Below are 72,089 nucleotides of genomic sequence, written 5' to 3' on the forward strand. Positions count from 1 at the left end.
GCTTGGCAGCCCCCACCCCGAGGCCCGAGCGGGGACACAGAGAGGCTGGTGAGGGCCCTCCCGCCCAGCTCCCGGGGCCGCTGCAAGGGAAGCACCTGCCTACCGAGGAACTGCTTTTAATTAAGCGCGGTAATGACCTTCTCGGCCAGGGGAGGCGAGTCAAGTGCTTTTGCGCTGCCGGCCGCGATCATGCCTTCAATGACGGCTTTGCCCTAGCGGCTCTTAAAGTTGCGGCAACAGAAGGGTTAAAAAAGCCCCCGGAGCCCCGATGGCCGGAGGGGCCCCCGCGGGTCCCATCAGCAGCGCGGGGCGACGGGCGGGCCGCTGTGCCGCACGGCTTTCCCTGTCACCCCGAGACTGCTTCAGGGCGTACATCCCTCTCCTGTCTCTCGTACGACCCAAAACGAGAGAGAGAGGCAACGGGTTTGGTCTCCTGTTTTCACATTTTGAGGAAAAAATTCCACTTTTTCCGGCGTTAACAGTTCCTTCCCCGCTTCTACGTCTTCCCTGATGGAAAAAGAAAACTCCCGGCCAGGCCTCTGGGCCGGTCCGGGGCAGATGGGTGGGTTACGGCAAGGCCTTCGCCGCGGCTCGGGGCTGACGGTGCCCTGAGGAGGAGCCCCGCGGTGTCCCCGCCGATGCCCTCCGCATCAGACCCGCCTCTGGCCCGGGCACGTCGGCGTTCGCCCGGCCACCCAGCGCCGGAGCCCGAGCTTGTCCCTGCTGCCTGCACAGCAGCCAGGCTGTTTCGGAAGGTGCCCAGGGCTTGCGGAGCGAGTGGGGAAGCTGCAGCCAGGCGGGTTAAGCGGGGGCACGGCAATTGCCCCCGCCAACATCAAACCAGCACGCGGGGCTTTGTCGGCTCCATTGGCCCCTCTGAGGGGGCATCTTTCGAGAACTGCAAAGAAAATACGGTCTTGCAGTCACTGTAATCCACGGTTTTCATTTACTATTATTCAATCAGGATTTATCTCTGTTTTTTTAGGAGGCTACTTTTCCAGGGCTGTTACTCGATACTGATCCATTAAATCATTCCAGCTGAGAGATTAAATGTATGATTTGCAACCAGCTGGATTTCTTAAATGGTGTCTTCGCCTCCCTTCAGAGTATGAGCAGACTCGACGAGAAAACACTTTGCTTTGGCATGGAAACTCGCACATTTGCCCGAAAATTACCACACGGAGTTCATTCAATGCCAACAGTATTCTCTTCCTTTCTCTTCACCGGATTAGATTTCCCCCAGCCATAAAATGACTCCAAAAGCGAGATACCATCGAAATGGCAACGCATGCCAAGCGAGCGGGTAGGCAGCGGGCTTAAGCCTTCCCTCGTTCTAACACGGCAGCCGCTCTGCGTCTCTCAGGGCTGCCCCGGCTCCAGCGAGCCCATCCAAGCAGCGCTGGCCCCGGGGAGGGGGAGTCGGGGCGCCGCTGGGCACTTAGGGGGAGCTGGTATCACCCCACAATGCAACCCTCGGGGCCGATCGCAGGGGCATCCTGCGTTCTCGAAGGGTGACAGGGCCAAAGGCTCCCTGACAGAGCTCCCCGTTGTGCCCCAGTGGGGCGATGAGGGGGAAGGAGAGACCCCTTCCCACCGATACTAGTCGAGGTAATAAACGCAGAGTTATTACGGGAGAATGACTGGCCGCCCTCCACCTGCGGAGATCCCCGGTGAGGACATCTCGGAGACTGGCCATCAGATCTCAAGTGCCCGATAGGTAGGAAACACTGTCGTTTTAGCAGTACCGGTCTCACCCAAAAAAAAAAAAAGAAAAAGTCCCCTCTAAACTGAAAGGGATCTGGGGCTTTCCTCCCGCCTAAACCACACCGTAGAGACACCACACCTGGGGGGATTTGCCACACCTATGGGGGAGAAAGCATTTTCTGGGCGTACTTGGGGATACAGAGCCGGATCCGCACACACCCGCAGCAGCAGAGCCCGGTGTCAGTCAGCGACTCCTCTTCCCTCTGACTGCCTAGGTTTCTGCTAAAAGCGCCGGTGAGGTGGGATCGTCCACAGATTTGGGGAAGCAGCAAGGTGACCTGCTCAGGGACAAAGCCCAGCCCCACGCCACTCTCTCCACGGCTGCCCGTGGGGCCCGCGCCGCCCGGTTCCGCACCCCACTCAGCGCTGCCAACACCTCCCTGCCCCACGTCTGGTTTCGTTTGGTTCCGGGAGCTTTCCTAACCGTCCTGACATTCCAGTTGTTGATATTTTTGTTGGGTGTGCTCTCGACACGCTCTTAAGAACGATGTCCGAAACGGTTCATAATTTTCCAATGTCCCCTCTTTTTCCCCCAGTCCACCTCGCTCGCTGCGCGGTGCATTGCGGTGCGGATGCTCGCTCCGAGCAGATACTGGGCTCGTGGGTAACCGAGTATCTCAGGGCACGGAGAGAAACCCACCCGTCCCTGGCGCCGCAGCAGCCTGGGAGCCCCGTTCACCGGCTCGGGAGCCTGGGAGCCTCGTTCACCGGCTCCGGGGGCCTGGGAGCCTCGTTCACCGGCTCCAGGAGCCCCTGTGCCCTGGAGAGCCGCGCCCTTGTCCCGCTCCCCCAGCTTTGGCGGTGGGTGGCGAAGCGGAGCGGGCCGGCAGGACAGCTCTGCAGGGCGCAGATCCCGCTCCTGCCCCGCGTGTGCCCCACGGTGGGGAACGGCTGGGGCGCTCCGCAGTACGGATAGCCCCCGACGGCCGCTTGCTTCCACGGCGCCGAGGGAAACGGACGAGGGGCCCCGGAGCGGCCCCCCTGTTGTGGGGACGGGCCTTCCTCGAGGATGTCACTACCTCGGTCGCTGCTAATGCCCCGTCACGCAGGTCTCCGGGCAAAAAAGGGGGACGATATTTATTATTTGGGTTAAACGCATCCCACTGAACCAGAGGTGTTCAGTCACCTGCCTCCTTCGCGGCAGCGCTCCAGGTGTGCAGGGAGAGGTGTCGCACCCGCGGGTGACTGACTTGCCGTGCACCTTGGCCGTGTCCTTGTGAAGGACCGCGTGTCCCCACGCCGAGGGGGCCACTTCCCCCCGGGGCACCTGCTACCGGCAAAAGCCGAGCCCCGCACGGCGACAGCAGATAGCTCACCTTCCGGAGGAGGTGAGAAGGAAAGGGAAGGGAAGTGGGGAGCGGGGATCAGATGTCCCGTCGGAGCTTGCCTGCTCTGTGTTCGGCTCCGTGGACAGGGTGGTCGGGGTTTGGGGGGACGAACGATGAAACCTTTACGGTGCTTTCTGATCTAGTTCCCTGCTCTCTCCCCGACCTCCAGCACGACTGCATCGCCTTGGAGCAGCGCGGTTGGCAGTACCTCTGCCCAGACCCAAACTCCTACACGACTAGAAATCTCTCTTCCAATATGATTTATTGGATTTTGTCCAACTTTGCAGAAAACTGTAGGCTTGATAAAGCCCCTCTTTTTATAACTCTTCACAAACCCCGTTTTTTTTTTCTTCCTCCCTGTTGCCAGCCAGTCTTGTCTGGATTGACACACAGGCGAGCTCCTGACAGTCATTTTTCAGACTCAGATGTTCATCTCACACGCGTTAGCTCCAAATGCTGCCTCGGTTTTCACGCTGCAGCCTATTTTTGGAGGGTAGGGCAGCGCAAATGAATATTCCTGATGAAGGTAGCTTTCAACGGATTCTTTACAAAATCTATTCCCCTTTCCTCCCTCCCACCCCCTGGGTACACACGCACCATACCGAGGTTTGCATTTTTCATGGCGGGACAAGTAAGTCTATAAAAGGCATGTTTGTTTTTCCTGGCTGTTTCAAATATGTATTTCCTGGAGGACTTTGCATCTGATGGGGTCATCAGAAGCACATGTGCGATTTTCATCTTTCCAAGTGATTTCTCCTCTCCTACCGTCCTTTCCTTACCAGCACTGTTTGCTGATTTGACATTTTACCTGTCTGTCCACCTTAGCTCCCACTAAACCAGCCTCTCCGTCCCAGACTCTTGGTGAAGTTCCAGTTTGTTTCCGTGCGTCTGATTGGGTTATTTTTGGTTTTGCTTGCTTGTGTTTTGTTTTTGTTGTTATCTGGTCGTCTGCTTTTTTGGCGGGCGGGGGAGGGGGTTAGATGTAATTATTTTCTTTTTTCTTATTTTTCTTTTTTCTTTTTTCTTTTTTCTTTTTTCTTTTTTCTTTTTTCTTTTTTCTTTTTTCTTTTTTCTTTTTTCTTTATTCTTTTTTCTTTTTTTCCTACACGGCTAGGGCTGGAGGTGGTGTGCCGGCCAGCTGCACACCGGGATTACGGATAAAGGCAGACCTGGTATTTAGAGCTGAAGATTGAGCTTTCTTGCCCAAACGCGGGGAAGAAAAAAAAATCTCCAGTGAACAGCCCCCACCTCCCGTTTATTTTAATGGTGAGGAGATGAACCTTCTTCCCAAGCAAGGAGGCGCCTCCTCGATGCATGCAGGAGAAGCTTTGAGCATCGCTCCCCGCAGTAAAACGGGAAGAAGCTGATCCCATAGCCCGGCTCCGAGGTTTATGTATTTTTTTCCAAATCCCATAGCTACTCTCCTTCAGACAAAACCCTCACCTTTTCCTTGTGTACTGAAGCACTGAAAGTTCCCTTCAGTATATTTTTCTTGGCTGCCTGAGCCTCAGCGTTTTGATTCACTAAGCAGAAGAAGTTAAAGAACTCTGCAGTAGGGGCCAGTGCCCAGTGTTTTCATCGCCACCCCCCTACATTATTTGTCATGCTCAAGTGAGGGTTTGTTCAAGGCAAAAGCCTGCTCGTACTGGGCTGCATTTGTTTCTCCTAAAGAAGGCAAGAGATTTTGTTTCCGGGTCTGGTAACAGGAGCCCAAGTGCCTTACACAAACATCGCTGGGCAGGCAGGGGCACTCCCAAGGCTTTTCGTTCCGGGGCTGCAGCAGCCCCCCACAAACACACATTTAGACCTTGGTCAGGCCCAGACTGCTGCGCCAGGTTTGGGGAGAACAGGCAAAGTAGATTACTCCGGGTAGCCCACAAAAATATGCCAAGATGAGAGTCCTGGTTACCCCCAAGAGCCTGCAAGGGCTGTGAGATGGAAGGTGTTCGACCAGAAAGTTCTGGCATGCACTCTCCTACTCATAGGAAGGGCTCTTCCTCCTTTAAACTTGCTACCTGTCCCCAGAAAAGTGACAGAAATCGTGCCACATCTCCAGCAGCCTGTCGGGATGCTCTCTCATCGCATCCATCAGTATTTCCCACTGATGATCAGGGTGACGAGTTGCACCTTGTCAGGACGGACGGAACTGTTTTCTGTCTCAAATGAGCTATTTCTCTCGTGACTCTCTTCTGCACAGCACCAGGTCCGTGAATGCTCATACAGCAAAATACAGCATAAAAAATTTCTGCCCTAGTACACGTAAATATTCAGCTCCCTGCCACCTAAAGGAATGACTCCAGTTACAGGTTTGGGGGCCTCAAATGCTGAGTACCTTGTGTAAGTTGGTAAGATTTTAGTTTGAGCTCAAATACTGCTTACATATATATGTACACATACATACATACGCACATATGTATGCGTGTGTATGTATATATAGGTATGTGTGCGTACATATATGAGAGAGATAGAGAGGGCCGTTCTTCCCCAAATTGTCCAAGCCGTAGGGGATCTGCTGTGCAGTTTGCCTGCCACATCCTGGCCTCAGTCCGAGGATAGTCAGGGGGACTTTCATGGATAAAACCTGCCGGAACCGAACCGTCTATTTATTTATGCCCCAAAACCCATGCGGGTACCCCAGGAACAACCAACCCTGAGATGAGATATGTCCCTTGTAATCTAATGCTAGTGAATCATAACTAATCTGTTTAAAACCAAGGATTAGTCACGTCAGTTTCGGCATATTTCTCTATCGGGAAATTTTTTTGTGCGTGGAAAATTGGAGGGATTTGGGCTAATTTACCAAACATCAGTACTAAGGCAAGTACGGTCTGATAAAATGAGTCTTAACATGTTCGGGTTTTCAGGTTGCATTACACACGTCCCATCATTGGGGCTTTGAGCTGTGTGCGCCCTTCATGCCAGATTGACCTGCAGATTTTTTTTCTTACCGCATGGTTTCTGTTTCTAGCCATCTTTCGTTGGCTTCAGTGACTTGCCTTCTCTTAGTTTCTCCGTATATAAGTCATCCTCACTGAAACGTACATGAGTTGTCACAGATCCCGCTCTCTCAAAGAGCCTTTCTCACCGTGTCAGCTCTTCATTTACTTTCCCCGATCGAATTCTGCCTCCTCTTTGCAATATGACCTTTTATTAACCACGCAAACCCCATGCTGTTTTCATACTGTCTCTTTAAATATTCCCCATCTCGGCTTTAATCTTTCTCATTTTTTCTTTCTCCAGCGGGCAAAGCCTTGAGGCTTTATTACGGTTTCGAGGCCATGTTTTATTAACCCAGACATTCTGTTTTCCTTCCCAAACTCATTTCTATCTACAAAAATACAAAATAATTAACTAGCCAATTAATTAATTCTTTGCAATGTTGCCCCACTGCGTGTGTTATTTTACAGGGAGCAGAGATCTTCTGTAGCTCTAGGAAGCAGTGGTTCCTCTACTTGCAAAATGTTTATTTTCAAAGAATTAAAATTCATAGCTAAAATTATTAGATGCCTCTCAACGGAAATAACAGGATCTGCTATTTAGACCCTAATGCACGTAAGGCCACACTGGTGTGCTCACACAGCACAGGCACCAGCCACATCATCTCTGCTGCTGAAAAAATCATCCCAGAGAGCAGAAGTGGGGGAAACATAAACTTGAATATACCACATTGCCTCCCATAAAATATTGTACCCCGCTGCACCCCAGCATAACAAGAAAACTGGATATATAACCGCTGCTAAGGAAGAGCTTTTTTCCGGAGGCCGAACCTCCCCATTACCGACATCCACGCATTCCCTTCTACAGACTTTTAACGGGACCTCAGAGAAATGTGCTTTTAGCGGACACCCGCAAACGCAGAGAGGCGCTAATCCAGACCCAGATTATATCAAATTAGGACAGTGCCCGCACAATACTCCCACTGATTGAAATTTCAGCCAGCATCTGAAACCTGGGCACGATCTTTGCTGATCTACACATATTTCTATCCCGCTTGAAGCCATATCGTTTTCTCGGTTTATTTTTCACAATAAATTAATTTTAAAGAAAAAAAAAACATAAAGAAAAGTATAAAACCCTTTGCAAGATCTGAGAACATTTTAAGCACATAGCACATTCAGCCGAATGTCTCTCTAGCAAAGAGAGACAGCGAGGGTGGAAGCTGCAAGAGTCCTGAGCTCTTTTAAGGGGGCAAACTGACAATGAACTTGCATGTCTCTTTTGCTACCTGGTTCTTACAGGAAAGGAAATTAAAAAGAATGGAAGAAAAAGGAGAATAATAGAGAAATCCCTTTCCCAGCATCAGTCCCGCAGGCGCTGGAAAGGCGTTTGCAGCCCAGCCGTGCTGAACCCCGGAGCTGGGTCTGGCCGCGCTCGGTTTGCCCACTCGCGCTCGGGGCGAGGTGGGGGAGAGAGGGGGAGGCTTTCTGCAGGGACAGGCGGACGCCGGGGTGGAAAAGCCAGCAGCCTGCACTGCCGTGCCCTCCGGGAGCAGGTGGGCGACCTCTCCGCTTCCCTCAGGGCCCGCACCGCCCGTCCTTCCTGTGCCCTTGGCTCCCCGCTCCCGCAGGGCGACACCAGCTGCCCCCGGCGCACGCCGCTTCCCCGGACCGGGCCGGCAAGGGCCCCGTCGTGCCCGGGCGCTGCTCCGCGGTCATCCCAAGCCGGGCAGGGTGGCGGGGCTCTGACCACCCGACACCGCCTTCCCCGGCGTCCCCAGCAGGACGCCTGCTCCGCTCCGCTCAGGGATGAGCCCGAAAACACCCCGTGGGCGAGTGAAGCAACCATATGCCGAGTTAGATTTCTAAATTTTATTATAAAATAAAAGCAGAAATATTTTCCAAAGAATGTATTCACATAATATAAACAATAAACAAAACTAAGGTGAGTGACTTGCGTTTGATACTGTCGTTTAGGTCTAAACTTGAGCAGCAATTCCTCTTTTCTCTTTAAAGCCCGCTTCAGCCCGCGTTCCACACCGAGAGGAAAATCTACCTCTGCCTTCCTTCGGGCCGGAGCCGGGCCGTCACTTCCTTTCCCACCCAGCAAATGGCGAAAGCAACACATGGACAAGGCCAAAGAAGCTGTCTCTCTGCATAGCATCAGCTACAAGAAGGTTACAGAGTCTGCCTAGAGCGCGTGTTGCTGCTATATCTTGACTACAACTTTTGTGTTCTTAGTTGAAATTGTACATCGTACACCTGCCACGGATACATAACTACAATAGAATAACGGGAGCGGTGTGTAACTTTCAAACAGGCATGGCAACAGCAGCCTTGCGTTCCCCTTTCTTCCCCACCCCCCCGAAAAAAATAAAAATATTACGATGTGCCTCTTCCCACACAGACCGGCCCGATCGAATGACACCACTGAGAGATTCTTGAAGCTAAGGCTGGAATGAGCTGCTACCTCGATCAGCCTTACAGTCTGACGTGAAAATCACGGCTCCTGTCCAACAGTCCTTACACGCCTGAAACCGCCTGTAAGCAACCCTTAAGGCTTTTCACAACATCAGCTACCCACAGAGGAGTCCACTACCTTGCAAACCTGCAGCCAGCCTGCTGCCAAAGGGCACAACACATCCAATAAGGTGTTTGTCATTGCTTTCAAAGTCCCTGGTAAGATTAAGGAGAAAGAAAAAAAAAGGAAAAAATTGAGTAAAGGAGGGCTGGCGCAAAGGAGGGAGCGTGTACACTGTTTTAAGAGCCCAGATCGACCAAGTTAGATGACATGGGGTTGAGAATGGAGTCCTGCAAGCTGTGGTGGTGCATAGGGTCGGCGCTGGGCACGGGGATGGCGCTGGGGCCCTGGGGGTGGCCCAGGCCGTGCAGGGGCTGCAGCCCGGGGTTGGAGCTGAGCAGCAGCGCGGGGCTGGAGGAGGTGTGATCCGGGGTCCCTGACGGCGTCTTCTCGTCCTCTGAGCTCCCCAAAACTGTCTTATTCCCGTTCATTGACGCCGAGAGCGGGTTGTGGCTGTTGGAGTTGGAATTCTCGTTGTTTTCCCTATAGGAAACACAAAAGAGGGAGGGAAATCACCATGTGGCCGTCGCTCCGGGGTGCGCACCGCGGGAGCGGGGGCTGCGGGGAGCTGGCTCCGGGGAGCAGCGAGCCGAGGGGAGTGCAAAAACAGTAGGTTTAAAAACTCTGCAAACCTCCAAGGCCTATTCATCTGGCACTTAGGTCTAAGGTCCGCTGTGCTTGTAAACAGAGTCTCCCACTAGCCCAGTGGAAAGTGTCACTTTGCCAAACCGTAACTTTCTGCCTCCAAAGGGTTCGCACAGCGTGAGGAGCGAGGCGGAAGGGAAGGAAGGAAGACATTACCAATAAAATCCCCCCAAAAAACCCCAAAAACTTTTTAACTTTAAAGCTGCTCTAAAGCTGAAGAGAAGTTCGGCCATGATTTCTCCTGGGAAGGCCAAAGACCGGCAAGCCGCAGGCAGGATGGCTCCGTGCAGCACAGCAGCCTCCTGGGCTCACATCAGGAGGGAACGTCTTTTGCTTACTGGACGCCTGGTTTTTTTTCCCCTCGCCCTGAGCTTAAAGCTCAAAACATAGCCCAATATGGATGATAAGGAAAGCGAACAGAGTTAACCCGCTGGTTTCCCCGACCGTCTCGGGAAATGCTCCGCACGCCCGCCGCTGTTCCTCCGTCCCCTGCTCGGGCGGCGTGGGCGCAGCCAGGATAGCCCTCGCACGGCTCCGCGGCGGGGGCAGCCGGCACCACCGGTGCGCCTGCCGACAAAGGCTCGGAAAGGCTGGACATAGTTGCAAAATTCATCACCGGGTAAATACCAAGAAATCGCTGGAGGCTGGCCAAGCCCTTGCAGATATACCTATATATATATATATATATCTGTATAGGGTTTTTTGGCTTTTTTTTTTTTCTGAAATGTGAGCGGCAAGGGGGGGTCGGGGCTGTGGTCCAGGCAAGGCTTACGCGGCCTCCAGACATAGCCCTCGTAGAAATACTTTAGACATCGTTCTGCCTGAAATACTGAAGGCAATGCAACTCTATTTAAAAGCTTCTGCAGAAGGTTTGAAATACACTAGCTGGTAGAGGGGCCCTATCCTGCAGGATTTGGTCGAGAGAAGTTAAGCTATTGCACTAAAGGATTTTCCTCACTAAGGGCTGCAGGATGTGGCTGGAGACACTTAGTGCCAAAAAAATAAAAGTAGACAAGAACAAGAAAGCTCTGTTTAAACAAGTTTCCTTGAGTGGATGGCAATCCCATGAATGATCTGTTTTCCAACGCCTGAAGTGTAATATTAGGTTGAGTGTATTTTTCAATGTCAAAAATCTTATTTGTCTCTTGAGACCTTTAAAATTTGATTCCCCGGGAGAAAAAAAAAAGGAATGGAATAAGTGTAACTTTCATTTCCTTTGGATATTTGAAGGTAAGTCCCTGCTATCAGCAATAAAAAGGATCTCTAACATCTCGTAAAACCAACACTTGTGAGGATTTGAAAGAAAATTAAAGCGTTTTGGGAAATGAATAGAACAAATCTGTGCCCGAGCATACCAGGCTGCACAGCAGTACGGCCGCCGCGCTGCCCGTTTCCAAAACATGGTTGGTAGAAACGAATGACAGAAGTCTCCTCGGAGGCATGGATCTACATGAGATTTCTGATCTGCTAATTAACCGCCCAGACCATGGGATCATACGATTGCCTGTACGGACCGGGCAATTCAGTGAGCTAGTAAACGCAGTAAGAGGACCCTTTCTGCTTCTTCGAACCTTCCTCCCAAGGCACAGGGACTGCTGATGGAAAAGTCGTCCCGAATAGCCGGGGAGGTAGGCATTAACCTTTTCCCGGCGATTAATGGTCCATTTACTCCGCTTAACGTGAAAAACACAGACGCAGAATCACATTCGGCCTAAGAACATACACCTAATGACATGCGTTCATGAGCACCTTGCTGGGTAGCAAATAAGAACTGCAATGTCATGAGCGAGGCAAGAAGTTGCTCCACTCAATCATTGTCCAGGTCTCCTGCCGCACGCCAGGAGCCGACGATAGAGGACACATTTACAGCCAGCGTTCAGACCCACGCGTTCCAGGCTGCCCCCCGGCTGTCCCTTTCTGCACCGGGGTAACCCTCAAGGACACTCCGAGCTGCACGGGGCGCGGAGCCCTTGTCCTTGGGCCCCGCAGCCGCCGGCCTCTCCCGACGGGCCGCAGCCCCGCACAGGCACCTCCGGCCGCGGAGCCCGCTTGGGCTCCACGCCGTGTTGCGGCGGGGAGGAGGCGGCAACGCTGCTTAACCAGGAGTCGCCGCCGACCGTGTGAAACGTCCCTGGCAGCAGGGGCTGCCCCGAGGCCGCCCCGCCGGCTGTGCGGGGAGTGGGGTGTCGGCGGGGAAGGGGTCTGGGCCGCCTCTCCCGGGGCTACTTTTGGCGGACAGACGCCTTCGCCGAGCGCCCAGCTCGCTCGCCTCTGGGCGCCCCCGAGGCGGAGAGCCCATGCCCTCCCAGCGGGCCTTCCGCAGCCGGAGCCGGGGCAGAGCTGGAGGCTCGGGACGACCACTGGGAGTGGGGAGCGGTGGGGAGCCGTGGGGAGCCGTACCTTTCCTTGGCCTCGGCGGCGCGGTCCCGCTGCCGGCGGTTCTTGAACCAGTTGCTGACCTGGGTGGTGGTGAGGCCGGTGGCCTCGGCCAGCTCCCGCTTCTCTCGGGGGGACGGGTAGGGGTTGTGGGCGTACCACTCTCGGAGGACGCTGCGGCTCTTCTCCTTGAAGCAGTAGCTGGTCTCCTCGCCGTCCCAGATGGAGCGGGGCAGCGGGAACTTGCGGCGCACCCGGTACTTGCCCACCGCCCCTAGGGGTCGCCCCCGCAGCTTCTCCGCCTCGATGTAGTGCGCCTTCAGCCAGAGCTGCTGCAGCTTGGGGTGGTTGTGCGCCGAGAACTGGTGGCTCTCCAGGATCTTGTAGAGCTCGCGGAAGTTGCCCCGGTGGAAGGCCACCACCGCCTTGGCCTTCAGGACGCTCTCGTTCTTGTGGAGGTGCTCGCAGGCAGGGAGGGACCAGAGGAACCGCCCCAGCCGCTCGATGTTGCCGCCTTGCTGGAGCACCTCGCAGACGCAGGCCACTTGCTCTTGGGTGAAGCCAAAAGTCGGGAGCATCGACATGGTGAGCCCTGCCCCGCCGCGCGCCCTACGGCCGCATAGAGGAGAGCGGCGCGGGGCGGCGGGCAGCGCCCGGCATGCGGGGCCGGCCCCGGGGCGGTGGCGCCCGGTGGGGCCCGCTTGGGCGTCACGGCCGGGCGCGGGGGGCCGAGGCCATCGGCGGCACCCGGCCCCGGGCCGGTCGCGGGATCCGGGGTAAAAATGCGAAGAGCGACGAAAAAAGTCTGGAGAACCCGAGAGCGGACGGCTTTTCCCCCCGGCCGCCGCCTGGTTTTTGTAAGTCCAAGTTGCGAGAGTAACTTCGTGCCTCTTTTGTCTCCTATCTGCAGCGCTCGCAGCGGCCGCGGCTCTCACACCCCCACCCCCCTCGGCCGCCGGTTTGGGATCTCCCTGCTTCCCCCCCACCCCCCACCGCCAGATCCCACATAATATAGTGGTAAAGCCCTGCTCACTCGCTCCTCTCCCTCTCGGAGTTTCCCCCCCTTTCTTTCTCTCTCTCCTTTTTTTTTTTTTTTTTAATAATATTATTCTAAGCTGGCATGAAAAGTGATTATCCGCGCTGTGATTGGTCCGGTTATCTGACCCGGGGACTGCCAGGAGAAGACAATAGTTTTAGTCAAATTATTTGCCATGGTGACGCTGTCAATCAGGGGTAACCCGATCTGTTTTGAGGTGGCTCCCCGGCTGGGTTGACAGATTGCTCAGATCCACTCAGAGGCGGCCCTGCGAGCTGAGATATTAGCTAGCGAGGGAGAAATTTCCGTCGTGATTGACGCTGCAGGCGCCCGTCGGGGGAGAGGGGGAGCGCCGAAGCGCAGGGCGCGGAGCCCGAGCCCCTGCTTCTCGCCGCGGGGCACTGGGGCGCGGCGGGACGGAGCCGCCGTCCCGGCTGGGCCCCGCCGCCGCGTCTGGATCCCGCAGCCCCATCCCGGCCCTGCCGCTCCGGACAGCGGGCTTTGCCGTTCCTGGCACCCGCGGCTGCAGTGGGGAGAAAAGCCCGTATCCGGCCCTTGCAGGAAAATGTCTTTCTCAATGCGTTCCCTTATAGCTCCCCTCCCCAGCGCCCAGTAACCACTGTTGGAGAGTTTTATAGGGAAGGGGCCTCTCATGTACAATGGAGACCCTGTTCATGACCTGGGATCCCATTACACGCTTCTCGTACCTGCCCGGGAGCGAGAAGAAGGCACGATGATACGGGGCCGGAGAGGGATTGCCTCTCCATGAATCGCCGGCCGTGCCCCACCACGCTCCAGCGTCAAGGGCGCTGGCATTTGTGATCACTGGACGCCGGACATTTACTTATACTCGATTTCCAAGAGCGTGTCGGGGTATTTCATCCAGGAAAGGAACACGTAAAAGTGTGAAAGTCAGAAACACTTCGCTTGATTAAACGGACCCTTATCACCCACGCGTGCCCTTTACACACCGCGTTTTAAGACTACCGACTCTGCGGGGCAGGGACCCGTATCGTTTCCTGTCCCTTTTCGGTCTACACAAAGTGAAAGGCGAGTGAGAGAGGTTGTGCAAGCTGGAAGGTCGAGGGAGAAGGTGCGACGAGCGGGTGAAGGGAGCCGCGGTGCCTCCTCGGGAGCGGCGCACGGGGTGGCGGCCAAACGGGACCGCCGGGGCGGAGGCTGGCGCCGGGGATCGCCCAGGTGAGGGCACTCGGGAGGAGCCTCCCGGCCACAAACTGGGGTTGTTTCCATGGCCTGTTATGTTCCCCTTTTGCTGAGAAATAATAATTAATCCCACAAGCTCTTTCTACGCTGTTTGCAGTCCGGACAGGAGAGGTCTCTGCGATTGTGGGTTCTTGCCACGGTACCTTTTTAGCCGCCCCGGCGCGTCAGGGATTTAGGGAAACCACAAGAGACCGGACTGCGTCTCCTCGCCTCGCAGCCCGAGCCCCCGCGGCGGACGGACCGAGTCTCGGTGCCGGCCCGGGCGGGCGCAGCGGCCGTCCCCGGGGGAAGGCGAGGCTGGGGCGGCGGCGCGCAGCCCGGCGGCTCCCGGCGGCGGCGGCTCCCGGCGAGGAGCCGCGCCAGGGCTGCGGCCAGGGGAAATGCGGCGGGGGAGGGAGGCAGGAGGAGGAGGAGGAAGAAGAGGGCGGGGTAGGGGGGCAGTGGATCAACCGTGTCCAGCTCCCAGCATGTCCGAACGCCTGTGCATATCCTAGGCGTACGCCCGTATTTTCTCGAGTGCACTCCGCTGTGGAAGCTGTGTTTCCTACCTGTCCGTCCGGCCTTTTCACGAGTGCTGCCATAAGGAAACAGTGGCAAGCGGGCGGTTCCCGCCCTGGATCCCCCGGGGACGGAAAATAGAGGCTTCTTTTTCAGGTCGAGAAAAGAATAGCTCAAATTCGTTTAAAACAAAATCGGGCATGTTGGCGACGGGTCGGTAAAGCTCCCTTTCATGATGATCCCTCCGTTCCTTTACAAAATGAGCTCTCGACCGCTTAGTGCCTCGATTGCGGCCGATCTCTGCAGAATTCAAACTGTGCTTGTTTGTAAACGAAAGCATCCCGATCGCAGCGCTTCCTAGCCAACCTAAGCGGCTAGAGAGCTCACAGCCGCAGCTGTAGCGAGCAGTGACGGGACGGGACAACCGCTCTGCTTCCAACGTTGCTCTGAGCAAAAACGGCAACAGAAACACAAATCCCCTCTCCCGTCCCCGACCTCTGCGCACACACACCGTGTGCCTTCCGCTCCCTCCCGCGACGGGGACCGTGGAAATAATGAAAATTGCTAGCGAGTCCTGAGCTGTCTCCCGCCTCCCCGCTACCGTGCTCGGTCGCCCCACGTTTTTTGGGGATATACCGGACTCCCCTTCCTCTCTTTCCATCTCTCAGCCACAGTGGTTGAATGTGAATGGGAGCAGCTGTTCGCCCTAGCTGGAAAGGAGATGTCAAAACCTGTTGCATAGATTTAGATATGGAAAGAGTTTTCTTAGCACTCTAAAATGTGAGTACAGAGTTTACACGCCAGCTCCTCCGTAGGCGCTTTCACTTTAGGCTGACTTAGCCAGGCTGCAGCTTGCATGTAACGTAAGTTCACTTCCCAGAGAGCTGGGCAGAGGCAGGGCTACCCCCTTCTCGGGCACCCTGTATCAGCTTGCGTCCTAGAGCAATTGTAAATTAGTGACATCTGGATCCAAATTCTGCATAACTGCTTTTATCTTTAGGGAAAGAGAAAAAATTTCCTACATGCTAGAAGACGGAGCAGTCACTGGCTGAAAGGCGCGGCATGAGGCGAATCTCATTGTAGTGTCTTGAAAGGGAAACAGGCGATCAGGAGAGGAACCTTTTTTTGGCATTTGCGAAGGCTCTCTTTCCCTGCCATTATATTTCAGAACAGGAGGAGCGAATCGCCTGCTCACGTTTGCCCCCGGACCGACGAGATTGTTTTGCCTGGCTGCTGCCAGCTCTCACCCGTTTAGCTGCCGTGGAAGGTTTTAGCTGAGCCCATCCAAATTTTTGCCCTGCCCCGTTGCCGGGGTCACTCTGCCGAGGGCCCACTCGGCCTCATCCCTCCGAGGAGCAGGGCGAGATCGTCAGTGTCAACATAATTTTTGGGAAACAGGAGTGACATAAAAAGGTGGTTTTTATCGCGACGCTCCTTTCATTAGCTGTGGCACAGACTGGCTGAGGAACGGGGAGTGGGTCGCCGGTTTTCTTCCGAGGAGCCTTTCCTTGCACGGAACTGCTCCGTGCCCAAGAGTGAGTGCCAAGGTAGAGCCGCAGTTGCCTAGAAATCGCCTTTTTGGTCGTACCTTCATCGTCTCCTTGTAGACAGCAGCCCGTGGGGGAGGCTGCAGGCCCGCATCGTTCCTGTTAAGGACAAGAGCCGATTCACCCGAGCTCCTGCCCCACACCTTTCTGCCAGCCTCCTGGACCACTGCTTTTGAGGAGCCCCTCATCCTTTTCATCGAGCTGGGCTCGGGACAAACCTGTCACAGGGCTGTGGACACGACCGCTCCTGCCTGCCAGCCTCGGCTCCACGCGTGGGCAGGGCAGGGAGACAGGGCCCCTCCAAGGGCGCTTTTATCGACAGGGGTAGCGCACAAATGATAAACCCCACAACTTTCACATGCCAGAAAGAAACACATCTTCCCCGCAGATGTACACTACCGTGGAGAGGGCTGTAGCGAGAGCAACCAAAATGACAGACAACTCCAAGTTTTCGTTTCTTTCTTTCCTTTTCTTTTTATTTGCTTTTTTTTTAAGGTTTATTTTTTTCCCTTTTCCTTTTGGAGGGGCTGCAATATGCTTACCGCTTAAAACCGGTGCGGTTTATCGAGACTGAAAGCCTACCGCAATTAAGCTGCTACTCCTGCTACACGTTTATTAATTAATTTATTTTTTTAAAAATTAATCATAGCGACCTTTGCCGCGATGCTGGCCTACCTGCCCCACATCTCTCAACCCGGGGGCTCAGCTCAGTTTCCCCGGACTCACACATTTTTCTGTGGCGGGACTGGGGCTCCTTTAGGCGGCCAAAACTCACCCGGGATTCCCGGAGGCAGTTTTGCAACCCGGATCCGCGGCTTTTTTCCCCCAGCCTCCTGTTATTTATTCATGCTTTTATTTATTTTTGCGTTTTGTTTAAAACCCCGAATCTATCCCATCAGAGATAGCACTGAGTTGCTGTCTCGACTGAAAAGAAAGCACGGCAGACGATCACGGCACATAGCTAAATTAAGACAAACAATAATTGCTTGTTGTTCCCTGATTTGGGGCGAAAGGAATAATTCAAAGCTTTTGCTGCTCGCAATGCGCCGTTCCTCAAGGGGACGGCTCAAGGATTTCAGATATGTAGCGGGTAACTCGATTATGCTAACAAACTCCGCTTGAAAGAGAGCGCTGGTGGGTGCGGGGCGCGGAGCGGGGTGCTGGGCACCGGGGGGACTCTGCTGGAGCCCACGGGAGCGGAGCCTCTGCCCCACGGAGCCGCCCCGCTCCCCGCTCCCCGCTCCCCGCTCCCCGCTCCCCGCTCCCCGCTCCCCGCTCCCCGCTCCCCGCGCCCGCAGCTCCGCCGCTCGTCTCCAGCACGGAGCCGTTTGCCCGCCGGCCGGACCTGAGATGCTCGAATAACGTCTTCGAAAGAGATGTATTAATTAGGAGATGGGGGCCTGATGGGACGCGACTGAGTTGGCCTCGGTGAACCTTCCCGCCCCCGCCTCCCGGCCGCCCCCCGGTGAAATGGGACCCCGGGGCGGCACTGTGTCCCCAGCTCAAGGCGCTGTAACCTCCCGAGCTCCCCACGAAACACGATAGCCCCCCTAGCCGACTAAAGCGGCCGGTCCTGATTACTTTTGTATTACCCTTGTTCAATCTCGGGCGAGGGGCTGAAGTTTTCACTCACTTCTGCCATCAGCACCCTGCCGGCCGTTACCCCCAGCATCGATATTTATTTGGGGTGTTCCCCCTCCTCGGACGCCACAGACGGCTGGGGGGAGGACCGGGGGGAGCAGGAGGGGGGCCCTGGCCGGTGCCCACCCAGCCCCCGCCTCACTCCCGGCTGCGGGGACCGCCTCAGATGCTCCGCGGCACAAGGGGACTCTCTAGCACACAGTGTACAGCTAACAGACAAGACAACAACAACAACAAAAGACACATATGGTTAAAATAAAGAGAGAGAGAGAGAGAGAGCGCTTTCTGCCTTAGGGGATTGGCAATAACTAGCCAGAAATGCAGGGTATTGAATCTAAACTTCTGGTGGGCTTCTGCGGGATTGACAACTTAAATCACACTACAAGCATCAATTTGACAATATTTGTAAACTTCTTGTTTCCAGGGATCTTCTTGATCAGAGATAGACCAGGTCGGTATGAGCTCCAGCCACGAAGGTCTCTTTTTTTCCCTCCTCCTTTCCCCTCTTCCGAGTTGATGAATAGCGATCATGTTTCTTTTAATGGCTGCCCCCTATTCTCACAGCCTCCCACAACTAACCCAACAGCCTGTTTCCTCGACCTCAGTTAATTCCGCTGATTATTCCAAGATGATGAGGAAAGCACGAAGATTGTTCACTGTTCCTACCGATCCAAGGCATTTTTGTTACCATCTCCATCCCTGGCTCACGGGGATTTGACCGGGGAGTATTTTTAGGAAGAGGCTGCCCTCCGTTTCCTCCTGCTTTCCCCCGCCCTAGGCAGCAGACAGCCCCGGGGGCTCGGCCGCAGTGCTGTCGCTCGGTGGGTGCGCGATGTCCGCGGCGGGGATGGGGGATTAGCACTGCCACCCTTCGTGCAGCAGCAGCGGTGGAGCCGGGGGGTCCCGGGCCAGGGGCACCGCCACCATCTCTGGGCCATTCAGGGCAGGTGAACCCTCGCTCCCGGGGGACCTTTTCCTAAAGGGGAGCAAACCCCCCGCCGTCTCCTGCAGCAGAAAGGGAATTTCGCTTCTCCCTGTGGAAGGAAAGCGCCTTCGGCCCCACGGGCTGGAGGCGGGGATCCACTCCGAGAAACCTCACTAGAGGGCTCTAATACTCAGCAACGACCGCTGCTGAGAGGAAGCTAGGCTCGTCCTTAACATTCTTCAGTCTTCCAGATAGATTAAGCCTGGTAAAACCTTCCCCAGTCTGTCAAAGGTGATTCACAGATGTCATCATCACCATGATAAGAAATCTCTTATCTTAGTAGCAGCCACCAACCCTCTCGCCCACCTGCAAATAAGTGGAACACATGTCCCCTTCCTGGTGCATGATGATACAAGAGGATTTTGGGGGTCTCTTCCTCTTCTGTATCCATGGCAAGAGAAGGAAGTGCAGCCTCTCAAACAACCAAGGGCCCCAGACACAGGTATCCTTGTCAAAATTTAGGGACCAAGGACTATACAGAGATACGTCAACTTTTTTCCCCTTCGCTTTAGAAAGAGCTTGTGTAAGTTCTTCCATGGTCTGTGCAATGTAGTATGCTCATAAACATACCCATCTTTTAAATTCTGCAAGCTGAAATGTAATGTAGTGTTAGTAAGCAACACACAGAGTCAAATATTGATGGATTTAGCTGCAGTTTGTTCAGGTTTGGGATTTTTTCCCCCGTTTAAATAATTGCTATGATTTGCTGTTGGGAAAATGAAAACCAAATATTTTTGTTTGTTGTTGGGAAAATGAAAAACAAACAGCATAAATTAAAACTAAAACAATTATTTGTTGCAAGGAAAACTTCATAATATTTCAGAATGGATTCAGTTTCTTTCAACTCCCAGTGGTTTATTAATAAATAAGTAAATTGCCTTATTTGCAGAAATTAGGAAGTGAAATTCAGTTGCTTGTCATGTCCTGCAATTTTCTGAGAAGTTTTGTGTACAGATCAAAGCTGCAGGAACAGCTTTGTGGAAAACGAGATAGTTTAAATAACTTAAATATAATTTAAAAATGGATCAACTTTCCCATAGAAAATTTGTTACTTCTGAACTTGTGACAAGGTTTTGTATTTTCCTCTATGGATTGTTTCAACCTCATTTTTGCTGAGTTAATTCTGTCTCTGTCCTTTGATGTCTTCTCTATCTTATTTCATAGGTTCTTGAATCAGCTCAAATACGCTGGGGACCTTTTACTTCCCAGAGAAAAACCTGGCATCTCTTTTCATTCCTTTCTTTTTTTCATCAGTTTTATTTTACTTATAAACAAGGACTTTATTACTAGGCTAAGATTGACTTTGTTGCTTATTTAAGATGTAGAAAAGGCCAGCCCAGTGAACACTGAATTGATTTCAGTCAGCTAAGTCACTTCAGCAGGCGAGACTAAGACTCTATACCATACTGATTAAGAAACAATCTGCTGCTGGGGTGCCATACTCGTGTTGTGTTTCCTCCAACAGCCAAGTCATATGTGCATGGTGAGGTGCATAAGGACACAAAATCTCCCCTGGCAGTAGATGCTGATGGCAGCAAACACTGATGCTGCATAGTGCAAGGAGGGGACATGAGCTAAGCACACCATGTGGCTGCTACTGTGCACCCAGGCACGGCTTTGGTTGTGCTAGACAGCACCTGGCTTGACTCCCTCTGTCCTGCACTATTCTAGTCCTCCAACACTCTTCCAGAAATTTTTGCCGTCCCAAAAACTCTTCCATCCTCTGAGTCCACTCCCTCCTTTGGTTTCCTGTTATGAAAATATCACTTGAACAATTTACAATGTATTTCCTTACATTATCTCTGATACTCGGAACTAGAACACCTCAAGAAATAGCTTTTTTTTTTTTTGAACCACAGAGGTGCCAAAAGACCCAAAGACCTAGTGACAAATGCCACTTAGCCTCAGGAACAGAGAGGGGTTCCCAGCCCTATTTCATTTAGCAATGGAGACAGTTAAAACAAAATGGGACTTTGCAAAATGGGGCTTAACTTTGCACCATCTAGAGACTCAACAACTCTTGGTTCTTCTCACAGAGTTCAGTCACTGCTGCAGTAATTTGTAGTTGTTTCATTCTCACCATAACTTGCTGAAGAGTTTGATACAAGGGATAGGGCTGAAGATTTCATTGAGTGACAGTGAGCTGCAAAGAATGGGATTCTTGTGCAACAACAATTTTTGTATATCTGCTACCTGCTATGGGCAGAAAACAATAAGGAAATTACTATTTAAAGTGTGTGAATACACACACCACACATCTCTGAATTTTATGTATTTATGTAATCTGGCTGTTTTAATTAACATTTGTTTAATTTTAATTCAGGGAAACACAGATTGGAATTTATTTAAATCCAAGCCTTTTTTTAAATAGTAAGATAGCTACATCAGAGTGGTATAACCTAGCAAACATCACCTTAATTTTGAACTGTTTCTCACTTCAGTCATATAAGAGAAGTGGTGGAAGAAATGAACAGAACATGAGACAAACTGGACAAAGTCTAGGAAGAATTTTAGAGAATGAGATTATTTTTTCTCTCTCTCTCTCTTTTTTTTTTTTTTTAATCGACATCCTGAAACAAATACAGTTGTGGGTGAGGATGATATGTTCTTGTTTATTTTTAAGTGGAAGGAGGTTAGCAGCAGCATTTGACATCCCCTGAAGAAGTCTGAAAATTTGGCCTTACAGTCATCCTGAAGACAACTTCAGCTTTCAAGAAGAGAAGTAAAGAAGTATAATTGGGTGAGTTATGTGAATTATGATGTGGAAGCTGTAACATAATGAGCATGTTTAATGCATGTAAGGGAAGGAAATGTACTCAATGCCAAACTGGATGCCAGCTTTGTGGCTGGCAGAGGTGAATGAGTGGTATGAATACATCTAGGAGAGGGATGTGCCTGAAGATGGTTTTCTTAATCCGTCAAACTGCTCTTTGAGACATTTGAATATAGAGGACAAAGGCAGGGCCATTAGTTTAAAGGATCAGGGCAAAAAGAATGAACAAGGACTGCAAACTGAAAGGTCCAAGCATGGTCCAAGCTGCATCCCAGAGGGGAGTGTAGATATCACAAATGATCCAGGGATTGCTGGATCAGCCCAGAGTGACTGCAGAGATCTCTGGTCTTAAACAAGACAAAGTCTTCAGCTAGGTGAGAGGCTATTGGAGGGTTGGGACAGTATAAATTTTGCTGATAAAACATCTCTTTTCTCCACAGCTGCAGAATGGATGAGGATGTTACATCAGGGGGGAAGGTTTCAACTAGAGGCAATCCAAGGTGACAGAGTGCCCGTGGTCACCTCAAAATCCTCTTTGGCCTGGGACCTCGCACAGTGGAGTAAGGAGCCAGGAGCTCTCTTTATTTTTATGCACTCTTTTTCAAAGTCAATAGCTTTATTCTTTTTCTCCAGCTCCAGAAGGTTCTGAAAATCCCTGTTGGATAAATAATGCCAACTCCAAGGTAGAAGTGTGCAATATAACCCTAAAGCACATTGACTGCATTCAGGTAATTGGAGGGCTTATAATTTGCCTGACATTAGTGACTCATTTGGTTTAGTGTTTCAACCTCACATGGCAAAAATCTCTATGGTGATGAATGATGCATCTCTGACAGGATTTGGAGAACATCTATGGACCTTGTACCTCATTCTCATATTCCATAAGATGATATTTGCATAATCATTAATTATGCAAAGTATTTCACCTTGTAATAAGTGTCCAGAGACTAGGAAAGGTTTTGCTAATCTCCTACCTTAGCTGTGCGGTGGGAGAAACACCTTGAACACAAAAAGTTAATGGAGTGAGTCTCAACAGGTCTGTGAGCTCTGGATCATGATTCTGAAGCAGTTGAAAGAATAGTGGAGAAAGAGGATTTGCCATGAGATAAGAAGGATGTTTATGGAAGTAAAAGTTAGAAACTGTGTTGAAGAATGTCTCTCAGGCATCTGGCACACAGAGTGGCAGACAGTCTAGGATGACACAGATCTCAGCAGTATTTTGGAACTAGCATTGTCAATAGGAGGAACTGTTTCTGAAGAATGCATAAATCTTTTTTCTTCAGTGTCAGACAAGCATTTTAGGAAGTGAAATAACATTATTATTCTTAATTATTATAAAATTATATCTAAGATAATTTTAAATCTTAAATTGATTCTATTCCTTGGGGACAAGAAGATGAACATTTATATATTTGGTTACATCTCTCAGAGTACCCTGAAAGCATCTAAGAAGTGCAAGATTTTGTCCCTAGTGTGTCCCTGGATTTTGTTCCCTTGTGCTAGTTTTTCAAGACTCTGAAGGTGTTGAGATATTGTTGATATTCTGTAACCCTCATCAATTAAGCATATGTAAGTGTTTATTTTTCTTCTGAGAAAACGTATTTGATCTCTGGAGACCCATAATGTGATTCTTGCTCAATTGTTTTGAGCATAAAGGGCACTTTTCTAAGTGCTATAGAAGCTGCAAAGTTTAAATGATCATGATATGTAGAATTTGATGAAGCAGACACATTTCCTGCCATATGTTAAATAAACAACTAGTTACTGTGTACTGTGTGGTGTTACAGGTTGATAATCTGCTGCTGCTGAATAATATGATGTCATGTGAAGACTTAAACTATTTCCTTATATAGTCCCCAAGAAATAATATTTTCTTTGCCCACATCTGAAAATTCACAGGCAAATATGCAACCAATCAAATCTTGCACAAATGCTAACACACAGATGTGTGTGTTTCTGCATGGAATTAATGTATAGCTAGCAGAACTGTTGGACAGCAAAATCCTGTAAAAATACAGATTAGGCACATATAAGTTAAATATGTCTAACCAGTTCGCCAAGAATGTATAGTTTTATGAAATCTGTTTTAGGTACAAAAATCTCTGTATTTCCTTCTAAAAACTTTTCATTAGTATACAAAATGGAGAGTGTAGATTTCTGTAATAATCAGCAGAACCTTCCTATTTAATGTAAACAAACCAAAAGAACCATATGACCTTACTTCCAAGGGTCCACCCTTGCCCTCCAAACTCCCATTAGGAGTTAGAATTTGAGTAATCCCATGTTTGAATGATAAACTCTACAATAAACCCATCCAATTTAGCAACGATAATTAATAGTAATTTTATATGTTGGGTAGAACTTTTTGAGAAAGTCCGTCCAGTATTTGCTATGCAACAAAAAATCCAACAGTACTTGATATTATCATTTAGTTAAAATTTATGGTTTATACAGGGCTATTTATCTCTTCTTAAATGCAAAATATTGGGCATTCATGCTCACCTACAACAGAAAGATGAGTTCCTTTTCTGCCTGTAGGAATAATATGCCCCAACAAATGGGAGAGCTACCAGCAAACCCCATGGCAGCCAGTGGGAACTGGTTTTCTCCATTCCTTTGTGTCTGTGTTTTGAGCTCACTGTAGAAATGGACTCAGATATTAACTTCATATTAAGAAGATTCACTCTTCTGGACATGTCAAAATGTAATTTAGTTTGAATTGAGACATTAGGATCAAAACCAAGCAAAGCTGCAGGGGTTCAAATCCAGTCTAAACTCTGGAGTTCAAGGCAGGTTTATTTCATTCTAATGATGTGATCATTCAGTATGCTGTTTGTGCTCTTCTCATTAGTCTCTGATTCAGAGACCCAACATGATTACCTGGTGTCTCTTTTGAGAAAGGCTGAACAACCTTGCCCATGAAATTTCCCATTTCTGGGCTCACTCCACCACAGTGTACTTTTCATGGGCAGATGGTCATTGACTGATCACAGTACTTTCTGGGTATCTTCTGATGGCTGTTCAGCCCCAGAAAGGAAAAGGGAAAGTTGCCAAGTCCATTTGCTGTATGTGACTCCCCACTACAGTCACACAAGAAAAGGCTTTGCCTCTTTGACCTGGGCAGTTGATGACCGGGTTCTCTCTTCATGTGTATCCTCTAAAACTGAACTGTGGGTTGGAGAGGAAACAAGCTTAATGTGCCATGTGCTTCCTATTTGTTGAAGGCATCAGTGCTGAAGCTCTGTTGGCATGCTAAAACCCGAACATTTTTACAATGTAGCAGGTTATGGAAGCTGCTCTTGATAAATTCCAGTAACGGCATTTTACACTCCATGTGTTCCTTTCTGTGAATGACAGATTGCACTATAATGTCTCTAAAGAAGCTCTTGACAAGGGTGATTCAGGCACAAAGAAAGTGGAACATGTGTCTAATTCAGTGTTTCTATATTCCCTAATGCATTTACACAGGACTGTGATCTTGTTCTCTCTGATATACCAGAGCAAGAAAAAACACTGCTCAGTGTAAGTTAGACACTCCCAAATAACATCAGAGCCTCTGCTGATGCAAACCTAAAAAGAAACCTATGAATATGTTTACCTCTCCTTCACTCTTGACTGAATCTAAAGCTTTATGTAGAAGTTCACCAGATTTTTTTCCTTTTTAGCTGGACAGTAGGAGAAGGCAGACAGACTAGAGGTAGATGATATGACTTGTTAGATAGTAGGGATTAAAGATTAATCATTCTACCTAAGTAACTGCTAGAAGTCTTTGTGTTGAAAATAGAATAACTAGGTAAAAATAATTGACACACATTCTGTATTCTAAAAGTGTGTCTTGCAAGAAGATTGTTCATAATCTTACCCAGTAAGAATCTTCCAGGCATAGAAATTGCTGCTGGTTTTATCCATTTGGTGGAACCAATGAAAACAAATTTCAAAGGTATATTATTGTTTTTGATTGACTAATACTTAAAACAAGTATCATTAACAACTAGCTGCTTTCTAAAAACAGCGCACAGATCCAGTTGTAAATACTAGAAACACTGTGCCTGATTTGGAAACATTCAGAAAAATCCCAGCATTCCTTAAATGCACAGCTTTAACTTTGCTCCAGTCTGTTTTGTGGTTTGTTCTTCAGCCTTCAACGTGGATGCACGAGTTTCCATTTCAAGTTTTAGCTTAATGACCTCACTTAAGAAACAGGAGAAAAGGAAAGCTGTATGAATTAAACATTACATAGGATTTGGCAAAGTGCTTTCAGGAATTCCATAAGGAAGAGTAAAAAAAAACCCAATCCCTACACAGTTGCACAAAGTTAGCAGTAACAATGAATAGTGCTGTTGCCCTTTAAAAATACACACTTTTCAGTCTTGGCTGGTGAAATGCAGAAGCTTAATGTGGATTACACTTTTAAAAATCTTTCAACATCAAAAAATAGAAGAGCTGTAGTGTGTTTTTGTTTCAGAGTACTTTGCATGCAATCTCAAGATAAATTGGAGATACTGATGGTGTTTGTACCTGTGCCAGACGTTGTCGTTAGATATTTCTGTTTTGTTTCATCAGCCAGATGAACTTACCCAGGGACATTGATCAAATACCTACAGTTTAAAGAACACACTGTCAAATTAGTGGATAGAAAGAGCACATTATGAGAGAGAAATTATCTGGTGAAAGATTTAAAAACTGACTCACTTGTGTTTTGTTTCATTAAATGTGGGGTAGTCCCCTTTCATTTTCCATTTAGCATGAACATTCTTGTACTCCATTACAATATCAGCCTTATAAGAAACTAACTGCCTTGGGATACATATGAGCCTCCTCAGAAAAAATACAACTTTCCTTATTACAGATTCTAGATTTCCTTAAAATATAGGCCCTGGGCTGGCTGATCCCACAGGCCTTCCTGGAGACAGTCCCTTGCACTCCAGTAGGTCTCCCAGCTGCACAGTTTTGTGATGCACTGCAGGAACCTTCCCAGGTGGCCGGGTGGAGGCTGCTTCTCCAAAGAGAAGGGCTTGGGACAGCAAGGGGTGCATGCACCCCTCTCAGAGGCACTGAATGTATTCTCAAGAGGAAAATATAAAAATCCCTAGGAAAACTTTTCAGATACTGTCTTTACCCCTCCTCTCTCTTAGATACTCTTGGAAGAAAACCTTGATTCTTGCACTTAGGGTCAAGGGAGCAGCTCGTGATGGTGATGGAGGGATGACAATGGGGCTGGAGAGTGAGCACACATGAATTAGGGGAGACCCAGATGAGCAGAAAAAAAAAAGAATAAAATGGATTTTAAAAAGCTTCAGATGTTACAGCAGAGAGTATTTTATCTTTGTTTTGGTAACATTGGGTAATGTTGTCATTACCCTTGCTCTTCAAAGAAGCCCTTGCTCTTCAAAAGAGTTGTCAAAGATCTATTTTATAAAAATGTAAACAAGACACACACTAAACACATTGTGTTTCATGTTTTTTAAGTCTTTGTCTCAGTGGTAATTTCTTGCTGTCTTATTTATTATACCCTAAGTATTTCTAGATAGAAAATGTTTCTGTTTTCTGACTGATACCTGTATGATACCCATCTATTTCTGTCTGTATATGTTATCCATATACATGTGCAGAGCCCAGTGGACTCTGGAGCCCACTCCCATCCTGCACAGCAAGAGCAGGCCATTGCTGCCCAGGCAAGAGCTCAGACACTATTCATTTTCATCTCATTGGCAGATGCTGAAAGGCTTTGCCTGATGTTGCAAAGAAGCCCCAAGGTGGGGTGCCTCAGGAGAACCATCTGGCCATAACTGAGGCCGTTCCCCATGTGTTCTTGCCTGCTTTCTGCCCTCTAAATGTCATAGTGCTCCTGCTTTGGTGCAATATTGTGGTCCAAAGAGTGCAACAGGTCATTAAGTGCTTTGGTGGCTTGCTGAGGCCATGCTCCTCTTCAAGCTCCACACCTTAGGAGTTGTGAAGCTAAGCAAGCAGGCATGGAAAGGGCTCACAGCATGTTTTCACATGGTGGAAACCCAGTCTCATACTTGGCCCATTAGCCCTCACAGTCAGTTGCATATTGGAGCACCAGTGTGTGCTCCTTGCTGTGAGAGATCCTGGCAAATGGTCTCACTGTGCAGAGGAGGAGCTTCCTACTCTGTGTGGTACCCAGAGAGTTGCCGTTCCAAAGCCAGACTTCATAGCTTGGACTCACTCTTCCTAGAGAAAGTGCCCTGTATAAATTGTCAGCTTTGAAGCCAAACCCTTCCACACCTAGCTTGCACGGTAAATCAAGCTTTGGTGCTACTTTCCATCCAGCTCCATTACACAAGTAGTCTGATTTAGTTTTACATCAGAAATGTGTTTCAGCTAAAATGGTATTTTTCACAGAGTGGGGGATAAACATGACTATTTCATTTGCAAAGTGAAAGGCTATGAGATGCTAACAGACAGGCACAGGGAGTGCAGGTGCAGTTTCAAATCCCTGCCTGGCTGTCTCAGAACCTGGGCTTGGTGCCTGAATTCTCTCATGCTCAGATCTACAGCAGCACCACAACAAATCAGAACCTTCCATGAAAGCTTCTATTCCTCATATTAAAAAAGACCTTTCCATTAATGCCTGTGAAATTTTGCCCTACATCTTTTGGAATTGAAAAGAGCCAGCCCCCAGAACTTCTGTACCATCCTTGTTCCCCAGAAATGTTAATTCATCATTAAAATTATTAAACAGTAAATGGCTGAGATGTGTTATTACAAGCTTGAAGTATTTCCTTTGATTGTTTAAAAATCTCTGTTTTAATTTGAGTCATCTATTTTTTTTCCTTTTACAGTTTTGAGTGCTCTATCTTACCATATGTGAAACATTTCTTAAAGGTGTCAAAGTGACTTGTCATGGGTTTGGAATGAGAACTAAATTAAATGTCCATACTGTAGCATACTTATATAAATAATGAGATATTCCAGTATAAACCATTCATTTGGCAGTCATTTCTACATCAGCAAGTACTAAGTGCTATAGAATTCCTGCCTAACTTTGACACATGCAGAGAAAATCAGGAAGGGAAATGTGTGTGTGTGTGTGTGTGTGTTTAGAATTTTATAGAAAAAGACAGCCCCTTGTAATCTGTTGCCATGAAAGTATTTCTAACATTTTTGGAAATAGTGCAAGGAGTTTAACAAAATACTCTGGATTCACAGCAGAATGCTGGAGCATTCATCTGTCTCCCACTGAACTCTAAAACTTGTTTCCATAATTCAGAAACAGAAATGGATAAAAAAGACATGAATGAGCACAGGAATGATTTATTATGGGTGACATAGTGTCACTGCTTTTAAGAAAAAATACATTAAATAAGAATTCTGCACAAAATAAAAAAATGTTTCCTATTGAACATTGCTCAGAATTTGCTTATTAGTGTATTATATCACCACATTGCCAGGTCTGGCATTTCTCATCCAAATAACATTTCAAAGTGCCAGCAAGACTTGTGGGCTGGTGAGCAAACCATGTTAGGAATAATGCATGTACAGAAACATGACAGCAGCAAAGTTAATTTTGCTGGGATTCTGGAAATAGTTAGCACTGGAGGGCCCTTTTGTCTTGCATCAGCTTCCCAAACTTGCATGGCACCAGGCTAACAATAATCAAAAATGGATAATAGATACTTAATTCTAAGCTGTCTTTCAAACTGCCTAGCTGCTTTAAACCAGTTTTTAGGCTAAATGTCTTTCTCACTCAAAGGTCCATGCACTCATACTTTGACAGCATACATGGTAAACAAAGCTTTTACTCCAGGTGAATTTTATCATCAGGCAAAAGGCATCCACTCTCTGTTTTCATGGCATCCTGGTTTGATGGCAGCAGATCCTGTGCCTGCAGAAGAGCAGATCCCAGAGCCCCAGTCTGACAGAGATGGGCAATCTGGCCCAAAGCAACCACAGGACTTTCTCAGCATTGAAGACACACTTCTAGTTTAAGTCTGAGATGTGCAGGTTGGGACATAGAGGGATTTTTCACTGGCAGCAGGCATGGCATACCTGTCTACTTGTCTTTATATTTGCTCATGATTCATCTCCAAAAACTGAAACTAATATCTTGGATGACCTTTGAAATCTCTCTGGATTAAAAAATAAATAAATCACCAATTCCACTATTTGTCTACGCCTCAGTGACTTAAAAGATTGAATTTTTTTTCCACTTGGAATCAAAGATCATAGATATAGCTATTAACTTGTAGCTTTTCAGAGATTGCTTCATGCAAATGCAGAAAAATTTCTAAAAAGTTTGTAGGTGCATTTCAGTTAGCTTCAAAACATGGTTAGTTACATGAATCCAAAAGCTTCCAGCAAAGAATTTGATCTAGTCTCAGTCTTCATTAAGTCATGTAAAACAAGATCATTTTTTGTCTTTATTACAACTGACAGCAGAAGTTTATGGCCAGGAAGCACAAGCCTTCCACTGCATTCTTCACAATTGTGTCACCAGTGTGTCATGAAGAGAAAGAAATCTATCTGTGGTGGAATCTGGGGAGCTCCAGAGTCCTAGCAAGGGTAGTGGTATGCCTAAGACAGCTACCCATGGTCTGGGTTGCACCTATAGTATATTATAGGAGAGAATGATGGCACCTGGCACCCCAGATGGCTCCAGAGCAAGTAAACAGGACTTTCACTAGTTGTTGAATTAGACTCATGAGGTGTATTGGGATAGGAACTATGAGCTTCTGCCATGCTCTTGGCATCCTCAACACACCAATAACATTGCAGGACTTTTTTCCATCCACCTACCAAGGATAATTTAACGACAGTTCATTTCTCATTTGTCCACGGGTTGTACAGATTTCATTAATTACACACCTATTTTTGTAAAGATTTTAGACCTGTGTAAAGCAACAAAGTTTCTATGAACTTTTTGCTTAAAATCCTCTCTGACAGGAATCTCACTAAATATTTGCTGATCTCATCTCTGTTCCTATGGCTTAAAAACCTGTATCAATAACTCAAGGGTACAAATGTGTCAAGTGGTTGCAATTATCTTCTAAACAAACACTGGAAAAGAAAAAAGGCACAAGCTAAGCCATAGAAAAACATGGTTAATGTACTCCAATTTACTTTTTCCAATAGTGACTCCATTGCATAATGATGTATTTATGATGAGTGCATAGCAGAGTCTGAAACCTTATTTTTTAAAAACTGCTTAGCTTTCATTTTTTTTTCTTTTTTCCCCCCCTCCTTAATGGTGTCATGAGTCAGGGTGGAATTAAAAGACAACTAGAGCCATGTTGCAAAATCAGGTTTCAAGCACATTTGTCACAGAGTGTGATACATCCCACATGGAAAAAATCTTTTGAGCTCCTGCTGCCCACTCTGCACTAAACTGCGTGAACACACCTAGTGGGAGAGCTGTGGAAAGAGATGTTTGTGGGTACCAAAGCACTTGGGACCTCTGCTCCATCATCACATTCTGTGAACATTGGCCAGGAGGTTTCCTGTTTCTGAGACTGTTGGGGTAAAGAGATGAATGGGGAAGCTGATTACTTATTGGCTACTGATTCCAGCTCTGTAGAGAGGTAAAAGTCAAATAAAATTCATTATTTTATAACAGTGCATAGTCTTTTAAATATATTACACTCTGAAGACTTCTGGAAGTCCCAGAGCAATATTTTGATATGCTAATTTGAAAAAAATGCATTTTAAGAGGGTTCATGGAGACCTAATATTTTCTTGTGTTAGCATTTCTATTTTTACATGGCCCTGCTTTCCCCCAACATTTTATTTCTCCATTAATTTTAATTAGGTTCTCACTGGATTTCAAGTACAGTAAAAGTACAGAAATGGGAAAGGTTTCTTGCCAAGACTGACCCAAATGTCACAGAGATACACAGTCCCACATCCTCCCACTCTTCATGTCTAAGGGTCTATATTTTCAATCCAACATACATCCCTCTCCTGATCCTCTGCCCCAGATTCAAACACTGGTGGAATCTCTAGTGTGCTGACAAGTTCTTCTATTGATAAGATAGCTATTTACCATACAGCAACAGAAACACTCAAATTTCCCCTTGTCTCTTAATACGTTGCATTGTGCCATTTAAGAAATATTGGTGGTGTCAGATTCTCAGTGATGGGAGAATGACACAAAAGGGCATTAAATCAGTGCCACTAGCACCTGGAAACAGCTGGTGGAAGAAGCAGTGTCCTCCAAACCAGTGAGTACAGCCCTGTAAGCCAAAGTGGGTTTCTGGGACCATGGGCAAACCTGCAGGCCTGGGAATCTCTGAGGTGGCTCTTGCAGCATTGTATCCAGATTAGCTGCCAGGTGGTCACAGTGCTTGGGAAGAGAGAAGGTGACAGTGTAGTATCTGTGCTCCATGGACTTGGCTTTGGACTCAGCAGGGTCATGCTCATCAACATGGATGAGCCCTTCATGCCTTTGGTGTTCAGACAAACCATTGGCCATGTCCAAACAGAAAGTGCATGAAACATTCATGACAAATACAGTTTCTATCACTGATGTGGGATAGGAGTGGGTCCTTAAAATTATACATTTGTTGTAATTACTAACAATGCGTTCTTCTGCATGGAATGTTTTAAGGAGATACTGTTTCCTGCAGCTTAAATCACAGCCACATTGGACTGTCGTTTTAAAGGGACAAGACAACCCTCTTCTGCCTGAAGCTATGGTGAACGTAGGAACAACGCCACCTTCACAAGGCTGAACAGAACTGTCTCTGGGTTGTCCAGAGCAGCACTTTAAATTTCTTTTCAGAGCAACCACAAGGGATATGTGTGTGGAGGGCGTTACAGGGAGGGAACCACTTCCCCATATTCTCAGCTACCTAACAGCACACGTTCTGCAGTGGAAATCCCACTCAGAGCAATTCCCTCCTCTTTGCCAACTAGGGCTGAGCTCCATGGTGTTTCCCCCCTCACCTCCCTTTCTATAAAACCTGGCCAAGAGAGGAAGAGAAAGAGAGGAGATGAAAAGATCTAGAGCCTTATCTGCTACCTCATCTTCTTCCACCACCTGGATCAGGGATAAGGGAGAGCAGTCAAAGCTCTGCTCCTTGACAGCATCCCTTCCCCAGCCAAGTCTGGGGCAGAGGCTCAGAGGAACACAAAATGTGGTTGGGACTGCAGACCTGACATGGGCAGTGGGACAAAACCTTTTTCTGGTACAGAATACTATATGGGAATGACATCTCCTTTGGGTGAAGTTGTTTTCAATGTTATAGAAGTACTGTATGCCCTTGTTTCAGATGCTGAGAACTTTCCTATCTCTTAGGCTGACCTTAGAGAAGAAATTTAACATATAGAAATGGAAACTCACACAATTCCCCACTACTCAGATGTCCTTGAACAGGATCCAGGTGATGTGGGCTCATGAGAAAGAGAGACTGAGCCGTGGTTACAATTTAGGGTCTGCTTCAAGATCACTTTTACTCAGACAAATATTTACTTCCCACAGGCATAGAGATATACATTCTGTAGGACACTGCATTACCTTCCCGTATTTGGAATCACCTGATCTGTGCTTGGGTGATCTGATAGCTGCCTGAAGTATAGGTCACAATGAGTTATCACACTTTTCTGGCAGCGACTGAGTGGAAGGAAAAAGCTGTAAGAGAAATGATCTACAGTCCTCAATTGCATGAACTTGGAGTGGCAGATAAGAAGCAGATCCAATATTTCCATCTGCAGGAGGCAGCCATCTTACCTCTCCATGATCTGTGCTGTAGATAAAGGTGAAGTAAACGTCTTGCCTTACAGAAAGCCCTCTGTCCTTTTGGTTCTGAGCATAAGTTCTCCTGGCAGTGTAACAGGCATAACAGTGAAAAAACAGACTTTTATTAAAACCTCCTAAAGAGAATATGCATTTAATCATATGCTTCATTTTAATCTTGTGCTTGAACTTCTATCACTTTTTAATTTTGGATGTTAATAAAAATGCTTTGTGAGATCAAGTGAGTAATTAATAAATGTATTTATAGCTATTATTTCCCAATTCACTCAATTTCCAACCAATTCTTTTTGGCAAAGAGAGGAGTGGGGTTTTCTGTCACTGCTATGTTTCCACAACAACGAAGGTCTCCTTTCGGTCTCTTTCCAGCAAGATTGGATTGATTAACTAGGCTACTGTTTATTTTGCAGTACCTGCCAAGTATATGGCAATGCAGAAATAGGAAAAATTAGCCTAATGTGAATATGTGAACAACAGAGAATGCCAGAACAAATATCATCCCTGAACATGCAACAGTTCCCATTTGATTTCATTTCAGGACACCCATGTTTAAGATGCACCTCCCAGACAAAGAAAATATTGGTTTCGAATTCAAGTTGGTCATTTTGTAACAAAATGAGTTGGGAAAATTTATCAGAAAATGCTACTATTGAAAAGTAAATGACACAATTTTTTTCCTTTTCTCTCTTTCTTTCTTTCTTTCTTTCTTTCTTTCTTTCTTTCTTTCTTTCTTTCTTTCTTTCTTTCTTTCTTTCTTTCTCTCTCTCTCTCTCTCTTTCTTTCTTTCTTTCTTTCTCTCTTTCTTCCTTCCTTCCTTCCTTCCTTCCTTCCTTCCTTCCTTCCTTCCTTCCTTCCTTCCTTCCTTCCTTCCTTCCTTTTTCTCTTTCTCTCTTTCTCCCTTTCTCTCTTTCTCTCTTCTCACTTTTCCCTGTCTCCTGTCCCTCACTGTAATTAACCCATCAGCAATACTCTGGATAGGTGTCTGGACACTTCAGCATGTCATCATACATAGAGATGCCCTTCAATTTCAATGAAAATTTTCTATGGATTCACTCAAAGAATTGAGGCAAGAAATGGCAGGAAACAAAAATGTATGTATACATTTCCTTTCAGAAGGAATGGTGATCATTTAGGTAACAATTAAAACAGTTTTTCTTCTGATTGAAATATCAACAGCATTCTCAGAAAGTGTGATTGAGGTCAGAGCGGAGATTCAGTATGTGTACTGCATAGGGAACATAATTGCCTATTTCTATATATCCCAACCTCACCTACGAAAAATCTGAACACATTTATTGCTGACAAAATTTTACTAAGAGTTCATATCAAATTCTAAGAGCAACCACTGGACTTTGAATGGTTTGGATCAGAGGTGGGAGCAGTATTTCATGCTCTCTTCTTACAGCCACAGTGGATCAAATCAAAAGCCTGTTTCAGATTTTCCTTGAATTATGAGAGTTCAAATTCCAGATCTAGCTCTGCTGTTCAGGGACAGGATATGTATTCATTGGCATTAGTGTTTCTGAATGGATTAACTCAGCCATTGTGGAATACAGATCCTACAGTTTGCTTCAAGATAAGCATGAGCAGTGTTAGAGCAAACATTCTGGACACCTTCCAAGAGAAAAGGCTCGCTCATGGAAACTAAGTGTTCTGTAGAGAAGCTGTGAATTTGATGAGTCTGTTGAAAGCAGTCCAGCAGGCATCTGACCAAAACCTGACTATTTTTCAGTCGGTTCTCCTGTGTTCCTTTTCCCTCCCAGGCTCCACCAACTTCCATGGGCTCACACAGCCCCACAGAAGAACTGGGAAAAATTCAAGGCAGTTTTGGGTTTCTGGGGAGCATATTTTGGACCACAGCTCCAGAAAACTTTACAGTGACAATACTTGACTGTCCCTCAGATCGTGTACTCTAGGATTTTTGATTACACTTTCAACAAGAAACATGAAAATTTCCTCAAAATGTCTCTGTTCTCCCATGAGAGGAAATTAATTCGTGATGTGTAATTTTGTGTCATTGTGCCAATCCAGCAGAGTTCTGCCTCAGCAATCACTCAGGGATATAGAAGCTGTTTCCAGGTTGCTGATGTCTGTGACTTTTCCACCAGGATCAGACTCCCTGAAGAAAGCGAGGCCAGCATGTGCTCCAGCTTCCCACAACACACTGGTGGGAATGGAGCTGTTCAGGTTCTTGGGCTAGGACTAACTCCTCTCCTGGTTTGTCCTAAACCCAAAGAGGCTTCAAATGCAGTATCATGGGATTTTTTGTGTACCAGAGGGAACAGCTCAGCAGAGGATACCAGCTGTGTCCAAAGAGCCGGTAGATGGAAATAAACATTGGTGGTTACTAAGACATATGAGGTATGACCTCATTACCTAGAAATTGAAGGCTTTCTATGTAAACCATTTGCTCAAGTAAAATTATGTCACAAGAAGGAATATGCTTGCTTTTCACCATCTCTATTTATTAAAAACTTGCTAACATATTCCTTGATAACTTGATTTATGAAGTTTGTGACAAATTGCTTTCTTAATTGAAATATGTCAGGTTTCTAAATAGTGAAGTTAATTATCCCTCCTATTCTAGCTGAAGGCTGACCTTTAATTATACAATATTAATCCACATATTGTATGAATTATGCGAAATACCCATTTTGTAGGTAGAGGGAGACATGTATGTGTTATTGTAGTGGAGTACAGTTACATAATTATTTTTAATTTAGGATATCAGTTTAATTAAATACTTGCAGAAACCAAGCTTTTTCAGGAAATTTGCAATTACAATCAATTTGAATGTACAGCTACATTAATATGGTGACAAGCCCAGTAATAAAAACGAACTAAGTAATTATGGGCAGGTGCTGAACAGATGTGTAAATAGAAGGTCTCTGCATGGAACATTGTTATATATCATTTTGAAAAGCGAAAGAAACCTGTTATCCATAGCCATTCATATATGCAGTTATAATCAGTCACAAAAAAGTTAGTTCTTTCAATTTAGATAAATCACTTAAAAATGTGTATGGCACTTAGGCTTTCATTTTCTCTTTCTGGAAAGAAAGTCTAGTTGATTGAAGACTGCTGCTCTACTGTACTCAAAGAGTCTGCCGCACTATTGAAATATATTCTTCTTTCAACAGGTTTATGATGAGTGGGTTTTCAGTTTGGAATGATTTAACAGTCAAAACAATTCACATTCCATATTACAAGTTGAGCTTTATTTAAAGAAGGGGGGAGGCTAAGACTAGTTTAGAGTTGTTTGCTCAAGTTATCAGATTGCCAAAAGCCCAATTTAACCTCCAAAAGGTTGGAAAACAATGACATTGCATTACTACTGTGAATTGTTTTTAGATGGATTTGCAGTGAAGTGGTTTATTTTTTTTTTGTGTGTGTGTGTGTGTGTGTGTTTTAGGGGTTTTCTCCAAGCCAGCATATAAAAATATAATTTTTCAAGTGTTCTATTTTTGTGTGGTGTGTGACAAATAATTATATCTGTGATGTAAGCAACTAAGCTAAACTGAAATAGCTTATACAGCAATCATATAGAAAATCCAAGGAAAGACTGGCATCCGAGGAAAGAGGAACATGAGCCATCCCCTTGTATGGAACAGGATGCCCTAAGCTGTCCATAGAAGATCACAATGTCTAAAGGAGCCATGTCTAAGCATGGGGCATGTCTAAACTAGGCTCTTTCAGGAGCTGAGATGCTTTATTCCAAACTGCAGAGATCTGCCTTCCTCTCCCCAAGGTTTATGGCTCTGAAAGTGGCCAAGCCAGACTTCTCTCAAGCAATACTGGAACAGCAGTAAAGTATTTTTTCTCTTTCTCAGGAATAGTCACTCCAGCTGTTGGCACTATGGAAAGCTGTGAGAGGCAGCTGGAGTTGTGCACCATTCTCCTTCTTATCCCACCATGTGTAGGGCCATCGTCTTATCTGGAAAGGGAACAATTGTCATGTCTGGTGAGAGATTAATAACAGAGCAGTGCTGCTGCAATAAAAACTGTCTGGACAGATTCCACTCATCTATTTCATTTGCAAAAGGGCAAACTTCAAAAGCATGAATTTGTATTCCAAATGTGCTATGAAATATTTCAGGTGGGGAGGGCGAAGTGGGGACGGCACAGTGTCGCATCCTGCAGTCCTCTGCAGCTGAATAGTCCCCATGGATCACATACATGGCAATGATTGCTGCCCTGTGTGCTGCTAGAGTGCTCTTCCAGTCTATCACAAGGCCATTCTCCACCCGTAGACTCCAAACTCCAATACTTGCCAAACATTGTGTGTAAAAAGTGAAAAATGAAGCAGTAATTATTTCCTAGGAAGAATGTACAAATCCAAAGTAGTGGGGAGGACAAAACGGTCTCAGTTTTGAAGAGGAAATCCTCAGGATGCTTACTGACACCATGTGCCCTACTTGCTACAGGAGCATGGCTGAAAGGGTGGGCAAGCTCATTCTGTCCATCATGCCTCAGCTACTGGACAGGGAAGGTCTATTTTAATGAAAGACTTTGTGTTTCCAGTCAGAAAAGTTGGAACACAGAATTTATCTTTGTCAGAGGAGCATCTAATAGTTAGTCACTTTGAATAGGTGTTGTGAGAGAGAAATGAGTGCAGTATTTGGCCACATATGATGTCTGGATTTTCATTTTTTTTCATGGAGTCCAGTAAGGTGGGATATAAAATAAACCTCATACATTCTGGCATGGCATGATTTTGCTTGTCATTTCAAAACCCAAGCGGTTTGAATTTCCTGCATTGCCACAGTTAGGCACACATGCCTCCTACTAACTCTGCTTACATTCCCTTTCCAGCTGCTCCCATAATGTCCCAGTTCTTCCATGTTTGGTGTCTGAGGAGGCAAAAAGGGAGATTTCAGACAAATTTGTGGAAGATCCATGCTACAGGTGCAGAGAAACCCATGCCAGCTCACATCCAAGGTCAGTGCAGAGATAGTCCTTGTGACTCACATGAGTTGGCACCAGCACCAGAAGCAAGATTCCTGCTTCAGCACCATGCTGAGCCAACCTGGAAATATCCTTCTCCAACTGCACCAGCAACTGTGCGTGACTCCACAGCACAGTCTGTTAGTGCTAGGGCAGGAATCTTTGCAGAGTACTTGTGGCACTTGTGGCCTCAGTCCCTTTGTCAGAGGACCCAGTGCCTTCAGCTGCATTTTAGTTGTGTGGGAATTGTTTGAACTCACTCCTGTTGCCCCAGCTGCTTAAGGAAAACATTTAGTTAAAGATGAGGGTAAGCACACGTTATAGATGTAAGCATATGGCTGTCAAACTGCTGCCCAACAGCTTCCATAGATATGGGGCACGTTATGTTATCCAAAGCACTTGGAATTCTTCAGATAACAAAAGCTAACGAAGGCAGCTATTACAGCTTTATGTGGCACTTGCTTCCTGATAGAGTTGCCAATGCAGTGCTTTGAATTCTGTGCCAGCAGCTTTGACACAAGTGAAAGAGCAAGCTGTGCTTTTAACAGATGCGAGTGCTTTGGTTGCAGTGGTCGCTGCCTTTTCAAAATCATTATCACATATGGGGGATTGCAGATGCATACTTTTTCCAAAGTGACAACACAGACAATTGCAGTAACTTTTGTTGGGATAATTGGAATGGCTTACACTGGCAAGCCTTTAAGAAGCAAAACCAAGGGGCATCATCTAGCAACTGTTTTACTGCCCTGCAAGTGCTTGTGTTGAACAGATGCACAACATGTGGCTGGCATGGTTGGCAATGTCCTGCATTGCAGCCGAAGTGTTACAGCAGCAGAGAGCCATGCTGCTGAATTTCAGGGAATATGCAGTCCATTCATAACTGCAGAATGAAGACAAACACAACAGCATTATACATGAAATTGCTGGTTAAATAGTCTCACTTCGAGGACAGTTCATCATCTAGTTTGGCCTTTCTCACTCTATTTTTCCATGTCTTAGTCTAGGGCACGGCTACTGAAATAGGGTGACATTTCTTGTTCTGCTTGAACAAGGATGTCACAATATCCTAAGAGCTCCATGCTATCTATTTGATTCTTTTAATGGCAATTTTAGCAAGGAAATGGCAATTTTTATGCCCTTGAAGGTGATGACTATAACCTAAAGATACTGGAATGCAGAATGTCTTCCAAGAGAAAACCTCATCAGCCAGGAGTGCCTGATGTTTCTCCACAAGGCTGGGGCTGACAAACAGCTCTTTTGCAGAAGGTGTGCTCTGGCTGAGGAGCTGTGCCCCAGGGGAAGGAGCTACAGGAAGAAGTGAGCAAGCTACATAGCATTTGAGCAAATGGGCAAGAGATAGACCAATTGTTTTCAGAGACACTGCAGTCTCAAGGCTCTCTGGAGACTCGAACCTCTATTGTAGTTGAGAAGCAGATGGACTTGATGGAACCCTGCAGGGTAATTAGTCAAGGAGCTATTAGTCAAGGATCTGTTAAAGATGAAGGCTGGATATTAGGAAAAGTTTCTTCCTAAGGGTGGTTGGATACTGAAACAGGCTCCCCAGGGAAGTGGTCACAGCACCAGCCTGACAGAGTTCAAGAAGCATTTGGACAATGCTCTCAGGAACATGGTGTGATTCTTGGGATGTCTTGTCTGGGGCCAGGAGTTGGACTTGATGATCCTTGTGGTCCATTCCAACTCAGCATAGTCTGTGATTCTATGATTCTGTGAAGTACATTGTTAATTCTAAGCCTTTGCTTCACATGGACAGGAGCTGGCAAATCTTGGCACTATATGCTATTTCTCAAAGAAAGAAATAGTCCAGACTTCATAAAGCCTTGACTCTTGAAGTCTCTGTGTTGGGCTTTAGGTGGCACATGGTGTGAAGTCCAGTGCAAGTGAAGGTTGGGCTGAGGAGCCAGTGAGGTTCGGCTTTGAGTCATCTGCTGAAAAGAAAGAAGCAAGTCCTAATACTATTCCTTATTTCAACAGATTCATAACTACAGCAGAGCATGATCTCCTTGAGAAAAATGATGCCAAAAATTCTAGCTTTTTGGTTGGCTGGGAAATACAATTTTCCTGTCATCATTTTGAAGCTTTGTTACAAATGAGAAAAACCCATATTTTGCCAAATGAAACCTTCTTTTGAGGTAACCTCCCCCAAGTTTTCTTGACTTTTTCCTACAAGCTTTGCCATCTTTTAGGCAGTAAAAACAATGTAATGAAGTTGGCACAGATTCTCCAGAACACACTGTTCAAGAGGAAAAGAAAAAGGGATTCAGGAAAATTTTACTGCCCTGAAAGGCCATGTCATAGAGCAAAAAGACTGAATCTTCAGGTAGAGACATTCAATCTCTGCCCTTTGCAGAGTAACTAAACAAGGAATTGTCCTCTCATCAGCTCCTCCTCTCCTAATCTTTCTCTTTCTTTCTTCTTCCTTTTTCCACTTTCCATTAATGGAGTTCTTCACATTCAAGCTGTCATTTCTGAAAGTGTGACTTGCAGATTAATGCATAAATAAATAAAAATGTTACCCATGATCAAATTCTCTCTGATCAGAACACTTCTTTAGTGACTGTTCTGGCTCAGGTCACAGGCAAAGTACAGAAATAGTTCTCTCTCTCCTTTTTTGTAAAAAAAAATTACAAAAATTGGTCTGAGGATACAAGGTGCAAAGTAACTCTGACAGAGCTGGAGGGTTTGTCCCAAGAATTAAAGACATCCCTTCTGAACATAGGTTCCCTTTGAGCCTTGTGCATTTATGCTGTCCATTTAATAGAAGCAGAATCTTTACAATGTTCTCTTATTCAATCAAATCACCAGGTAATTTAATGACTTTTCTGTCATTTTCTTACTTCTGTCATTTCTCTTACTGCAAAGACCAATGACTAATGTGCTGTTGAAATCTATAGCAGTATCACATGGGCAGCTGCTATAATGCACTGGCTCTGTGGACCAGAGTGTCATTCCTCCCTAAGTGCACCTTATGTCACTCCTCTGTCAGGTAGGACATCTCAGAGGAGAAGGCAGCATGCTGAATGTATGTGGCAGGTAGGAGGCTGGCTCAGGAGCCACTGAGCTCATCTTCTGTCAGAAGAGGTTATCTGTGAGTTCACACTGGCCAGGGCAGCTGCACACTTCAAGCCATGCAGAACCTAGAGTGACCTTGTCATCAGGGCACTCACCTTTAACTTAAAAGTGTCCTCTCACATATCAGCTGATGAAAAAGAATAAGACTTTATCTTACAACTCCTCTTTTCAGTGGACAAGGTATCTTCTCTGAAAAATGCAAGGAGATGCAGGAAGAGTCTGATTATAGACTTACAGTGCCCTGATTGCACAGATGCTTCTCACTTTTTCATGTCATGACACTGCCTACTCAAACAGACCACTTTAGCCTCTACTATAAGGTAGGATTCAGAGTGCCTAAGACACCTGGATTCCCAAGGTATTCAGAATATCCTTCCTAGGATATCCTCTGTTAGGGCTCTCACTGCCAGGGCTCCAGAAGATCTTACTCCCAAACTTTCTCCTAGGGTATTTAGCTATGAGCCAAAATAACCCACTTAACCAATGTGTGAACCTCTAAAATGTTCAATATGTATTGCAACATGGAGATATCTGGCTGACAAAAGACATTAGGCAAGGCTTTCAAGCTCCAGAGGATACACAAAGTCCATTATTAGATTGGTTCTTCATTAGCCCAACATCTGGCTCTCAGCCTCTCTCATGGCAATGCTGTGGTTGGGATGCTACCTCAACTTGCATTTTCATAAGCGACACTGTTCAGTGATTTATATCAGTCTGCTTTTAATTACATTGTGCCAAAATTAACCAACTGTAATTGTCACCCAGGGTAGGCTGCCTTCTGGAAAGGCCATAAATGAGATTAACTATGAGGGCAGGATGCAGCTGCATGGCTATGAAGTGGAAGAGCAATCTGCACTAACTCGGCCTCTACCCCATTATCTAAGTGAAAGAGCATGGCCCTAATGGGGAGAAAGGAAGATTGAAGCATCTGTGACTTCATCCTTTTCCCACCTTCCCCCCTTCACCCCAGATGCCATTATGTCTATTTTTCAGCTGCAGAGAAATGAAAAATCTTTATTATTGTTTCATTTCTCAACCACTCTATTTACAAGATCAATTAAAATATTTAACTCCAAATCTCAAAGTAGTTCCCCTTTCTTCCTCCCATAATTTCAGTTTGTCAGCAAAAATGCACCCATAAACTCATCATGTTCACATATGTGTGTACAGCATCCAAACCACCCTGTGCTCTGCAGTGCAGTGAGAGCTTTTGCATAGCTGGAAGGAGCAGAGGAATGGGATCTAAAAGATGGGAAACCTTTGGAGCATACCTTTTCCCTTTTTGTGCTTCAGATCCAGCACTGACCAAAGTCAGAAAGGGATCTTCTAGCAGCTTCAGTAGGCTTTGGAACAGGCTCTAACAATGGAGTTAGCAGAAGATACATGCTTATGACATCAGCTTCATCGTTGCCAATATTTTTTTAACTAGGAAATATTAGCAAATGCGATAACACAGTGAAATGTGGTGACAATAGGAATACTGTTCATATCTTGTTCATTCAAGTTATGACACAAAATAGAAAATACAATTAAAACCATGTGGTGATCTTTAAAGTATCTGGCTTTGTTTAAAACTACCCTTTTTTTGCAAGATCAGATGTAAAACAAAGTCTTTACAAATAATTTTGTTAATCAGACAATGGTGGTACAAGAATCACCGTAAGCACAAAGGGGAGAGGGAGCCTGGCTTTTGCCCTTCTGCTGCAGAAGTGGAGGAAAAAGGGATTGGAACAGAGAAAACAGGAGAAGAAGAGCCTTCCTCTCCCTCTTCAGTGATCTCTCTGCATAAACCAGTCACAGGAGTGGACTCTTGGAGATCTTTCCTGGAGGGAAAGAAAGAGATTATCATATAGTTAGTTGGTTTTAGGGCTAAAAAGAAAGCTGCCACATGAGCCCAGCCTTGAAATACAGCCAGTGTAGCCAGTAATCAGTAACAGCTTTCCCCTTCAGTGGAAGATGCAAGAAACCCACAGCACGTTCTCAGCAATAGTTTTGATGCATGCCTTGCTATAAAGCTGTTCAAAGAGAAATGTAGAGCCCCAAACTGTTACAGCCATACTCTATACCCTACAGAGTTAGATCCTATAATCCCATTGATGTATCTTCTTTTTTTCTTATGGTCAAAGGTCTGCCAGATAAAGACTGATTTATTGTTTATACTTCTATAATTACCTCGTGGAATATAAGCCCTTAGATCTAGCAAACACCTCCTCTTGTAACATCACACCTATTCTTTCCTCTTTCTCCTTTCCTGTCTTCTCACATCTTTGCTTCTTGTATCTCGATCCTTTGATGTTCAAACCACTGTCACAATTAACATGTGCCAACTGGTCCCCATCCCCATCCTGCTCCCCCGTGAGCAGGAAGGCAGGGAAGCATTGCCCCCTCACTTTGCTTACTTCACTTGTGCCTTTTCTCCTTGATGTGCAGAAGAGGAGTGAGTGGAAACCAGCTGGTGTGTCGGCTTGTGCGTGTTCATGGATGAATGGGAATAGTCCATAAAGGTCAGATGGAATAAAAAGCCCCAAACAAACCCAATGCATCCTCACTGAGTGTCTAATAGCGGCAGGCAAAAGCCACCAGCAGAAAAGTTTTACCTACAATTTTCCTGAGCCATTGATGGCTATTCAGTACAGAACAACAGCAAAAGAGATTGGTGAAGTCAATGCTGTTAATACGCCTGATATCTCAGACCTATCCTTTATGATCATTGTCTAATGCAGCTCTAGATGTTATTTTATGAAGACAAACAAATGAAACTTCGAAGGAGCTTCCTCTTTTAGATGGAAGGACAGACTCAGTGCAGTGACACTTGGCAGATAAATGTGTAAGCTGAAGCTCTGCCAAAGAAGAATTTAAAACTACTCTCCAGAACAAGAAACAAATTTCATTTAGGCCTAAATCAGCTATGAGGAAATTGCAGGTAGTATGACATAATACTAGACACAAATGTGATTACTAATTTTGTACATATGGCATTGGACCCAGTTTAGAAAATCATTCTCTAAGTGAAGACTTCATATCTGTACATGGGAAAAGCTCCATCACTGAAGCTCTCAGCAGTCATACATTATTGCTAATGGGCATAGTGGGGTAATTTTCAAGGACACAGCACCAGAATAGCTCTTGTTCCTTGGTGCAATTCCTGCTGACTTCTGCTGAAGTAGAAACAGGACAATGCAAATCAATTCTTAGAAGACTTCACACACAGTCATGTTGTTGTTTGGCTTCACCCAGTGAGAGCTGCCAAAGGGACAAATACTGCCAGGAGGGAGCCAAGCACAGCAATTCCAGGCAAGAAGGGGCTGTTATATATAAATTAAAAGGTGGACTTTTGAGCCTAAGGCAATTGAGGTGTCCTTATTACTGGATAGCTTATGTAGTGCTTGGCTCAGGAAATACCCAACCCCAGGGCTCAGACATGTGGCTGAGTTTTTTCAGACTAACAAGTTGCTGAAACATAATATATATCTCTATTTCAAGCCACAGAAAAACTTTGACTTAATTTATTCAGTAAAGATGGCACATGCAGTCACTGAAACTTTTCTGAAGTGTTTTGTCTTAATCTAGTCCATAGTGAAAGCCAGTGCACACACAATTTCTGAAGCTTTTCTGGCCCAGAAAGCAGTGTATATTTGGCACACATTTGACAAGCATCTTGTATGATCCCATCAAATTACTTTTTGAAACAGATCTTAATTCCAAGAGCATGGGTTTACGCCACATGAGAAGCACACTTTACCACATGATGTTCAGGAATTTGCTCAGCTGGTGGAGCATTTTGACAAAATTTCACGCATATCTCACAGAATCATGGGAAGGTTAAGGATGGAAAGGACCACTGGAAGTCATCTAGTCAAACCTCCCTGCTCAAGCAAGCTCCCACAGAGCGTGTTACTCATGTCCAGAAGGCTTTTGAATATCTCTAGTGATGGAGCCTCTACATGCTCTCTGGACGATCTGTTCCAGTGCTTGGTCACTGCACAGTAAAGAAGTTCTTCCTCATGTTCAGAGGGAACTTCCTGTGCATCCATTTCTGCCTGATGCCTCTTGTCCTGTTGCTTGGCACTACCAAGGACAGCCTGACTCCTCTTGATGCCCAGCCTTCAGATACTGACAGATTCTGATGAGCTTCCCTCTCAGTTGTCTCTTCTCCAGGCTAAGCAGGCCCAGCTTCCTCAACCTCTCCTCATAAGAGGAAATTTTTGCAAGGGAAAGCATGTTGCAATTTAGTCCATTTCTTCCAACAGGTCTGTCTTTGATAGGTAACCAATTTATATTGGGAAGTCCTTATTTCCTGACACTTTGCTAATATTTTTCAGTTAGAGGCTGTTTAAAATATTTATACAAAGTTCTCATCTTTATTATTATAGCCTCAGCTGTCAATTGAGAAGCCTCCTTTTGCTTAGGAAAGCTCTACTAAGTATGACACACTGGACATCTACCACAGTGTTTATCTGAGAGGCTCAAGAATTGGTAGGAGCTGGTACAGAGCACCTGGAAGTAAATCAACCACAACTCCTCCAAGTTCTGGCACAACTCTTGAGTTAGACTAATTTACTCAGCTGAGAATTGCTCCCAGGTCAAAAATCCAGGTTTTGGAGCAAGCAGAGCAAAAATATTACTAGCAGAGAGATAATATCTAAATCAATGATGAGTGCCCAGCATATATGATCACCTTATAGTTAAAATACGAAAGAAAGGCTTTTATTAGTTTAACAGTTGTGAGTAATATTTTCAAGTAATGCCAAATGCATTACAGATGTTGATAGGAGCAGCTGCTGACTACAGCATGCTCCAACACAGAGCTGAACTACTTTGGAGAAATCCAGATCAGAACTTTGCAGTCAGCCTCCCTGTAAATCACAAACAGCAAAACATTGTAAATATACTGAGCCATCCAAGATCCTACATCCAATTCAAGGTTCTGGGGAATTTGCTAACTTTGCTGACATCTGCTTGTGAAGGGCTGAAGCAATGTTCTCCATCTTAAAACAACACAACTTGGTGAAAGTCCTGTCTTGGAGCTGCATACAGAACAGGGAATCTTGTTAAAGTGCTGGCAGGGTAATCCATGTGACGTAATAGAAGTTAAGTACTGCATTAAACTATTTTGTACATCAAACATTGACTCTATGGAAAAGAAGACAGATCATATTCCAGTGCATGATGAAGATGATCCCTTAAGTGCAAGGGAGCAAAGACCAAACACCAGTATAAAACTGACCATGTCTTCTTGAGTTAAACTGAGACACCAACTGGTACTGCTTCAAGAAAGGACAGTTTGCCAACTAGGCACAGTAAATGTGACCATTATGATGGGAGGCAGACTGTCCCTCATTCCCTATAAAGAAGACATAAATGGGATATATTTTCAAGTGTTTTGAGCAGTTTTACTCTGACCATCCTGTCCAGGATGTATCTCACCAATTCCACTTGGGACAAGGCTCCAGAGACCAATGGAACTTATTTCAAGGAAATTACTTTAAAAATAAGTCCAAACTTTCCATCTTTCCATCTTCAAAACTGACCTCTTAAAGTTCATGGTAACATTATGTCACATACATAAATTTTTTAGCAGTCTGTTGAGATAATAATACATTTCTGATTATTGAAGTAAGTCGTGAACTGTGTAAAAGTAACATGACAAAACTAAAAACTAACCCATCTCCCACATGTCACTCTTTTAACGCTATTTAGATGTCTGCTTTTACACCTCTGTAGTTCCATTCTGATTTTCAGCTTATATAAAAGCGTGGAAATATTTTGCTTCAGAATGGAAGAATTGTAATGCACAGTGGAAATTCTTGCTTAAAATGGCACATGCACATCTCTGATCCAGATTTTGCAATGTGGAAGGTTTCTTCATAATCACTTACTTTAAACTCTCAGCAATATATCCTACAGTTTGATTTCTAGGCATCTTGACTTTGCCACTAATAACATCTATTACAGTTTTCATGTGAGCCAGCTCTAATATCAGACACATTCATGTTTTCCATTACACAAGGGAAATATCTGGTGATAATTGCAAAAGCCTAGATAAATATCTTGCTACTAAGTCAAACTCTGACAATTGCCAATTTTCCAGGCAAGGTCAGGAGTGATCAAGAGCATAGCAGGACTCAAAAAAGTTTAGAAATGTGTAAGGATAATAATATGATTATGGCAGATCAGAATAAAAAATAGATAGAAGAGCAGTCATGTATAAACCCATGACCTCATTTGGCTTGCAGTCCTTCTTAGGCTCAGTGGTTTTTTGGTGTTCCAGGCATCACTGGGTGGTTCAGTCCACATAGGACACACTGCAAGGCTAAGACTTTGGTCTGGGAAGAAACTCCGGTCTGGAATGTTTTTTCTGCAAAGATCGATTATGCATGTTTCTTGGGCTTACAACATCTTGTCAACTCTAAAAACAAGGTAGCAGTGTCAGCACCATATGAATTCATGAACAAAATTTAGCCATGCTGGAAGTGTCAGCCGGTAGCAAGAAGCAACAAATCACCTATTTGGCTGTGAATGTGGAGAAGGAGGTTAGCTGTTAGCTTGTCCAGCTAACTCCACATTTCTGGGAAAGGAGAAGATTTCAAGGATATGAGAGATAGATGGGGCTGAGAGAGCCAGCCCCTTCAAGCTCACACTCAGCTAAGTGATTCTACTTTATAAAAAACACTGTGTAGGATCCCACCAGAGCTGTAAGGGTGTGGCTCAGTGAACTCTCTAAATAGCATGATACTTGACAGACATATAAACAACTTGGATTTTCATGAAAAGAGAGCAAGGAAGAGTAAGAATGGTTTCCAGAGTATGGAAATCCAGCCTTTGGTTTTCTTTTGGCCCCTCTTGGTGAACCTGTCATGTCTGCTAGTTTCAATGACATTTTGGTGGCTGCCAATGCTGAAAAGATAATGAGATGGATATGTTCAGGTAGAAAGAGTGGCAGAGATGGTACAAAGAGTGGCAGACAAAACTTTCTTTCCTTCAGGAAATATTTATTTCTAAGAAAGATGCAAACAGACTCACTGGGATTATTGTGCAGCCATGTCCAATAGTATAGTGTACCACACCTGCCCCACTTTTCCAAACAAACAATAAGGTGTGACATTGCCATTTTAAAGTTATCCTTGATATTTTATTTCATAGTCAAAATTCTACAGTCAAAATATCTTAATATCATTTAATAAGCAAATATGCAAAAGAAAGAAGCCTGAGAGCCTCGGGAAGCTTCACTTCACTATAAAGTCTTGAATTACAGTATTTTCACAGGCAACATCAGCAGATGGTAATCCATAAGAAGTTATCCTGTCTTGAACTCAGAATGCGTATTCTTCTCCCTCTCTCCCTGAAGGTCCTTTATATTATCTCCAAGGGATATTCACCTGTGCTGCTCTTCCCCTGCACTTTTGTTCAGGGCTCTGTCCCCACCCACATTTATCCTTCTCTGGTCTCTTTCAGGCAAGTGGCCAGATAATGGAACATGATGGACACTGCTACTGTGGTCACTGCCATAGTGCATGAGTTACTGCCCCTAATTTCATTTGCAGCCCTGTGGTTTATTCACTCGTTCTTTTGCAGGAGCTTTTGGCCTCTTTTGCATCAGACCCAACTGCAGTTTTAATTTAACAGTCCTGTGCTGGTCAGGAAATTTTACAAACTGATAACTAACTGCAGCTACTCTGTAAATACCACTGCCTCTGATGTGAAAGGTAATAACCCTCAAGAGGACCAGAAGAGAGCCTGCTGCATGCAGCAAGTCCTTGCAGCAGGCAGAGAAAGTATGGCAGAGCTTTAGGTAAGTGGGATATAATTAGCCATGTTGGAATTTGACCAGGATATCAGGGTTAACACCGCTGCTCCTGCGAGAAGTGCCCTGGGAGTTTCTCAGCAGCAGGCAGCCAGGACCTCTTGTTTTCATCACATTCCAGTCTCTACATGACAGCTACCCAAATACACTTTGCCTTAATGAAACAGAAATGCACATATGATACCTACAATTTGGAACCAAGGTATGGGCTTTGTCCCAGAATGGATTAATTCAGATTTGTGAATTATTCAGGGTGAAAAAGGACTTCTGTATTTTGGTTCTGGACTTCATCTATTGCAAAATAGTAACAACAAAATCAGTCCCTGGTGAAACTGTGGAGCCCACAGGTTTCTTGAATGGCTCGATCTGCTTGTGGTTGACTGGTAAGCCTAGAGGTAGGCATTTCTTGGATTGGGATTTTATGCATTTCCTGCATAATCTGTTTGGAAAGAGCTCTGGTCATGGGCATTATACAGCTTTCCAGGCTATGCATGGAGATTGATGTGCAGGCAGAAGTCCCAGCACTTACTGCATCCCAGAAGACTCACCCAGCTGCTTCCTCGGCATGTGCCTTTCAACTACTTATGTTTCTATCTCACATGAGCTGCTCTAACTCTTGCACTATGAGCTAGTTACCTTCCTGAGGCCTTTTCTAGCCCCAGGTTTTTATTACTTTCCTATGAGTCATGCATACCATGGATTGATGCAGCTCTGCCCTGCCCAGGAAGACTGCAGGGCCAAACAGCTGCTGGTGGTGGGAGGAATGAAGCTTCTTTAATTCCTACAGTAAATCTCTGCTTGCTCCCAGCAACTACTGGGGAGTTATGGAAAAGTGGCCAAGAATTTTACACTGATTAGTGTATGGATGGAGAGATTTGCTGTATACCAATGTTTTCTGTAACCCAAAATTATTAAATTGGGTAAACTGTATTCACCTAGGTTCAAATTATTACATTTGTCACCAGAGATTTCCGAACAATTCTATTATTCCTCCACAGACGAGATTGTGAGCACTGGTAAAGTTTAGACCTTCCTATTTTATACATGTTTCCATATGTTGGGCATGGAAGAGAAACATATCATTTCTCTCCCAAATGTATTCCCTCCTGTGTAATGTGAATGTATTACGTGTAATCATATTCCAAGGCAATAAGATTAGACAAATTACTGTACTCTAAAAAGTGACATTAAAAATTGCCTCTCCATCTTTATTAGCTTACTTTCTCTCAGTCAAATATGTTTGGCTTACAAGAAAAACGATGTTTTTTGTTCTGACCTCAGGCTTCCCAAATTCAAACAGAGCTATGGGTCAATAGCTGAATGAGAAAAGGTTTGTCAGAGTGATTCAGATCCTTTTTGACACCTCAGCATCTTCAAATTACTGCTTATGTCAGGCATTGGTTATGCCTGACAGTGAAAGGCTGGGAACAAGCACATGGTCCAGATGATGATCTGTGTGCAGGAATTCAGATAATCATGTGGTAGCTCTGCTCCACTCCATGTGAAATGAAAAAGGAACATCCATTTGTTTTTTGTCACTGTAGTTAAAGCAGAAGAGTAAGAAAAAAATCAGCCAATGTAATGAGTTAGAAATGTTTTATATTAGCATTACATAGCAGAATGAATGTGAATCTTTTCTTTGTGTTTTGTGCCAAAAAGTATTTTGGAGACTGTCTGTAGGCAATACGTGCCAGGGAAAGTGATTTTGCTACATTGTTATTAAAAAACAATAGTGCCACAATTGCTTGGCTAGAAAGGGCTATACAGAAGCTATCTTCTCTCTGATGGCTTTGGGCAGCAGCAGAAGTCAGGGACTCCACCTGGGCTTCTGTGTCATTGCAAAGCTGACAGGTTTCCCTCCAGCTGGCAGGAGACCAGGAGCATCTTCCCAGCTCTGTCCAGGCCCTGCAGAAGGATGGCTGTTTGGTAGAAAAATGAAATAATCTCCTTTTCAGCTTAATGGTAATTTCAATAAAGTGTTTATCGAGCCAAGCATTATAGTTTCTGGCCTTGAAATCACCATTGGCCACAAGATGAAGAGCAAAAATAAGATATCTGTAAAGTGACAGATTTAAGATAATTCACAACAACCCACAATTGCAGCTCCATTTGGCGACAGCCATGTCCTGATGTGCCTGAGCTAGCTCCCTGTTTCTGGGCACAGAGGGGTATGTGCAGTTGCTGGGACCGGAGGCCCTTTGTGAAAGCTGCAGGAAGGACACCTCCTGTTCCATCCTCTAACTGTGGGGCACTGGGAGCTGAAGGAGTGACTGCAGAGAGAAACATTTGCTCTGGAGTTAGGAAAAAGAGCAATTCAGGAGAAATAGCATTGAATCAAAGGAAACAAATAAGTAGCCAAAATACAGCAGCTCCTGGTGAGGTGGAGGAGATGGTGGCCAGTTCCACACCACTGGCTCAGCATTGCTTTCCATTGGGGATGGGCTGTTTGTGCTCCTTCAGGCTCTGTGGCTTTGAACAAGAAGCACAAGAGCAGGGGCTGCTGCTGGCAGGCTTTGGCTGTGGCTGAAGGCAAGGTGTGCAGGCTGGCTGGAAACACCTGGGGTGTCAGAGCAGTGGAGCAGTGACATGTGGTGGGACAGCTTGGCCACCATCACTGCTGCTGGCAGGTGAGGGTGCCACAGGTGCCCCTCCTGCCACTGGCAAATTCAGCTGACTCACAGGCAACCAGGGCATGGCAAAGCTCTCCAGCCTGGCTGGAAATGGCTGGGTGGCAACCCTCGAAGTAGACCAAGGGAATGTCGTAACATAGAGGCCATGTGTTCTATTCTGTTTCATAGCAACCAGCACATGGCTGGAGCTCGATAAGCATTAGCTAACACGAGCTGGTTTGTGCCTTCCATCAGGACTCTTCCTGCATGCCTTAGTTCCTGCCTTTTCCATCATCTGGGCATTTGATAGAAAGCTGGAAAGAGGAGGATCTGGGCTGAGCACCAGGCAGGAAAACAGGAGCTCCCCAATGGTGGTCCATGCTCTCTGTTGTGGCCCAAGGCAACCCAGTCAGCATGACATCATATCAACTTCCAGTTGTGAAAAGTGGGAATAATACTCGCTTTCCCCTTCCCATAATCAGTCTGCACTGTGCTAGGAAATTCTAAAATTGCTTCTTGAGCATAATGACATTTCTTTCCTGGAAATCCCCAGGATGACAGTACGTCAGCAAAAAAGTATTGACATGGTCTGCATGCCCCCAGATGTGCTGTGACAGGAGGCTTCATTGTTGGTGAATCTGTCACAGCCCAGGTAGCTGGCACAGCAAGGGCAAATGGACAAAATACACAGGGTGGGGTATTTTTTGGTTATTGAGTAAACTGGAGAAACTCAGTACACAGAACCACTTTTCTCCCCAGGAGGACTATTGTGAGGAGGGATTTTGTTCCCTGATTGTTTTATGTAAAACATTTGTTGAAAATTAAAACAACTAATTTGAAATAGGTCACAGGCAGCCTGGGCAAGTAAGTGAACTGTGTTTTAACAAAATGTAATTACATCAACTCACAGATGGCATTCTGAATTTTGGAAAGCTCGTTCTGCTTTAAGGTTTAGCACTTGGGATTAAAGACAGTACTGTATAACTTAAAAGATTTAAGAATTATACTCTAGGAAGTCATGCTGTAATAAGCTTTAGATCAACAGTTCATATAGCATCATGGGATTCTCAGACCCCCAAGAGAAAGAGTCCTAATATACTGTAACCTACAACTTTCCCCTTGAAATGTCTTAGTTCTGCAAAGCAATAAACCAATCTGGACTAAGTTACTGAAGGTCTTTGAAGTACTGGAAGACCCATAAATAAGGTGAGTACTTTGGAAGGGGGGGCTCATTTTGTGGTGTACGTATACAACTATTTCATAGTCAAGTTGATTTGTAGCTGCCTGTATGTCAGTTTCCTGGGAACAATAAATCTTCATTCAAGCAAAACTAAAATGTCACCAGTATTTATTTCGTGCATTTTTTACCCCATCAGGAGAAGAAAAAGTCAGCATTCATGTAAACTTCTATGCCCAACTTGCAGCTCTGTGCTAAGCTATGCTTCATAGTATGAAATTTTTATAAATCTAAAATGTAAACATTGGGTAACAGACGTACCATTGCATGGCCAAAAAAGAGTGGTAACTGTCACTGGAGAAATAAAACTGAGTTATTGTTTCCAGTTTCAAAAGAACAGCAACAAGTCTAAAAAACTATATGTGATCTTTGTCCTTTTTTCCCCCTCAGACACCTGCACTCATCTAATGTTTCACTGAGCCCTGAAAAATAAATGCATAGCTTCAGTCTCCTAATCCATGTGGCTCCAGAGACCACTGTTACATGAGAACTTAAACTGATGATGCTGAGCGTCCTAGGGGCAGCTTAATCTTTTTTAATTCAAATCAACTGAGTCCCATGTGGCGCTAGGATGATACTCTATATGCTGCAATCAGACTGACCTAGACTTCTTGTGCTCTAAATGATTAATGAAACTGCCTCCTAGTTTGTTTCTATGGTGATCTGAAACTTGACACGATGTAGGAATCTGCCATTCACGCTGAATGAAACAAGGAGGAGATAGCCCAGGAACAAAACTCCATCAGTTGAACAGAGAAGGCTCAATTTTAAGTCATTAGTCTCCTTGTACTTGGGTTGTTGACTCTTGAAAATAAGAGTGAGATAAAATATCCTAGTTAATATAGCTTTAATTGGGTAGTTTACTAGTAAATTGTTTCAGTATTAGCAAAATGAGTTACTCTGAAAAGAGCTTTCTAAGTTTTCTTTTGATGGGAAAATGTGGGACAATGCTAGAGCAGTAGTTACAGAGTTTGCAGTTTCCTATACAGAAGCTGATTCAACTGTGAAAGCTCTGCAATGCTTTTAAATACTGCAAATAATGCTCTAAGGAAAAAAAAAAAAGAAAAACAAAACTTAGGAAAAAAGAAAAATCTATGCTCAGGTTTTTTTGAGTCCATGAAGAAGACTTCTTATATCCTGCACTTTGGTACTGCCATTTCAAATAAGGAGTGATTTAGTTCATCACTGTGCTCTGAGGCTTTCAGAGCAAATAAATGACTTTCAATTTCAAATCCAGGGGGAGCACATTACCAAAATTTTAAATATTTGAGATTGTCCTGGAACCACTGATGAGTATCTTCAGTCACAGTTAGGTCTATATATAGTGCTAAGGTAAAATGCACTTGAAAAATCATGAGTAAATTATCACAGCTGTCTCACCAGCTACAACACCATGAAGCCCAGGTCAAACCATCTGCCTGAATTTTTACTCAGAGAGCCCATGCTGGATTCCAAGAGGCTATTGCTGAACTGTAGGCCATGCTGGCTTTAGTGATTTACTGAAGTTGACTTGGTTGTGCTGCTGCTGTACCTTGACTGCCTTTAGAGCAGGCCCCATCTTTGCTCTTTTCTATTCCCATGAAAACACGTTTGAACCCTTGTTGAGCCAAACCACAAAGGTCATTTAAAGATGTGCAAAAGCAAAAGTTGTCTGAAGATAGTGAGAGCAGTGGAGCCCTACAAGCTCTGGGATCAACTGAGGTGCTCTTTCTGCCTCAGTCACCTACTGTAGCCTTTGCTGCCTCCCTTCCAAACTCCCAAGCACTGAACACACCACTGTTATTTGTCCTTTCACCAGACTCTGCCTCTCCACCAACACAGTGAGAGATGCTCCAGCTCTTTTCCCTTCCATGTCTGTTTAAAGGGAGCACTGCTGGCTGTGTATTTGCCTCTGGTGAGGCTACCCCAGTACTGATCTCACTGCATCTCTCAACAGCTTTTCAGGAGGGCACAGCACACCCAAATCATCGCTTCATCTGGAATCAATCACTGTAGGTCCACTGATGTCAAGAAAACTATGCTCATTTGCATCAGCACGTGACCTGGTCCTATCTCTTTGTGATCTTTAGATCAACAGTGCTCCCGTTGGGATTCATGATCTCAGAGGAATCTAAACCCACTTTCTAATGTATTTAAATGGGGTCTGCCATTTTTCTTTCCTGTCATAAAAACATTGTGGCTACCGACCCAAATTCATAACAACTCAAATTCTTTTGATATTAATCTGAGGCATTTTTCTTAATATTGCACTCTGCATTCCGAGACTTTAAGGATCCAGACTTAGCAGAGGGTCTAAGTGGTACTATATTTCTTAATAAATGAGTTACCTTTGCAGATGTAAAATACTTCATGTCCAGGATTTTGAAAGGAATCTGAAGTACTTAGTATTTTCAAATGTGACTTGATAGACATTGACCCTGTATTTCTTCAGCTGTTCTTGAAAATCCTTGTTTATGTAATTGCCAGATGAAGATATTATGGTGCAATGGTTTGCATTTTTACCAAGTTTTACCTTCTGGGATCAGACAATACTGTACGTACTTCAATTATCATTTTTAGAAGAAAAGGCAGAGAGAAACAGAAATTCTTTAGGCTTCCCCAGACACCAAAATCTACTATGCTGCACTCAGATTCTATTTTAAAGACAATTTTTATCTGAGGGAACTAGTTTTGAATATCTTTGATTAGCAAAAACAGCTCTGTAAGTACATGTCTCACTGAGGTTCTTAGAAGGATTATTGAAAAAAAAAGGTTTTGTTTGTTTTTGCAAGAAACAGAGAGAAAATGAGTTCAAACAGAATAAAAATGTTTGATGGCATGCAGGTCTCTTTGGAATTGTGTGAGACCATGTTCCAGTGATGTCTGCTTGGGAGAAGGCTCCCTTCATGAATTTCTGCACACTAGGCCTTTGGGTTCTGTTTATTTTGCTTCACTCTTATCAAAACAATTTATCAGACCAGTGGGAGAGGGACAGTGACAGTCTTCTTATCAGGGCACTCACCTGGGATGCAGGAGACCCAAGTTCAACTCACTGCTTCAAACCATATGGGCCAAATTCCTGCAATTTGTGTCTGTGGAGCAGCCCTTCTCAGATGAGGGTTCAGTGGCCATAATGGCTACAGGCCCTGTCTCTTTTATGCATAAAACCCCCCAGGAAGGAGGTGAGAAACTGGACAACATTGTGATCAATTATCTTAGCTCGTGCCCTGTTTTGGAGGTAAGTCTGCATGACAAACCTGATCATCCCTCTGCCACTGCCATTCCAGGGAAGCAGCACGCTTCCTGGGAGGGTGAGCTAAGTGCAGTCCTAATTTCTCTGTGCATGTCTCCTTTCCAAGCAATTAAACCTGAGCCTCTAGGGCAAAAATTAAGAACTTGTTTACATGGGTGAGCAGCAGAGTCGCCTTGCCGAGGATCCTGCCAGGGCAGCCAGGTGAATTTGATGTCACCTGCCAGAAGCTATGCCGATGGAAATTTTCATTCTCTGAACTTAAGGCCCAGGCTCATTTTGCAATAAAGCTGTGCATTGGTCAATGTATCAGTGGGACTAGGCTTTTTACATGTGGCACATTTTTGGGAAACAAAGGCTTTGCATCCTCTCAGGCAGGAGAATGCTCACTCTCCTGGCAAATGCTTCATAACACAATGAGAGCCACAAGCTCTCCTAGGAGACATTAGCAGACTTCATGCTTGTGTTTGAAGACAATTATGTCCTGTGACTCTCATAGGAACAGAACATACCTGTTTCCAGTTCAGGAAGACAGTGCCAGAATGCAGACATGAAGAACAAAGTCCATGCAGGACTATAATGATAATGCCAATGATCCCTTGAATCTTCGTGGCTGGAATGTCTTGTTACAATGGCTCCAGTAATATTTTCCCTGGGACAAGAATAATTTCCATTATTTTAATGCTTCTTTCTAAATCTTCTGGACTGTGTGTGCAGAAGGTGAATCTTCATGTTTGGAAGAGAGACACGACAAGTGTTGAGGTATCAGTTTGAAATCACTCACAGCAGGGATATACTTAAAATCCTGTCAATCTGAGGAACCAGTAATCACATATGTGTAGAGAAGTTGGCAGTCTGGTTAGGAGGGGGCATTGCACACCTTTATTTTTTGTACAGAGCAGCTCCTTCCTGCTCCTGTTGGCAGCTGAGGGATAGCCTGTGTTAGCACATGGACTTACAGAGCAGCATGTGGATTTCAGGGACTAATTATTTGAATATGAATCAACAATGCAGCGCTGTGGCAAAACAAGGCAAATGCTCAGCGTTGAGTCACATTAATAAGAATGTCACGCATAAAAGAAATGAGGTAATTATTCTGCTCTACTTCACTTGATAAGCCTCTGTTGGAACGCTGCATGCTGTTGTGAACACCACATTAAGAAAGAAATACATACTAATTGGAGAACGCAGAAGAGAACAACAAAAATGAGAAATGATTTGGAAAATAACCCTTGTGTGTATGATTGTTCACAAACACATGAAGTGTTATAAAAAAAGGAGCAATTATTCTTATTATCTTAATTCTATACTAATACAGTCATTAAGCACAGAAGAAATTGAAATGGGCAATGCCAGGGCTACAGGCTGAGATGCAATATAGGAACAATACTTTCAGAACAAGAGCTCAGAGAACCTCTTGGCATCACCATCTGTGGAAACAGTCCGGACTAGCCTGGACAGTGGAACTGGCTGCAGGACAATTGATTTCATTCCCCAAATGTTTCTGAGGTTTCCAAATTTAGCTTCAGTCAAATCAGAAAATGTCTACATTCTCTGTAAAGGAAAATGGTATGAAAATGACACATTAACTAAAAGTTTTCTGTTTGACAAAATGTATTTAAAATGAAAGTATTTTCTATTTCATGCTATAATTAAAAACAATGTGGAAAGGAAAAAATCAAAGCAATTATCCTAAAGGTGAAGAAATTAAATATATCCAGAATATCCTCAAACATGAGAAGGAGATATAAAAAGAATTCAAAAGCATGGTATCATAAAATAATTTTAACTTTCACTAGCACATTATTTTAAAACTAAATATATGATTTATTTTATTTTATTTTACCTTATTTGATTTTATTTATTTTTCAAGCCAACTTTGTGAGTCACATGCTCATCAGGGAAGATTTAGGAAATGTGTCTCCTGTTTTGAGACTTGTGAAGTTATTGTATAGTAAGGGAAACAAAGGAAAGCCTCTGAGATTTTTGAAATTAGAAGGTACTTTTGGAGATGGTACTCTTTACTTCTCCTGGTTTTTAACAATTTATTTCTAGTATACGTAAAATACCTGAGAAAGCACACAGATTTAATGTTCATGCAGTGCTATTGATCAAATAAGCAATTTAACATACAGGGTGTTAGTTTTCAGCAGTAAATCTGTCAAATTTAAAATCTCATTATGGTTTTTTACATTTGTGCAAGAAAAAGCTGATTTTTAGAAATGTCCTTTCTAAGCCACTAGAACAAACAATGAGAGGGACAACACAGCTGTATTATTCAAATACTGGATGCTGCTTTTTGGCCCTCATGGTTACGCTGCCCCTTCTTGCTTTCAGATTGTTACATTAGCAAATTGCCCGTCAGCTCTCCAAGCGTGGCACTCGGCTTTGCAGCCCTGGGGATATCAGTAACACAGAGATTGCCCCTTGCAAGCTGCACTGACCTGCGCCCTACAGCTCTATCTATCACATGAAAATGTACTGCTCTGCTACTGTCACTTTTCACAGCTCCATCTCAATATCTCTTTTCAGGTTTCCTGCTGACTGACAATGTCAGTTACAACATTTCACACAATTTTTCTTCTCTATGTGTGAAATTACATAGCCAAGAACTGTGAAAAGAGAATCAGCAGGTTCCTGGTGTTCTTTCTGTGTGAGGAAGAACAAACCACCATCTAAGAAAGCAGGACAGGGCAATAGCTCCAGGGAAAAAAAAATCTATAAATATTTGTTCGCATTTTAAAACACATCTGCTATGATTCTCTTCAAACTATTTATTGTCAGAAAAAAAGGCTCACAGACACTACTTATGTTAGGCAATTTTAAAAGATATTACCAGAGATCAATTTCTGAATTCTTAATTTTCAACATTTTGACTGGAAAGATGATTCTAAGAATAGTTTTTGTCCAGACAATTCCAAGTTTTGATCACTGCTTACTGACAACGTACAGACTAAGAATTGTTTGCCTGATAATTTCACTTAAGTAAATATCTCAGGTTTATCAACAATGCACAGAACAAAAAGAAGAACTGCATTTACAGACAACTATTCTCTTTTTTCTTCTGCTCAGAAAAAGTAAAGTGGGGTAGATGTTATAGCCTCAGATCCGCATCACAAGAAATACCCCCAACTAAACCAACAAAGAAAAGGAAGATCAACACAAGCAAATCCAATTTACAGGTAATCAGAGAGATGGAGCAAAGGCTCACTCCAAAAACTTCCTTTCTGCTTGTAAAGCAGCAATCAAATGCCCACTCAGAAGACATTCATGCCATCTACCTCAAATGCTTCCACAGAAATACCAATTGCAAGAGTGTATTTCATATATTCTTTTTGCTCCCATCAATGCAATTGAACATATGGGAAACAGGACAAGAGGCAGCTTCTTACTGATGGGAAACACTTTTTCTGAGGGTGTTTGACTGAAATCCGAAGAAAGAAAACATTTGCCTGTGAAGGAGTACAGTGGAAATGGAAATGCCTGTGCCCTGCTGAAACCCTGTCTGTATGTAATGTATCAAGCAAGTAGGCCATTGATGAAAATGAGTGCCACATAACAATTTCCCCACACACAATTTAAATAATTTTACAATAATTAATTCCTACTAATGTAAATTTGATTTTATAGGAGTTATAAAACTATATTTCTTGCTAGTGTTTGTTCTTTTTCTTTTCTTTGGCCATTTCCTTAACAGTCCCTGTCACTAAAACAATATTTTTATGTCTAAATTATGCTGCTCTTAGCATCAAATTTCAGGCAGTTTTTAATTATAAAAAATTAGATATGTAACCTAGGGCTTCCGCAGGATATTTTGCATATGTTACCAGGACTTAATACAACAGATCAAAATAGGTCTTGCAGTCCTTGGAAGAGATCTATGGGCTATGCTTTTAGGTGAATAAACTGTTCTTATACACTTTCTCCAGTACATTAACCTGAATTTAGTATTAGACACAAAAGTCCTCTCTGATTGTCATGATGATGTATTTAACATTTTGTGTGCTTCATAACAGTTTATGTCCATGTCCAGGAAAGTAGTCAAGAGGTTTTTATTTTAATTAGCAAGAAACACAGTCCATTGGGGGAATTGCAGGAATCAATTGCAAAAACTAAAGAGTAAAGCAGAACTGCAGGATGATCGATACCCTTCCTAAATGCTCTTGGGTAAGTTATTGTCCTGGAGACCTTAAGTGTTCAAGTGCCACAGGCATCATTTGAATGTCTATAAAAAACCCTAAATATTTTAAACCCCAGAGACCCATTCAGCTTACAGATGACCTGACAACTGCACTGGTAGATTTTCATGATGGGTCCCAAAACTTGGACCTTCAAACCCAGTTTAGCCAGTGCTTGTCTCTAAAAGTCAGTCCCAAAAGGAAAGGTGTGTGTCAGCCTTGCTCAGCCTTGTTTTCTAGCATGTCCTAGTCACTGAAGAATTTTTCTTTTACCTTTTGAAAACAATGGGACAATTATAAGTTTTAATTTCACATATATTCACTTTCATATGTGGGTGTCCAGCAATGAAAGGCCATTCTCTATAACCACTAATAATTCATCTTTTAAATGTGAGTTTTTACTGCAGACTATGATGCTTCTGTGCTGTGTAGGATCAAACTGCTTGGCAGGGCAGCAAATTTGATTTGCATTAGGAAAGGGATATTATGCATATAAAATTTCACAGTTCATTTTATATCCTAATCATCAGAAGCCCTTATTTGAGGTCTGAACCAGAGGGATTTGCTGCTCAGAAAACCAGTGTATCCAATATCAAAATGTTTCAAAAAGTTAATTTCATTTCATCCTTCCAAAGTCAGTAATGAAAGGTGCAATTCTAGTGAACAGTCTTTGGTCACAAAACTCTCTGAGTCCTCTTTAGTTTCATTAAGGGTGAATTAATGTAATGTTAGATGCTGACATTTAAGGGTCACTGCACTCCTATACATTGCAATAGAATGGATACCCATTAAAAATATTATAAGACTAATCCTGCAAAGGGTGAATCAGAAGCTGAGGATGCTCAGGCCTCCTCAGGGGCTACAGATTTCCAAATAGATCTCTAATGACTCAACTCTGTTCTGCTGATGCTCATGTTCTCCATCTTGTGACTGTTCCTTGTTCCTGGCTTACTGTGAGCTTCACAGGGATCAATACCCTGCCTTCAGGGAGGTGTCTGAACATGTATTCATTTCTACTGACGAAACTATGATTACTGTCAGAAAAAAACCCTGCTACTCAAAATTAGGTGAGGGAATGTCCTTTTTTTCCTTTGTTGAGGTAGCTCAGAAGAGAGGTGGTTTGCAAACTCTGTGAGACAGACCTGTCTCATTTTTCCTCATGGTTACAAAAGGACAGGAAAAAAAAGTAGAGTTACTTGGTTGTGATTAATCTGTCATGGTAACAATATTTATTTTACTGACCTAAATCTTGGTTCTCCCACCTCTTCTCTCTACAGCTGTGGACCATTACTAGTAAATCTTTCTTCATTTATAACATTCCAAAGTAAAATAGCTTTAATGTTACTAATTTTTGGAACTGATTGTGTTTCAGATGCTGTGCCACTGGCAGAGCAAAATTTGGTCTTCTGGTACAAGCCATAAAAAACTTGGCTCAAGAAAGGCTTTAATTGCTGCAACCCCACACTAAGTTCAAGGTGCTGCAGATCTTAAGCTGATGCAGAAGGTGACAATCACATGGTCTCAGGTCTGTTCTGCCCACATTGTGTCTTAACTGTGGCTGCTGAGCTCATCCAACCTTCAGAGTCCCTCAATGTCTTGCTGAGGGATGTGTGAAAGTTGCTGGAAAATATTTTTATAAAGAAAACGAGAAAGCTTCAGTCGTAGGTCTGTGTTAATGCTCTGCTCATGTGTTACACACCCAGTGTGGACTCAGCAGTTCAGGGTGCTCAGGCTATCTTCTAACTGCTGCCACTGGCTTTCTGAGCAACAAACCCCCCTTCCCTACAGAGATCTGCAAAACTGAACCTGTGAATCCAATTCTTAGTTAGTGTCTCCCTAACCCATGCACAGAAGCAGAAGGCTGAAGCTGGGAGCAGGATGCTGATCTGAGACTCAGCATGGACCTGCAGTAAAATCACAGGCAAGTCACTTCACCTTCAGTTGTTCTATCTGTACTGGTTTCCTTCTGAACGCTGAAGACTTTGACTGAGAAATGAATGCAGACATCAAACCTAAGTACCAGCCTTAATAAAATCCTAACTGTGAAGAAAACTATTAAAACTTAACTAACATCCATACTTTGATACATACCTATGGGAAATTACAAGTGTTTTAATTTTGAGCTACTTTGTGTTTTAAAATAATAAAATTTGTTATGATTCATTCAGCTTTAAATCACAATCCAGTTGTGATTAATTTAAACAATGTGGGTCTTGATATAGCCATTTAATAGGGCAGGTGAAATCCCAGATACATTTAAAACTGCAAGTTACAGAATTAGTTTTATTTTATCATCACATCTAGTTCCAAAAACCACGGTGTTGTAGAAAAGAAAACTTATTACATGCAAAGTTTTAATAGTATTCAGATAGTTCTCTATACATTTGGCACAATTTAAGTCTCTAAAGTTCCCTAGATTTTGTGGTGCACCAGTATAAACTTATCAAGAGAAATGAGTCCATAAATCCAAATAAGTCCATCTAGCAGTTTCCGAGTGATGCCTATGATGGAAGACACATCCTTTAGGGTGTTTTGGTATGTACTGTACTATTGATAAATCCCAATTCCTGAAAGAAATATTGGCAAATCTTCACGGCAGGACAACCATTTCAGCTGAAGAGCCAAAAGTTACTGCTAAAAATCCAGTGTCCAACCATGAGCACAGAGTTATAAACTGCTGATTATACCCAGGAGCAGTAAAGCATGTCAGACTCCTGGTCTGCATCAGCACTTCTCCCCTTTCCACTTCCAGTCCAGGAATTGATGTCGAAGTAAAAGACTGTCTGGTCAGTCACTCCTTACAGTCATTTCTGCTTGTGAGATTGCATCAGCAGAGTCAACTGAGGAGAACAGATACTTCATGCTATTTTAGACAGGAAGTCAATAGGATACATGACCAGCCTGGAAGACTCTGCCTACATCAAGCCAGAACCAGGCCTGTGTTCTGTTGTATCACACTGACCTGTTTTATCTCTGAAGGTTGTCAGAGCTTTGAAATCATTGTTAACAAGGTGAAAAATAATAGCCTTGTGACTATCTTTACATCTAGAGGACAGTACCAGTGAACTGTGCAAAACACAGGTCATCAAGATGCATAAATCATCTTCAATATTTCATTACCCCAGCTTGTGTCCAGATAATTTTCCAGGCTTCAGCCAGAACTTGTAATGAGTCACTGGCAACTAGTGAAGGAAGTACACATGGGCTACAGGCCTACCGAGGATGCCAAGTATGAGCTCGCTTTTCAAAAATCCCTGAGATTTTGGGACAAATAGTCACACACTGGGAGTTCCATCCATGACTCCTTGCTCTTCTGGCTGAGTGAAGGTAGGTGGCATTTTTTGCTGCTGTAACCATAGCATGTAGCCACATACAGTAACCACAGATGGTAGCACCACCCCTTCAGAGGAACTGCTCTTTCCCTCTTTCTTTCTCGTACATTTCCCTCAATAATTCTTAAGCTACAAGGAACGTTTCCACAGGACTCTGTGGGTTTTATATATTGAAAGATCAAAGCCTAGTATGTAGAGCTATCGGATCAACCAGGCTGACTTTTTACAGTCCCTGGGCACCAAATTTCAAGACTCATTTTCCAAGCTCTTTTTCAAATGGGACACAGGAGAGTTTGTACAGTGCTGGTATCCTCAGTTCAAGCACATATCTGAACAGAGAAAACATTAATCCTTTTTGTTGCAGACTCCCGATTGGACATGCCATGTTCTTTCAACTGCTTGATTGCTGTTTGGCAGTAGTTTCTGAGCAATTTCAAATTTAATAGTTGTGTGTATCAAATAAAATGCCTGCAGTAAAGCAGACTCCAAGAATATGCATATTGTATGCTTAGATCTAAAATTAATAACTGCTGTTAGCACAAATAAGTAAAAGAAGTAATATGTCATCACTGGACTTTTGTTTAGACTAATTTGTATGGTGTCTGCTCTACATCATGCAATACAAACAGTCTTCTCTCTGGCCCCAGTATTAGTACATGCATTTGGGATCAAAATAGTATAAGAAGGAAAGCAACCTGCTATCCTTTTGGTTTCTACTGAAATACTTCTTTGCAAGAAAAAAATTCTATTTAAGGTAGTAGAGAAACACCCTCTTTACCTCAAGAGCTTCGCAGAGTTTTCTCTAAAGCCATGGAGATTTGAGAACAGTCTGGGTTAATCCATAGGTAGCATTCAGTGGGGTGCAGAAACTACTCACAGTGAAACATATCACATGTTATCCATCCATCCATCCATCCATCCATGGTGAAAGTCACAATGCAGGACTAGAGAGTTGGTCAACACTAACCAGACAACTTGAAACCAAAGCACCAGGGCTTTCCTCTGCTTTCAGAGACTCAAAAAATGAAGTATTGTTAATTAAGTCATTGCTGATCTTAGTGAAATCAGGTGAGGGGGGAGATAGCAACCCATATCCAAGGGAAAGGATATTTGCTACAGCAGCAGCCTGTTGAACAAGTGAGAAATGCACAAAGGAAAGCCTTATATGTCATGGAGCTCTCTCCCTGTGGCTTCACAGAGCCTTAGTGTGCACCATTTCTTCAGAAAGCCCTTCAGAGATACTTCAGGCACCCTTACATGATAAATATTCAGCTAAGTCCTTGGTAGAGGACTTAAGTTTTAGTTACCATAAATGACTGCTGTCTGCAGCCACTAGCAGGCTAGTCCATGGAGGGAGAAGCAATTTAAAAAATATTCCTAAACAATACCTGGGCCTCTTTCAAAATGAAGGATCACTCTTTCTGATCATAAAGCACTTGAAGTCAACGTTCCTGTAGCAGTGAACAGCCAAAATTGTATTTTCAGAAGGGGAAAGCACATAAAAGTGAGAAATCCTGTTAAAATGGAATTTAAAAGGAGAAACCAAAAAAAAAGTTTTTTTCAGATCCTGTATTTATACACACTGTTAAAGTTTCAGAGTAATTGTATATTACATATCTAAAAAAAACCTCAGAAACCAAACCTGAAAAGACCACACAAAAAAGGCAGCATGAGTATATAGTATGGTAAGGGCAGTTAATTGGGGTAAAAAGAAATCCTTCAAACTGTGGAGCTCATGGGGAGCAATGAAGAAAATAGCAAAGAATATAAACCATAATAAGTCAAATGTTAACTCGTAATAAAGCTGGCCAAAAAGATTGTAAGGAACAGCATGCTAAAGGAATAAAGAAATAGTAATAAAATTCTTTTCCAACACGTTAGCAGAAATTCTCTTGGAGACATTGGGGTTGATAGATGACTGTCCTGTAATAGCAGTGCTTATGAAAGACAAAGTAATATGCATGGGGTGAGGAACCCTAATTGCACACACTCAGTTCTGAGCCTTAGATAAGCTGTTATCACTGAAAAAGAGATCTGGTAGTTTTTGTTCTTGTGGTAGTTCCATGCAAATGTCAAACCAGTGCTTAGCAACTACAGAGTACCAAGCAGAATGTTCGAAATAACTGAAAAAGGAACAGAAAAAATGTAGAAAATGCTGTACAAAATTCATTTAAAAAAAGCTTAAACTTTGGGTTTGGGTTCTAGATATTAGGTGTTGCTGGTGAATGGTGTGTGAGCATTTCATTCAAGGTTCTTTCTGTCCCTGAAAAACAATAACTCAGGGGTGCTATCTCAGTGGTATAAGCTTGTTTTTGCTTCTTTAAAAATAGCTTTTATAGTTTGTGGAATGAAGTGTATGAAATAATGCTTTCACTGGAAAAACACAATCACAACGTTTTTCTCAGCTTGGTATGACCGCATATTTCAGCATCTTGCTACTTAGGATAAGGTATTTTCTGTTATTAAGAGCCAAAATTACTCAGCAGTTGCTGGTTGGAATCAGGTGCTTACACCTGGTTTCCCAAAACTACCTTCTTGTGTAGGGAACAGCCTGCTGGAGAGCTGAAACTCCTGCCAAGGACACCTGTGGGAAGAAGATTCCCAGGTCAGGTGAGGATGCTCAACCCTGAACCTCCCCTGGTGGGAAACATCCATGATGAACCTCACTTTCTGAAGGTGGCTGGGTGAAGGGACAGCAACAAGCCCCCATTTCCTTCCTAAAAGGAAATTTAAGCATTTCTTTGAAGCACATGAGAGCTAGATTTTTACCTCTCTGCCTAAATCAAGATTCACTCCCAGTAGACTGTCCTTGGTATGATTTGTAAGGTATATGTAGGTGGGATCCTCCAAGCTCCTGGAGAAGGCTGCTCCAATCTGTCTAAAATATTAAATATCAATGAATGAGAAAGAAAGAAAATATGATTCTATAGTCTGGGGTCTGAGTCACCTGTTGGGGAAGGTGAGGATATCTGGATTAGAACTGCTGCTCTAGTTTATACTCTTGCCAAATTGAAAAGTGTCCTATCCAATAAGTGACAGGCACTTTTTCACTGTCTCCATTTATCCAAGACCTTGAATCCGAAAATGTCTTCTTGCCTGGTAATTGAGAACCTCCCTTGTTTAATGCACTTGAGAATGGATTTGAGTTCTCAGTCTCTTAGTTGTGAGAATAGCAACCTATTGTAAATACAGATTAGTCTTAAGGGTCGATCTGCCCAGCATCAACATGATCTGGATCCTTCTGTGTTGGCCTTTCTTCATCAGGGCAAGTCTCATTTCAGAAGTACAGCCATCTGCAGATCCTTGGCTACAGAGGACTTACATATCAACAGTGGCAAGAAGGCCCACAAGTTGTTTTGTGGATTTATTACCCACCTAACTGCTGTCACCAATTTCAGTGCAGATGATCCCAATGGGACTATCACCTTTTAGTTCACCCATTGTAAAACTGACCATTTTTCTGATGACTTTCTTCTGAGTTCATGCATCTTAGTCCTTATTTGAATCTTAATTTTTTGTTAGTATTGCAAGGAAGCTACAGAAGAATTAACCTATTGGTGGGGAGCAGATCTTTTGGAAGTCAGTCAAAGACTGGAAGGAATGCTTGTTACACCAGAAAATCCCACATACCTCTTTAACTTCTCTTCCAAGTGAAAAAGAAACTCCCCCAACCTCACTTCTCTACTAAACACATAGTAAAACATCAAAAAAGAGGTTTTTACACAAATCTGTGCTCAACTTCTTCTTAGGCAGAGAAAGAGATTGAGAACCACACATGGTACATTGCTTTAAAGGGCTACTGGATAGCCATCCGATCCTCCTAATGAAGGGTGTGGCACAAGAGCCAGAGCAAACCAGAGAAGGAGACATTGCTTTTACATTAACATTTTTTTGCCTTTGAAGAAAAACCAAAACCAAGCCAGAAAATTCAGATGAAGAGATCCTTTTTGTGGTCCATGCCTTTGACTTCCTTTTGAAAGCAAGTTTATTTCCTTTCCAAGAACTGACCTTCAGCACAATTTTTAGTTGCATGTTGTATTTTCCACATTTTTCTTGTCCATAGATAGGCCAATGATATTACAGCCTCTGGAATTCTGAAATCTTTGGCGCAAGGGGGAAGTTATTGTATAATTCTGACTATAATAGGTCAGAATCTCAGCTGGTGTGAATTGCTGTAGCTCCACCAGAGTGCTGCTGATTTTCACTAGTAAATAATATGGGTCTGTTGCTCTGACTGCCAGAATTCCTACTCACTTCAGTAGAAATACCAGGTCCCATTAAAATCTTTCAGTTGGTTTCTGCTGGACAAGCAGAAGCCCTGTTACTCTGTTCCAATATCTAATTGCCATCTGGAACCAGTAGCAACCACACGAGAAAGTTAAACTGCAGCAGTGAGAAGCCTGCCTCTGTTTGGGCTCGATTCACTGCTGTAGCACTAGGCATGTGTAACTTCAAAGAGTTGGGTGGAGTGCTCAATGCTGAATTCAATGCCCTGTCCTTGCCTAATCACTTTCTTTACATCTATATTTTCCCCTCCTTTTCCTAAGCACTTATTTCCCATGTTTTGAGGGAAGAATGGGCTTTAAAGGAAAACTGAACATTCTGTCTCTTCTGTGAGATTAACATTTCCATCCTACACTTACAAACCCAGTATAAAAGCTGCATCATATATCCTCTACACATCTTGCTGGTTTCTTTTTTGCCGCAGTCATCCTGACTCTCTGATTTTTTCATTCTTCTTTTGAGCTACCATTGTTATGAATTCACCTTTAAATTCTTCCCCTTAACTTCTAACTGGTCCCACATACTATTTTGTGATAAACACAGCACATTAGCAAACTTTCAAGCAGAAAGGAGCATTAGGATGGCTAAGCTTTGCGTACAGAATAGAGGCAGGCCAAAATATTTGCTCCGATGATTATTTTGTCAGCTCAGTCAGAAGTTATTATCTGTATGCATGTGTGAGGAAGATATCTAGATTTAAAGATTTCAAATGTGGAATTCACTCTAGGTAAACAATTTGCGTTTGGGTTGAAGCTTTTCTGTTTGTTTGTTTGTTCATTTGACTTTTTTTGTTATAAAAATAATGACACACTGTATCTTCTTCAGTAAGGAAGATGTTTAACTTTATCCAGTGACAAAGTGTGAGTGACACAGGTCCTGATGTAAACACCTCCTCTAAATCTGCCCACTGGTGCTTACCCCATGAACAACCACTTCAGTAGCATTGGGTGTTCATCTCCCAAATACATGGGAACCACAGAATCTTCAAAGCTTGGCATGTCCCATAAGCAAGAGTGGTTATTGCCCCGGGCAGTAGACAAGATCCTAAATCCTCTTCAATCTGTAAGACAGAGTTTCTCAGGACTGGTGCATAAAAGTAAGTTCAACAAATGGATATTAGTGTGAAATATCTGTACTATCAGACCTCAAAGTACCATGTGGTGCTGAGTGTTTTTAAATGTTGCAGATGAAGATAGGAAAGAAAGCCTCTGGAACCAATAAAAGCAAAGTACGGCTCCACTAAAGACGTCCTCAAAGACAGCAGAGAGCATGCAATGATTTAAGGACTCTATGCATGAGATTTCAGCACCCTCCAAAAAATTTGGGAAAGGTGAGAAGAAATGTTTCCCTCACTGAAAAGGGGAACTATTCTTTGAATGAACTACAGTAGTTTTCTAAGAAAGAAATAGCATATGTGCAGGGCTATTTCTGCAATGTCTGGAGTACCAGAAACCAAATACAATTATGGATGCTAACAGCTCTATGTTCTTCTTATTAGTCAAGCAAGTAGTACACGTTTCATAAGAAATTATTCATTCACAGCTTGTGTCCTACTTGGTCATGTCAGTACCTGATACTTAGAATTGCTCAGATATGTTGTGTATCTTTTTCTGTCATTCACACGGAGGATAACACCTTTGCTGTGTTGCAGAATAAGGATGAAACTGGAGACTGACAGCGTTGGGCTGCAGTGGATATGAGATTATCATTTATTTAAAACTGTTTAGGCTGCATCCTGCAACTAACTTCTGCTCCTGAACGCAAAAAAATTTACTTTCAGAAGTTAGTGTGACACCAAGAGGTATCAGTAAAATGAAACCAGTATGAGGGATGATTCCTATCCTTGGTTTCCATGCTTGCTGTGCAGTGGCAGCTAGTTAATACTAATCACAGAGTCATAGAATATCCTAAATTGGAAAGGTCCCTCAAGGACCATCGAAGTCAAACTTTTGGCCCTACTCAGAACATCCCCAAGAATCACATTGTGTGCCTGAGAGTGTTGTCCAAATATTTCTTGAACTCTGTCAGGCTTGGTGCCATGACCACTTCCCTGAGGAACCTGTGCCCAGCCATCCTCTGGGTGAAGGACCTTTTCCTAATATCCTACCTAAACCTGCCCTGACTCAGCTTTGTGCTGTTTCCTTGGCTCCTGTCACAGTCACCACAGAGAGAGATCAGTGTCTGCCCCTCCTCTTCCCATCACAAGGAAGCTGCAGACTGCAGTGAGGTCTCCCCTCAGTCTCCACCAGGCCGAACAGAACAAGTGACCTCATTCACTCCTCATATGGCTTCCCCTCAAGGCCCTTCACCATCTTCCTTGCCTTCCTTTGGATGCTCTCTAAGAGTTTTGTATCTTTATAATGTTTTATAGACGTTCACGCAACTCTCAAGACTTGCATCACTTGGACATCCCTCAGGCCACTTTGAGTCACAGACAAAAATTGCTGTAAGATCACAGATGTGAACTTCCACAGCACCAGAGATGCTAAAACCAAAGCACATCCAGTACAGAAAATGTTCCCAGATCTCTTCTCACCCAGCTGGGAGCAAGAACGATGTGAAAAAGAAGAATCAAAAATTATATCTCCTCGATGCCAGTATTTCTTGAGTTCAGTCCCATTACCCTGTCCACCAGAGGGAAACTGAACCAACGGGTTTAATGGCATCCCGTCCCAAAACTGTAAGTGAAATTAACAGCTTTTTCAATGCATTGATATTTCTCTTTCAAATAATATATCTGGCTGAGTTGTTTAAAAAAGGAGTTAGGTAATTCCAGCCAAGCCTCCTACTCAGCAATTGAGTTGTAACAGTCTGTGAGATCTGATCTAACTTCAGTTACAAATCTTTTTTTTCTTTTATTTCCACTCTTCTTCTGTGTGTTTTAAGAAAATATTGTACTTCTTCATGTAGTACAATATGAAGTAAACATATGAGTACTTTTACTTCCAAGTAACAATATGAGTACAGTATAATCTTATCTGTCCTAGGACTGAGAATAACATGGAACATACTCAGAGAAATATAAAAGAAATACCCTTTCTACATGGGTGTTATATTCAGGTTTTATTTGCAGATATTCAGTATAATTACAGTTTAAGTAAGCTATTTTCCATACCCACATAGGCAGTATTTTCCACATAAAGGTTCACATTGGCTCTAGACCCACCCACAAGCTATTTACTTGCATGTATACATATAATGATCAAGCTCATAGCTACTTTGGCCAAACCTAAATATTTTAACTTGTGCTTCTTTTGCAAGCCATTTGCTCCTGAACAAGTTGCTTCCAGTTTATACAATTGCTTTTATGAAATTTCCGGTGCAATGTGTTTGCTCTTTCACACAGATATTGACTGCAGTCTCAAATTCCAACACAGATTTTGAGCACTCAAAATGTTACGAAAGTTTTCAGAAAAAGTCTTATTTTAGCTGTTTTTCAATGTATAGGCTATTTGAAGAAGCTGGATTTCACTTGAAATTAAATTCTTTTAATCTCCCAAAAGTTCAGCAGAATTCAGTAATACAAATTTTAATTTATTTTATTTTGTTCATCTATTGGACATCAACTTGATTCTAACTGCCAGATATTTTGAAGCAGTTCTGCAAATATGAGAACAGGCAAAATACTAAGCAGCAGCACAAGCCATAAACCCATTTCCCACTCACTTTTGGACCTCTCCCACTGAACAGTTTCTCAAGCTATTCCTAATGCAACTATTGTAAACATTCTCTTCTCCCTGGACTTTCAGATGGAAAATATGATGACACTGTAAACTGCAAAGCAGCTTGGAGTAAGCGAGGGCATCTCTGCAACAGATTCCCATAGAAACATCATCTGCATGTATGTCCCTCAATCTCAGGGAAATGTCCTTCCAGGCTTGAGAAAATCTCCAGTTCGGAGCAACCCTCTGATGTTATCACTCTCTTCAAAGTGAACCATCAGAGTTCAATGAGCATTTCCTCAAAAGAACACCTCCTAAGCACAGAAGTTTTTCTGGGTAGGGATATTCCCAAACAACATGAAAATCCTCAAAGGGGAAACACCATGGGATGTGAACTCTAGAGAAAAAGAAGGTAACATTCACAGACATGCATACAATGTGAAATCTTTCAGGGAAAACATGCTGTCCAAAGTAATATGTGAAGGGTTTTGTTTTGAAGAAGCCACCCCCTGCTGTGGCAGTAAGTATGCATGTATGATTACTAGGATGTCTAATTAAATTACCCTTATCTGAATGCCAGCTGAACTTAACAAAGCAGATAATAAGTTCCAGAAACAGATACCATGTGGGGGGCAAATTATTTTACTTCCAAAACCTGGAGCTTGAAATTAGA

General features: G+C 44.0%; 1 protein-coding gene and 1 long non-coding RNA gene across 2 annotated transcripts; one reads left to right on the top strand and one right to left on the bottom strand.

The window, feature by feature from the left end:
* Positions 1 to 7,885: 7,885 nt before the first annotated feature.
* SIX2 (SIX homeobox 2) lies at positions 7,886 to 12,341 on the bottom strand. The gene is made up of 2 exons (XM_085054999.1): positions 11,655 to 12,341; positions 7,886 to 9,092 (listed from the first exon to the last, which is right to left on the bottom strand). Exons 1-2 carry the CDS (start codon positions 12,212 to 12,214, stop codon positions 8,789 to 8,791), a joined length of 864 nt encoding a protein of 287 aa, XP_084911125.1. The 5' UTR covers positions 12,215 to 12,341; the 3' UTR covers positions 7,886 to 8,788.
* LOC146439314 (uncharacterized) lies at positions 12,135 to 28,044 on the top strand. The gene is made up of 3 exons (XR_014850747.1): positions 12,135 to 12,215; positions 21,185 to 21,301; positions 21,775 to 28,044. It is a non-coding gene; the product is annotated as an uncharacterized LOC146439314 (long non-coding RNA).
* The last annotated feature ends 44,045 nt before the right edge of the window (positions 28,045 to 72,089 follow it).

The sequence above is a fragment of the Lichenostomus cassidix genome, chromosome 3 (genome assembly GCF_008360975.1).
Source record: "Lichenostomus cassidix isolate B80296 chromosome 3, HeHo_3.0, whole genome shotgun sequence".
Classification (NCBI taxonomy): domain Eukaryota; kingdom Metazoa; phylum Chordata; class Aves; order Passeriformes; family Meliphagidae; genus Lichenostomus; species Lichenostomus cassidix.

What these genes read in the sequence shown, in the direction of transcription:
- SIX2 (XM_085054999.1), bottom strand. Translation starts at nt 12,214, where the DNA reads ATGTCGATGCTCCCGACTTTTGGCTTCACCCAAGAGCAAGTGGCCTGC. An exon ending in GCCGCCGAGGCCAAGGAAAG is followed by an intron (nt 9,093 to 11,654) that starts GTACGGCTCCCC and finishes TGTTTCCTATAG; the next exon opens with GGAAAACAACGAGAATTCCA.